The sequence below is a fragment of the Thalassophryne amazonica genome, chromosome 7 (assembly GCF_902500255.1).
Source record: "Thalassophryne amazonica chromosome 7, fThaAma1.1, whole genome shotgun sequence".
In the NCBI taxonomy this organism is placed as follows: Eukaryota; Metazoa; Chordata; class Actinopteri; order Batrachoidiformes; family Batrachoididae; genus Thalassophryne; species Thalassophryne amazonica.
Genome location: NC_047109.1, coordinates 74941848 through 75013936, shown reverse-complemented (window position 1 = coordinate 75013936; position 72089 = coordinate 74941848). Strand labels below are relative to the sequence as shown.

Below are 72089 nucleotides of genomic sequence, written 5' to 3'. Positions count from 1 at the left end.
GGGCTTGTTTGGTTCAGCTTCATTTTATTATAGCTGACTGCTGGTAAAATACTGCCATCTGGAGTCCAAACTTAAATTCTCCACATTTCAGATTTGGCCGCATTGGTCGTCTGGTGACCCGCGCAGCTTTCCACTCCAAGAAAGTGGAGATTGTGGCCATCAACGACCCTTTCATCGACCTGGAGTATATGGTGAGACCTGGAGGAGCGTTGGAAATAGTTTGCAAAACCTTTCTTGAACTGTTGTGGTGTGTGTGTGTGTGTGAGAAGCATAAATACGTAATGACTCTCTCTGAAGAAGTGAGTGAATCTTTAAAATGTTTGTGCCATCTGACTGTAATCTGCAATTTAATTACTTTATCACTTACAGAATTTTATAATTATTATAACTCTGTAGGTCTACATGTTCAAGTATGACTCAACCCATGGCCGTTACCACGGAGAGGTCAAGGCTGAGGGTGACAAGCTGGTCATCGATGGACATAAAATCTCAGTGTTCCATGAGTATGTTCACTTGCTGCCAAAACCTTTTTTTCTGGGGGGAACCAGATAAGCAGATGCACCTTGTATAAGGCTGAATATTTGATTTGACTCTCCTTTGCTCATTAATTTTCAGGAGAGACCCTGCCAACATCAAATGGGGAGATGCTGGTGCCGAGTATGTGGTGGAGTCAACTGGTGTGTTCACCACCATCGAGAAGGCCTCTGTACGTACTCTGTCCTCCCCAAACCCACAGTTGTCACTACGCTGGCTTGTGACCTGCAGTTCTTTTTAATGGCTTTTAATTTATTTCTCATTCAACATTTCAGGCTCATCTGAAGGGTGGTGCAAAGAGGGTAGTCATCTCTGCACCCAGTGCTGATGCACCCATGTTTGTGATGGGTGTTAACCACGAGAAGTACGACAACTCGCTCAAGGTTGTCAGGTAAAGATGAATATGCAGCTTGAAAATGTGTAAAAGTAGTAGAATGATCAAAATGAATAATTTGCATGCCAAAGGGAGTAGCATTTTTAGCTTTGCATTGGTTTGTTGGATTTCTCAATCCAATTCTTACCAGAATTGGTGAGAATTTGTGTAGTGTGCACTAATAACATGGGTAAAGGGGTGGAGGCAGGAAAACAGAACATTTGTACTTGACAGATGGGTGGAGTCTGATTGTTCCCCTGGTTTAAAGATGCAGCTCTTGAATTGCAGCGTTGTGTAACTGCAGAATGATAAATTGAAAATCTTTGTTCCTGTGGCACACTGTTCATCCTCATGTTGTCAACTGAGTCATCCCAACATTTCTCTGGTTCAGCTAAAAAAAGGGGGAAGTCTTTAAATTGTTCGTTGTCTAGTAAGTGACTTTAATGTGCACTTGAGATTATTTTTTTCTTTGCGTCTCAATAGCAATGCTTCCTGTACAACAAACTGCTTGGCACCTCTGGCCAAGGTCATCCACGACAACTTCGGCATCATTGAGGGTCTGATGGTGAGAACTGATGTCTTGATGGAGACACTCAAACTAGGTTGCCAGGTTGACAAACACTAATTGCAAAATTCTTTGTCTTCTCCCGCATCTGTCCATCAGAGCACAGTCCATGCCATCACAGCCACGCAGAAGACAGTAGATGGTCCTTCTGGCAAGCTGTGGAGGGATGGCCGTGGTGCCAGCCAGAACATCATCCCTGCTTCTACTGGTGCTGCTAAAGCTGTTGGAAAGGTCATCCCTGAACTGAATGGGTCAGTACCAAAAACTGATGAGTGCCATCTGTTATTTTGCCATTAATGTGCATCTTTTTACTGTGGCAGTGAAAACATGCCTTATCAAGGTTAAGTTTTACAACTGGTTTTAGACTTTGAACTAGTAAAATCACAATTATTTGAAATCTGTCCAAACTTAAAATCCTAAGTCTACCTATTTACCTAGCTGGATTTATTTAGGTGTTACCTTTGTGACCTGATCTATGTTTTGCAGCAAGCTGACTGGCATGGCCTTCCGTGTACCCACCCCCAATGTGTCAGTGGTTGACCTGACTGTCCGTCTGGAGAAACCAGTAAGTGGCCCCAAGCTGCAGCCCTTCATGACACTTGACTATTTTTTTTCCTCAAACTTCTGCACACAGTGCCCTGTAATGACAGTTTTATGATTTATTAAATAAAAAAACTAGCATCACATGTACATAAGTATTCACAGCCTTTGCCATTGAGCTCAGGTTCATCCTGTTTCCATTAATCATCCTTGAGATCTTTCTACAGCTTAATTGGAGTCCACCTGGGGTAAATTCACTTGATTAGAGATGATTTGAAACGGCACACACCTATCTACATGTCAGAGCATGAAGTCAAAAGAATTGTCTGTCGACCTCAGACAGGATTGTCTCAAGGCACAAAGCTGGGGAAGGGTACAGAAACATTTCTGCTGCTTTGAAGGTCCCAACAAACACAGTAGCCTCATCTGTAAATGGAAGACATTTGGATCCACCAGGACTCTTCCTAGAGCTGGCCACCTGTCTAAACTAAGCAATCAGGGAAGAGCCTCAGTCAAGGTGGTGACCAAGAATCCGATGGTCACTCTGTCAGAGCCCCAGCGTTCCTCTGTGGAGAGAAGATAACCATCCAGAATGACAACAGTCTCTGCAGCAATCCACCAATCAGGCATGTATGGTAGAGTAGCCAGACAGAAGCCACTCCTTAGTAAAAGGCACATGGCAGCCCACCTGGAGTTTGCCAAAAGGCACTTGAAGGACTTTCAGACCATGAGAAACAAAATTCTCTGGTCTGAGACAAAGATTGAACTCTTTGGCATGAATGCCAGTGTCCTGGTTTGGAGGAAACCAGGCACCATCCCTACAGTGAAGCATGGTGGTGACAGGAACTGGGAGACCAGTCAAGATTGAGGAAAAGCTGAATGCAGCAGTGTACAGAGACATCCTAAATGGTAAAATGGACTGCGTTTATACAACCCCTGGCAAAAATTATGGAATCACCGGCCTCGAAGGATGTTCATTCAGTTGTTTCATTTTGTAGAAGAAAAGCAGATCAAACATGACACAAAACTAAAGTCATTTCAAATGGCAACTTTCTGGCTTTAAGAAACACTATAAGAAATCAGGAAAAAAAATTGTGGCAGTCAGTAACGGTTACTTTTTTAGACCAAGCAGAGGGGAAAAAATATGGACTCACTCAATTCTGAGGAATAAATTATGGAATCACCCTGTAAATTTTCATCCCCAAAACTTACACCTGCATCAAATCAGATCTGCTCATTAGTCTGCATCTAAAAAGGAGTGATCACACCTTGGAGAGCTGTTCCACCAAGTGGACTGACATGAATCATGGCTCCAACACAAGAGATGTCAATTGAAACAAAGGAGAGGATTATCAAACTCTTAAGAGGGTAAATCATCACGCAATGTTGCAAAAGATGTTGGTTGTTCAGTCAGCTGTGTCTAAACTCTGGACCAAATACAAACATGGGAAGGCTGTTAAAGGCAAACATACTGGTAGACCAAGGAAGACATCAAAGCGTCAAGACAGAAAACTTAAAGCAACATGTCTCAAAAATCGAAAATGCAAAACAAAACAAATGAGGAACGAATGGGGGGAAACTGAAGTCAACGTCTGTGACCGAACTGTAAGAAATCGCCTAAAGGAAATGGGATTTACAATACAAAAAAGCTAAACGAAAGCCATCAACACCTAAACAGAAAAAAACAAGGTTACAATGGGCTAAGGAAAAGCAATCATGGATGACTGGATGAAAGTCATATTCAGTGATGAATCTGCATTGGGCAAGGTGATGATGCTGGAACTTTTGTTTGGTGCAGTTCCAGTGAGATTTATAAAGATGACTGCCTGAAGAGAACATGTATATTTCCACAGTCAATGATATGGGGCTGCGTGTCAGGTAAAGGCACTGGGGAGATGGCTGTCATTACATCAATAAATGCACAAGTTTACATTGATATTTTGGACACTTATCCCATCAATTGAAAGGCTGTTTGGGGATGATATCATTTCTCAAGATAATGCATCTTGCCATAGAGCAAAAATTGTGAAAACATTCCTTGCAAAAAGACACATAGGGTCAATGTCATGGCCTGCAAATAGTCCAGATCTTAATCCAATTGAAAATCTTTGGAAGTTGAAGGAAATGGTCCATGACAAGGCTCCAACCTGCAAAGCTGATCTGGCAACAGCAATCAGAGAAAGTTGGATCCAGATTGATGAGTACTGTTTGTCACTCATTAAGTCCATGCCTCAGACTGCAAGCTGTTATAAAAGCCAGAGGTGGTGCAACAAAATACTAGTGATGTGTTGGAGCGTTCTTTTGTTTTTCATGATTCCATATTTTTTTTTTCCCTCTGCTTGGTCTAAAAAAGTTACCGTTACTGACTGCCACAATTTTTTTTTCCTGATTTCTTATATTGTTTCTTAAAGCCAGAAAGTTGCCATTTGAAATGACTTTAGTTTAGTGTCATGTCTGTGATCTGCTTTTTTTCCTACAAAATTAAACTGAATGAACATCCTCCAAGGCCGGTGATTCCATAATTTTTGCCAGGGGTTGTATAGCGCTTTCCATCGACATCAGACGCTCAAAGCGCTTTACACATTAATGCCTCTCATTCACCCCAACGTGAGGCCGCTGCCATGCAAGGCGCCCACTACACACCGGGAGCAACTAGGGGATTAAGGACCTTGCCCAAGGGCCTTTAGTCATCCCCCCCAGTCAGGTTGGGATTTCAACCCTAAGCACACAGCCAAGATATCAAAGGAGTGACATCAGGACAACTTTCTGAATGTCCTTGAGTGGTTCAGCTAGAGCCCAGACCTGAATCCAATTGAGCATCTCTGGAGAGATCTGAAAAGGGCTGTGCACTGATGATCCCCATCCAACCCGATGGAGCTTGAGGTGCTGCAAAGACGAATGGGCAAAACTGCCCAAAGATGGGTGCACCAAGCTTGTGGCATCATTCAAAAAGACTTGAGGCTGTAGTTACTGCCAAAGATACATCAAAGTATTGAGCAAAGGCTGTGAATACTTATGTGCATGTGATTTCTTACATTTTTATTCTTAATGTGCGAAAACTTTCGTGTTGTATTTTGAGGTGAGAAAATGAATTTATCGTTTTAAAATAAGGCTGTGAATACTTTCCAGACGCACCATAGAACACAAACTTTCATTTTTTTTTTTTTTTTTTTTTTTTTAGGCCAAATATGATGACATCAAGAAAGCTGTTAAGGCTGCAGCTGATGGTCCCATGAAGGGCTATCTGGGATACACAGAACACCAGGTTTGTGGTCAGCTATGGACTTGACTGATCTGGAAGTAATTTTATTGAATATTTACCATCGCTTTCTCCTGTGCTCCTGCAGGTGGTGTCCACAGACTTCAATGGCGACGCTCACTCATCAATCTTTGATGCTGGTGCTGGCATTGCCCTCAATGACCACTTTGTCAAGCTGGTTTCATGGTACGTGTTCATTGATTGACACACTTGCGTTGCTTCCTTACCAGCCACACATGGCTATTGATGTCTAACGGTTTGCTCTTCTTACATTGATGTCAGGTACGACAACGAGTTTGGCTACAGCAACCGTGTCTGCGACCTGATGGCCCACATGGCTTCCAAGGAGTAAAACAATTGTGATGCTGCATCACATTACTGTTTGAATCCCAGCGTTGTACATTTATGAAGATATTGTATTATCTGTGACAGTATGGTTGCAGATAGTCCACCCCCTGCCCTGGTTTGTGCCACAGACTGCAAACAAACACTAGTTAAATTGATGACCAACTTATTTTTGTTATAAATTCCCTGTTCTATTTAAGGTGTACATCTGTGGTACTGATGTGTTGAAGTAAAGTCCTCTTTGTGAGATACATGGTCTCCATTCTTTTACTATCAGAAATGCTTTAAAAACAGCTGTGGAGCAACTGTGCAACCCGACCAACCCTCAGTCACAACCATGTGGCACAGTTGTCATGTTCACTGCCAGCGGTCTGAAGCATGGATAAATCTGGATCCTGACATGAGGTCACAGTCCTGGTTTTGACCTGTGTAGGTCAAAGGCAAGTCTGTGATGCACAAGGAATAAAGTTCATGGATTTTAGCTGGTAGACTCTGCTCCAAGGTGATTTTGAATGCTATTGACTGAGAAATCTATAAACGCTAAGTGTTTGAACAGTTACACTTTTTTTTTTTTTTGCTGTCTATGTGCAAAGTTGAATCTAAACACCCTTACGAAGTGTTTAATACCTATTTAGTTTCTTCTCTGGCTAGCTGTATGTGCTGGTACTAGACAACCACAGAATGCATCACTAAGTGTGCTGCATGCATTTACAGCTACAGTGATTAAATCAGATGGCCGTTGATGTCTTCTGAATAGGTGCTCTAAAGCCTATTTGAACATATTGAATAGCTAGATTAATCAGAAGCCAATCATATCTCCTGTACACCAACATCTGATACAGGAAATATGATGGCATTCTTAAATTTTGGAGTTGTCTAAAAATCAGAACTGCATCTGGCTGTCGTGAGCGTAATCTGTCCATGAGTGAACGAGCACACGTTCTCTGAACGTGGAAGCTTGGCCCACCTCTTCTTCTGTGGTTCTGTTGTGTAGACTGGCTTAAACTGCATACTTTCTGCAGCCACTGCTCTACGTTGAAAAAATTAAAGCTGTCTAATTTCTTGTGTTCCTTGTGTAGCCCTCGGCATACTGCTGCGCAGAGCTGCATAACTGCGTAGATGGTATGCTGCAATTCTATGTTGGCCACGGTGTGAAAGGGGCTTAATGAATGTGGATGCACTCACTCTAGGTGACTGGCATACCCAGTGCCAGATGCACAGAATATACCTTGCTCAATGGTGTTGGTTAATTTGATGTGTATGAAATTAGGTGCAATCTGATTTCAAAGATGCACCCACAACAACCTGATCAGAGTAGTTCTATTTTATTTCAGTTAATGAAATTACAGTTGAAATGTATGGAAACATTGCAGAGGATGCAATAAATATAAAACCTTTCCAATGTCTTCAAAACACTAAACCTTTGGCAAATGGAAATACAGATTTAAATGGAAAAGAATTCCAGTAGCAAGAAAAGACAACGTTGCTTCCAAACTAACAATTCAACATGCATCACGATAATTAGATATTCTAATAGCAATCTTAAAGGCATTACATAACTTGCAAAAACTGGTTTGAGACTTTGTCGGGCAGATATTCCAGTGTCTGTTAGTGTACCTGCAATCCACAACTTTTAGGCCCTTCAGGCACCATGTGAGTGCAGTGAGTCACTTCTGGCATTGAGGCTGTGATTAACAGGTAAAATGACATTTCATGTATTTAGGTGCATGATTAAATGTTAAAGGTTCAGTTGCATTCACAACTGGTAGCATAGCAGCTCTACAAAACTGTAGGCTTAACAAATGGAATATTCTGTTGAATGTTTGGTTTCCAAAGTAAAGGTCACACAATGTCAACGTCCATTGGATTCTATGACATGTGACATGTTACCCTGTAACATAACTAAGCATGACACATGGTGCAAACTATTCCTTTTTAAAATCCTACTAACTCGACCAATAATTTGCATCATGTTTTACCATAATTGGAGCAACTTTAACTTTTGACCCCTGTACAAACTGAAAGTGACCTTTGTTAGCATGCTTGCTGTTTTTACACCATAACTCCAGAACATTCAGTCACAGATGGTCCAAACTATACCTTTTTGAAATCTTTGTGATCAGACACATAACGTGGTATAACTTTCAATATGATTGGAGCATTTTTTTTTTTTTTACCTCTATGCAGTTCAATTGACCCCTACATGGCCCCCTATTGAAAATTCAAATGGCTAACGTTATTTTTCTAAAATATGTACCAGAAGGTATACAGAGTCAAACTTTTGTGCTTGTAACTGGATTTGAAGGATTCCTCTGCAAATATTCTGCTATCTGCTGCACTATAGGCGTCATGGCAGTAGATTCAATCTGACCTTATTCTGTGCTACCTGGGGACAGGGAATTGTTTTTGTCTTGACATCAAATTTTTTGGCATTTCTGTACAGGCGGTTTGCTTTATTGGAACACTTGGAGATGGTTTTATTTGCAATAGCTTCACCTGGTAATTCCTTATGAGTAGCTGTAAAAAAAGCATGTTTATTATAGATTTAACATCTGGTTATAATCGTTCAGATGCGGTGCACTGACACAATCGCACTCGCAGTGTGTTTTAGGGAAGTTCCGAGCTGATACTCGGTATTGGTATCGGACGCCGATACGGCTGTTTTGCGAGAATCGGTTGGTATCAGATTTGGGAACGGTATCAGGGAATTCATGTTACTTTTCAGCGTTGTTGCACTTTACAACTGCCTTAAACCGAGACGCAACACAAAAACATTGCGCCTACAATAGAGATTTAGACTAACCGCCTAACCGCCTAACATTGCCTAACTGTGATAACGCCCGCGTTGTTTTTTTCGATCCAGGAAAACTTCTGTGTAAAGTGTCTGTGCACCGCTGCTGCAGAGGATTGAGTGTGGGGGGAGAGGGTGTTCTGAGCTAAAGTGTGTCTCTCACTGGTCATGTGAGACATGCAATGCAGCTGGTACAGAGATGCCTACAAACAGCTCAGTACGGCCTCACTGTGCCGTCAGCTGCCTGTTCTCTAATCAGCTCAAGCACCATGAAAAGCGTCCGAAAAACTCCATTAAAGTATTTCACTAAATAATCCAGTTAGTCCAATAATTCTGCGTCAGTAGCCACTGTGTTTTCAGAAAGTTATGATTTATTACAGTTGAAAGGCTTCATGTTCTCAAAAAGCTCCCAAGTCGAAGGAGGAGAAACAAGTCTGACTGAGCAAGGGGAGGGGCAAGACAGAGAGGAGAGGAGGAGGGGGAGGGGCAAGACAGAGAGGAGAGGAGGAGGGGGAGGGGCAAGACAGAGAGGAGAGGAGGAGGGGGAGGGGCAAGACAGAGAGGAGAGGAGGGGGGAGGAGGAGGAGAGAGCTTCACTCATTTTCACATGAAAAGAGCAAATGTACAAACTGTTTACTGTTTCCAAATGATCCCACAATCATTTGTAGAAAGTTTTTTTTTTTATTTATTCAGATTTTATTTTTAAAAGAGCAAGTTTGACAGATCAGTTCAGGTTCAGGCAGCTGTTGTTCAGACATTTTTTTTTTAATATTTAGATTTAATTTATTCTGTTAAAGAAAAGTTATGCAGTCCCACTTAAAAATGTTGGAAAAGCAAATCTGTCAATATGACAGAAAAACTAAGCTACTGTGTTATAAATTTAAATTCACAGTCAGTGTCGCAGTGTTAAATTGTGAGACACAGGCCTCTTCCTCACTGGATTAAAAGGCACTGTGCCATTTTTGAAGTTGAGAGCAAATGCTGTATCCATCCTTTGTGTTTTTAACCTTTTCAGCATTATTTATCACCTTTTCAAGATCATTTATTTTATTAACTTAGGCTTTGACAGAAACATGCAGAAAAGTTTGATATTAAATATTACAATGTAAGTCATTTTTGTCAGTTGTTCTTGCTTTCAATAAATCTAAAACCACTCAAAATTGATTGGTTTGCCAATAACATTTTAGAGATATAAAACCCTATAGCTCATCAAAAAGCGCCACATTAAATAACACATCAGCCAGGGAATGACAATTTACCCAGACTGACTTCAAATATGAGTAAATTAAGTACTTTTTGTGGCGGTGGAGGGGGGGGGGGGGGGGGGGGGACTTGTTGCATTTTGGAAATGAGGACATGCCTCTGTCCTGATAACAGTTCATGTATTCAGAGTGGGTGTGCCATCTAGTGTTCAAGAGAAGAAACTTCAGTCACTAACCCAACAACAAGTGTAAAAACATCAAATCTAAGCTTGTATCTTAGATGTACCTTCTGGTAAATTGTAGCTCTAGTTTTAAGATCCACACAATAAATGTTCTCAAAATTTAAAATAATTTCTTCCATGTCTTGAACTTGTGCAAGCCCTGATGTACTTTTTTTTCCTTTATATATATATATATATATATATATATATATATATATATATATATATATATATATATATATATATATATATATATATATATATATATAACTGTGGTTTATTTATTTATTTATTTTAACTTGCCTGTTCTTGTTGCGTACAGCGCTTTGGTTGTTGGTATGCATTTTAAAGTGCTTTATAAATAAATTGAGATTGAGATTGATACAAGCAAAATAACTCAGAAGCTGTTTGTTACAAAAGCCAAGCAATATTGTTGGTCATGTTCAAGCAAAATAAAAACTGTGAAGTAATAATGATTCTGTTTTTTAATGCTTTCAAAATAGGTATCGGATCGTATTAGCAAGACTAATCATTTAAAATATTGGATCGGATCGGAAACCAAAAAATCTGTATCGGGACATCCCTAGTTTTTAAAAATTGTTTGCATAATGGTCACGTAATTATTGCGTGATGGAGATTTTGAACATTTCAAAAAAAAATTTTGCGCACTTGCATGAAGCCACACACAGATTTCAACGAGCTTACAAGTTTGAGATGAGTTTACTCTCCTGCACAACAGAGTGCGTGCAAGTGCGGGGATCAAAGTTGTGCAAGGGTCAGGGCACCTTAACAGTGGCCTGAGTATTGAGCCATGTGGTACGCCACATATTATATTTTCTATCTTTTCTTTGGGCATATGGGAGAGATGCTGTAAGCAAGTGATATTAGTTGAAGCTCTTTATTTAAGCTCTTTATTTTCACCATTTCAAACCAAAATCGCATGATTAGCTGGCTCAAGTAGTTTTGTTACAAAACAACTCCCCATTCCATTTGCTTCAGGCCATCAACATAATTTTAAAATCTCCATCAACTGCATATTCTCTGGCTCCTTTGGAAAATAAGATTTTTTTTTTCTCTCTCTTAAACACAGCATTGCTTTTAGCAGAGGAATCACTGTGGCAAAGTTCCTTATGGCTCTGTTCAAACTACAGTGTAGGATCATTTACATTATTGAGTAGCCGTTTACTGTTTAAAGTAAAATACCCCAAAAATTATTTTAAAACAATCAATTTGTCCCACACACAGACTCAGCTAATACACATAATGTTCACATCAGAGTGAATGTGAGGCATTATTTGTAAAGCGCTTTGAGCGTGTGATGCAGATGGAAAAGCGCTATATAAATGCAGTCCATTTACCCCCCCCCCCCCATACTCCTCAAAGTCAAACATGATTTAAAAAAAAAAAATCCCTTGAATTTAATTATTATTCCACAGCCCTGATGCACTGCAAGCCCAAATAAGCTGCCAGGAAACCAATTGGCCATTAAAGGTTAAGTAATATGTAATGAAAACGAATACATTCAACTGGAGTGCTTGACATGATGGTATTTTAAGGTCAATACACTAAATGCCAGGTTGATTGAACTTAAAATCTTTTCTTAAAATTTTAAAATGACTTTTTCCTGAAACTAAATGTTTTTTAACGTACTAAAGAAGAAATTTAAAATTACATAAAGCAAATAAGGGCCTTCTTTAGTCTAATTTTATTCAGTACTTTTGACATGAAAATCTCTCTCTCTCTCTCTCTCTCTCTCTCTCTCTCTCTCTCTCTCACACACACACACACACACACACACACACACACACACACACACACACACACACACACACACACACACACACACACACACACACACACACACACACACACAGTTTCTGTCACCTGACTGAATAACATTTTAAATTGTTATATTCAAAGTAATATTATGCGAGGCCAAGTCAAAATTTAGATTTTATTAACTAAAAATGTTTGCTTTAATGTAAATTTAAATTTGAACTTGGTGTCATAATTATATTACTTACAATATCACACTTTAAAATCTAATTTAAAAGTCAACTGTGAAATATCACAATTATGACTTTTAAATTACATACCGTCAGAGGTTTGACAGTTTATGTAAATGACACATTATATTAATATTATATGACATTAATTATACTGATGCTATCTGTGTTCAGCGCTTATTAACAATGAACACCAGTTTGAATCCATTTTGTTGAAGATGATCTGAGTTGGTAAAGTGAGTGTTTTCCTGCAGAAAGCGGCGGCTCCTCTATCCGTGCACTTACGGTAGCTGAGCTCGTCTGGGCTGCGTTCGCATCTTGTTGCCAGAACTTCAGTGACGCGACGGTTCTGGATTTCTGCGTCAAAGATTTATTTATTTATTTTTAAATTCATTTCATAACGCTTATTTTAATTCTGCACATTTATTTTTAAGCTTTTGGGCGTTTCATGGAGAATATTCACCGACGTTGAGACCTTCCAGGATTCTTAGAAAAATACTTATATAACCATTTCATTACCGGCGTTTTGCCCACACGTCTTTTATTGCCGACATTGACCTGTTTTGTTGCGCAGAGACTCTTCCAGTCCGTGTTCATGCCCGATCTGCAGCGCTTTAGTTTTCCATACCATAGCATGAATCCTTTGTTGGAGGCCAGCACGCACCTGCAGCAGCTTCCGCAGCACAGCCAGGCCGGATCCCCCTCAGGCCCGCTGCCCGACGCACACTTCACCGCACCCGACCCGGCCTCCTTTCTGCTGATTGATCAGCCCGCTTTGAGTCCCGATCAGGCCGGCTGGAACCCCGACTTCACCGCACCCTCGCAGGCGTCACCTTACGTCCATCACAGCCCGTTTCAGCACCGCGCCGTGCCGCCGCCTCCTGCAGCCATGGCCCTCAGGAACGATTTGGGATCCAACATCAGCGTCCTGAAAACCCTCAATCTGAGGTTCCGATGCTTCTTGGCTAAAGTGCACGAATTAGAGCGCAGGAATAAGGTTTTGGAGAAGCAGCTGCAACAGGCGCTGGATGCCAACAAGGGATGCAGTGAGAGTAAAACCATCACCCAGGAGGCAGGTGTGCAAACCGGATTCATTGGTACCATCCCGCTCAGGCCTGGTTCCCTCCCGTTCCACAACACCAACAACTCTGCCAGGAGGCCAACAACACTGTTCACACCACCGCTCACGGTATCCGTACCCCCTGCACCAGCACTCAACACTGAAGAGTTCGGTTCAGCCCGATCCAGCGCCAGCTGTTACCCAGCTATCACCATCAGACAGGCCTCCCCGTGTGTGGATCCCCAACCTGCCCCAAACATCAGCGCCGCCAACCCTCCTCCACGGTTCCTCCCAGGCACCATTTGGTCCTACAACCCCACCCGCAAGTTTGGCCCCGGTGTGGAGCGTCTGAGCAGCCCCGGGGTGTCCTGGATGCACCCAGATGGTGTTGGGGTTCAAATTGACACTATCACCCCTGAGATCAGAGCCCTGTATAATGTTCTGGCGAAAGTGAAGAGGGAGAGAGATGAATATAAACGCAGGTAAATGAAGCACAACCCCCTTTGTTATATTGTTGTTTTGTGATGAGAACAGAATCCAAACTTCTGGCTCATGCTGTTTGCAGATGACATGATGTACCACAGGCTTTTAAGGTGGCAGTAATTAAACCATTACTTAAAAAGCCATCACTTGACCCAGCTATCTTAGCTAATTATAGGCCAATCTCCAACCTTCCTTTTCTCTCAAAAATTCTTGAAAGGGTAGTTGTAAAACAGCTAACTGATCATCTGCAGAGGAATGGTCTATTTGAAGAGTTTCAGTCAGGTTTTAGAATTCATCATAGCACAGAAACAGCATTAGTGAAGGTTACAAATGATCTTCTTATGGCCTCGGACAGTGGACTCATCTCTGTGCTTGTTCTGTTAGACCTCAGTGCTGCTTTTGATACTGTTGACCATAAAATTTTATTACAGAGATTAGAGCATGCCATAGGTATTAAAGGCACTGCGTTGCAGTGGTTTGAATCATATTTGTCTAATAGATTACAATTTGTTCATGTAAATGGGGAATCTTCTTCACAGACTAAAGTTAATTATGGAGTTCCACAAGGTTCTGTGCTAGGACCAATTTTATTCACTTTATACATGCTTCCCTTACGCAGTATTATTAGACGGTATTGCTTAAATTTTCATTGTTACGCAGATGATACCCAGCTTTATCTATCCATGAAGCCAGAGGACACACACCAATTAGCTAAACTGCAGGATTGTCTTACAGACATAAAGACATGGATGACCTCTAATTTCCTGCTTTTAAACTCAGATAAAACTGAAGTTATTGTACTTGGCCCCACAAATCTTAGAAACATGGTGTCTAACCAGATCCTTACTCTGGATGGCATTACCCTGAGCTCTAGTAATACTGTGAGAAATCTTGGAGTCATTTTTGATCAGGATATGTCATTCAAAGCGCATATTAAACAAATATGTAGGACTGCTTTTTTGCATTTACGCAATATCTCTAAAATCAGAAAGGTCTTGTCTCAGAGTGATGCTGAAAAACTAATTCATGCATTTATTTCCTCTAGGCTGGACTATTGTAATTCATTATTATCAGGTTGTCCTAAAAGTTCCCTAAAAAGCCTTCAGTTAATTCAAAATGCTGCAGCTAGAGTACTGACGGGGACTAGAAGGAGAGAGCATATCTCACCCATATTGGCCTCTCTTCATTGGCTTCCTGTTAATTCTAGAATAGAATTTAAAATTCTTCTTCTTACTTATAAGGTTTTGAATAATCAGGTCCCATCTTATCTTAGGGACCTCGTAGTACCATATCACCCCAATAGAGCGCTTCGCTCTCAGACTGCAGGCTTACTTGTAGTTCCTAGGGTTTGTAAGAGTAGAATGGGAGGCAGAGCCTTCAGCTTTCAGGCTCCTCTCCTGTGGAACCAGCTCCCAATTCAGATCAGGGAGACAGACACCCTCTCTACTTTTAAGATTAGGCTTAAAACTTTCCTTTTTGCTAAAGCTTATAGTTAGGGCTGGATCAGGTGACCCTGAACCATCCCTTAGTTATGCTGCTATAGACGTAGACTGCTGGGGGGTTCCCATGATGCATTGTTTCTTTCTCTTTTTGCTCTGTATGCACCACTCTGCATTTAATCATTAGTGATCGATCTCTGCTCCCCTCCACAGCATGTCTTTTTCCTGGTTCTCTCCCTCAGCCCCAACCAGTCCCAGCAGAAGACTGCCCCTCCCTGAGCCTGGTTCTGCTGGAGGTTTCTTCCTGTTAAAAGGGAGTTTTTTCTTCCCACTGTAGCCAAGTGCTTGCTCACAGGGGGTCGTTTTGACCGTTGGGGTTTTACATAATTATTGTATGGCCTTACCTTACAATATAAAGCGCCTTGGGGCAACTGTTTGTTGTGATTTGGCGCTATATAAATAAAATTGATTGATTGATTGATTGATGTTGTGCAGCAGCTGATGTGAGAGTGTAGACAGAAAGGAGAGTGGAGAAGGGCTTTGGAAGACAGAAAACTGAAGATTGATAGGAAGAAGACAGAATGTTTGAGGTTGCAGAATATTTTTAAACACAGTAGTTGAATTGTTGTTGAGCAAGACACTAAAGCACAAAATTGCAAAATTGCTTATAAAGTGAAACAACCATATAAAGTCCAGTGTTCACAATGATTGGAACCAGGTGAAGGTTTGAGTCCCTGTAAAATAGACTGGATTAGTACATCAGTAACTGCTTTGATGGCAGATAAGTTATTGAAGTAGAACATTACTAATTTCTCACCCCAACCCGATGCATCTGCAGTCTCCCCACAAAATATCTCCATATCTAAAAGTTAAAAACTTGTGTAGACTGCACAAATCTCAATGCAAGTAACTGTTTCAGTGCTGAGTTCCCCATATGGATCCACTGAGTCATGTTGACCCACTTCACAGCATTTGAAGCTCACATACCAATAGATCGGTGGATTTGTTTCCTCTTGTGTGGTCAACCATCCAACAGGAAATCCTCCAAAGCAAAAACACTGTAACTGTGTAAAGGCTGAAATTTGCAATCTCTTGGAGGTCCCAACCCTGCTTGGATTATTTTCTGTAGTAGTTATTTCAAAGTGTTTCAAAACTGTGCGTTATTCATCTAAATTTCTTTACATTCTTATCCTAAATTTGTGTTGGATCATAAAGGGAAAGGTACCCAAGTTTCAGCCATATTAAGGTTGGTTTTTACAACATCCGTGTTGCATGTCTTCACCATCTTGGCTGACATGCACAGGCAGTGCTCCTTGTTGCCACTGGGGGCAGTGAGGGTTTTTACCAGACATGATATCGTGGAAGCTGAAACATGTGACACCCGGGGTGGTAAAAAAATGCTAAATGGACTGCATTTATATAGCGCGTTTCCATCTGCATCAGACGCTCAAAGCGCTTTACAATTATGCCTCACATTCACCCCAGTGTCAGGGTGCTGCCATACAAGGCGCTCACTACACACCAGGAGCAATAGGGGATTAAAGGCCTTACCCAAGGGTCCTTAGTGATTTTCCAGTCAGGTGGGGATTTGAACCCATGATCTTCTGGACTCAAGCCCAACACCTTAGCCACTAGACCATCACCTTCCCCCCCCAGGTGGGGGAAGACGATTAATGTGACAGCAAAACACTTGTGAAAGTATCACAAATGGCTAGACATTTTACACCTTATGGCACGAGAGTAAATCATTCATAATAAGGATCTGATGGATTGTATGAGTTCTCATAATTATGCTCTTGCTCTGCGAGAGCTTCCATTGTTGTTTGTTTCTTTTCCCTCTTCAAGCCTGCTACGTCGGAAGAACTGAGAGATGCATCCAATCAGCTCCTTTAACTCATCACCAAAAACATATTATTAAGAGTTGGGTGGGTTGTTCTTCATCTCGCCAAAAAACCGTTTGATTACCCATTATTCTTTTTACTGCATCAGCTGGAAAGTGACACTGACATGATAACACTAACGTTAATACGCACTTTTGTTTACATTTGTTGTTATATGTATTTGTTGTTAATACCATTATTGTAGAGTGAAACGACTCTATTGTACTTTATACACCAGTTACTGGCTTTGTTACTGTGCTGGAAATTATTAATCTTTCTTTAACTTCTGGATCTGTTCCTAAATGTTTCAAATCTGCAGTGATTAAACCATTACTTAAGAAACCTAATCTTGACCCTAGTGTATTGACAAACTATCAGCCGATATCAAATCTATCATTTTTCTCTAAAATTCTGGAAAAAGTGGTGTCTCGGCAGCTCGTAGACTATCTTACTGTGAATAATCTCTTTGAGCCACTGCAGTCTGCTTTTAGAAAATATCATTCCATAGAGACGGCTCTTACTAAAGTGGTGAATGATCTTCTGCTTACAATGGATTCGGACACCACTACGGTTCTGTTGCTGTTAGATCTCAGTGCTGCATTTGATACAGTGGATCATCATATTCTACTTGATAGGCTGGAAAATCTTTTTGGGATTACTGGGAGTGCCCTTGCATGGCTGACGTCATACTTGACCAGTCGTTCTCACTGTGTTTTGTACAGTAACACTACCTGTAACCTTAGTGACATGAAATTTGGGGTTCCACAGGGGTCTGTCTTAGGCCCCCTGCTTTTCTCCCTTTATATAGCATCCTTTGGGCACATACGAGGTCTGTTAGAAAAGTTTCCGACCTTTTTATTTTTTGCAAAAACTATATGGATTTGAATCATGTGCGCTTGCATCAGCCAAGCTTGAACCTTCGTGCGCATGCGTGAGTTTTTTCACGCCTGTCGGTTGCGTCATTCGCCTGTGAGCACGCCTTGTGGGAGGAGTGGTCCAGCCTCCTCGGCGGATTTTCATTGTCAGGAAATTGGCTGAGCGACTGCCGCTTTACTGCATCAAAATGTTTTCAAAAACTGAGAGACAGCCAGGTGGAAACCATTTGGAAAATTCAGATGGGTTTCGGTGAAGATCTTATGGGGATCACACAGATTAAGGAGCATTACAACTGGATTAAAGACGGCCCACAGTGGCTGAGGGCGCGCCGCGCTCCGAGCGGCGATCGACAGGCTGAAACGACCAGATCATTTCCAAACTGAACGCTGTGTTGATCCGGGACGTCGTCTGACTACTAGAGAAATGGCAGAAGAGGTGGACATACCACTTTTTCGGCACATTCCACTGTTAGAGGAGTTTTTGTCATGAAAAGACGTGCGGAGGAATTCGCGCGTTGGGATGGAGCCGCATGGCGCAGAACAAAAAGCAATGCCGTGATGAAGCCTCACAGGACATGTTGTGGCATGTCCAGCTCGTCCACAATTTCTCGGATAGTCACATGACTGAAAAGCCACCGAAAGCCGTCTGAATCTTCCGAATGGTGCAAGAGCTGGGCATGTCAGGGCATGTCCTGTGAGACCAACACGGAGGTCTTTTGTCCCGCGCCATTAGTGGCTCCGTGGCGAATTCCTCCGCACGTCTTTTCATGACAAAAATTCCTGTAACAGTGGAATGTGCCGAAAAAGTGGTATGTCCACCTCTTCTGCCATTTCTCTAGTAGTCAGACGACGTCCCGGATCAACACAGCGTTCAGTTTGGAAATGATCTAGTCGTTTTAGCTCAGAGCGCGGCGCGCCCTCAGCCGCTGTGGGCCGTCTTTAATCTGTTTGTAATGCTCCTTAATCTGTGTGATCCCCATAAGATCTTCACCGAAAGCCATCTGAATTTTCCAAATGGTTTCCACCTGGCTGTCTCTCACAGTTTCTGAAAAAATTTTGATGCAGTAAAGCGGCAGTCGATCAGCCAATTTCCTGACAATGAAAATCCGCCGGGGAGGCTGGACCACTCCTCCCACAAGGCGTGCTCACAGGCGAATGACACAAACGACAGGCGTGAAAAAACTCAGATGATACTCAGTTATACATGCCGATAACTGCTGGTAATCTCGTTCACATAAAATCCTTAGAAGATTGCCTTGCAGCAGTGAGAAGCTGGATGTCTAGAAACTTCCTACTTTTAAACTCTGATAAGACTGAAATGATGGTTCTTGGTCCAGTGAGACATCGGCATCAATTTGACCAGTTAACGCTCAGCCTTGGCTCGTGTGTCATACATCACACTGACAAAGTGAGGAACCTTGGGGTAATTTTTGATCCTTCGTTGTCCTTTGGCCTCTACATTAGAAATATTACTAGGACTGCTTTCTTCCACCTGCGAAATATAGGGAAGATTCGTCCTATCCTGTCTATGGCTGATGCTGAGACCCTGATCCATGCATTTATCTCTTCTAGATTGGACTACTGCAATGTTCTATTTTCTGGTTTACCGCAGTCTAACATTAGGCGTCTCCAATTGGTTCAAAATGCTGCAGCCAGACTTTTGACACGAATCAGAAAGTTCGACCACATTACACCCATTTTGGCATCCCTTCACTGGCTTCCTGTCCCAGTGAGATCAGATTTTAAGGTTCTGCTACTAACCTATAAAATTATTCATGGACTGGCACCTCCCTACCTAGCTGACCTAATTAAACCTTACGTACCAGCCCCGGCTTTACGTTCTCAGTGTGCAGGACTACTTTGTGTCCCTAAGGTGAATAAGAAGTCTGCGGGTCACAGAGCTTTCTCTTATCGTGCCCCTGTTCTGTGGAATCAAATCAAAAATCAAATCAATTTTATTTATATAGCGCCAGATCACAACAAACAGTTGCCCCAAGGCGCTTTATATTGTAAGGCAAGGCCATACAATAATTACGGAAAAACCCCAACGGTCAAAACGACCCCCTGTGAGCAAGCACTTGGCAACAGTGGGAAGGAAAAACTCCCTCTTAACAGGAAGAAACCTCCAGCAGAACCAGGCTCAGGGAGGGGCAGTCTTCTGCTGGGACTGGTTGGGGCTGAGGGAGAGAACCAGGAAAAAGACATGCTGTGGAGGGGAGCAGAGATCAATCACTAATGATTAAATGCAGAGTGGTGCATACAGAGCAAAAAGAGAAAGAAACACTCAGTGCATCATGGGAACCCCCCAGCAGTCTAAGTCTATAGCAGCATAACTAAGGGATGGTTCAGGGTCACCTGATCCAGCCCTAACTATAAGCTTTAGCAAAAAGGAAAGTTTTAAGCCTAATCTTAAAAGTAGAGAGGGTGTCTGTCTCCCTGATCTGAATTGGGAGCTGGTTCCACAGGAGAGGAGCCTGAAAGCTGAAGGCTCTGCCTCCCATTCTACTCTTACAAACCCTAGGAACTACAAGTAAGCCTGCAGTCTGAGAGCGAAGCGCTCTATTGGGGTGATATGGTACTATGAGGTCCCTAAGATAAGATGGGATGAGTATTCAAAACCTTATAAGTAAGAAGAATTTTAAATTCTATTCTAGAATTAACAGGAAGCCAATGAAGAGAGGCCAATATGGGTGAGATATGCTCTCTCCTTCTAGTCCCTGTTAGCACTCTAGCTGCAGCATTTTGAATTAACTGAAGGCTTTTCAGGGAACTTTTAGGACAACCTGATAATAATGAATTACAATAGTCCAGCCTAGAGGAAATAAATGCATGAATTAGTTTTTCAGCATCACTCTGAGACAAGACCTTTCTAATTTTAGAGATATTGCGCAAGTGCAAAAAAGCAGTCCTACATATTTGTTTAATATGCACATTGAATGACATATCCTGATCAAAAATGACTCCAAGATTTCTCACAGTATTACTAGAGGTCAGGGTAATGCCATCCAGAGTAAGGATCTGGTTAGACACCATGTTTCTAAGATTTGTGGGGCCAAGTACAATAACTTCAGTTTTATCTGAGTTTAAAAGCAGGAAATTAGAGGTCATCCATGTCTTTATGTCTGTAAGACAATCCTGCAGTTTAGCTAATTGGTGTGTGTCCTCTGGCTTCATGGATAGATAAAGCTGGGTATCATCTGCGTAACAATGAAAATTTAAGCAATGCCGTCTAATAATACTGCCTAAGGGAAACATGTATAAAGTGAATAAAATTGGTCCTAGCACAGAACCTTGTGGAACTCCATAATTAACCTTAGTCTGTGAAGAAGATTCCCCATTTACATGAACAAATTGTAATCTATTAGATAAATATGATTCAAACCACCGCAGCGCAGTGCCTTTAATACCTATGGCATGCTCTAATCTCTGTAATAAAATTTTATGGTCAACAGTATCAAAAGCAGCACTGAGGTCTAACAGAACAAGCACAGAGATGAGTCCATTGTCTGAGGCCATAAGAAGATCATTTGTAACCTTCACTAATGCTGTTTCGGTACTATGATGAATTCTAAAACCTGACTGAAACTCTTCAAATAGACCATTCCTCTGCAGATGATCAGTTAGCTGTTTTACAACTACCCTTTCAAGAATTTTTGAGAGAAAAGGAAGGTTGGAGATTGGCCCATAATTAGCTAAGATAGCTGGGTCAAGTGATGGCTTTTTAAGTAATGGTTTAATTACTGCCACCTTTAAAGCCTGTGGTACATAGCCAACTAATAAAGATAGATTGATCATATTTAAGATCGAAGCATTAATTAATGGTAGGGCTTCCTTGAGCAGCCTGGTAGGAATGGGGTCTAATAGACATGTTGATGGTTTGGAGGAAGTAACTAATGAAAATAACTCAGAACAATCAGAGAGAAAGAGTCTAACCAAATACCGGCATCACTGAAAGCAGCCAAAGATAACGATACGTCTTTGGGATGGTTATGAGTAATTTTTTCTCTAATAGTTAAAATTTTATTAGCAAAGAAAGTCATGAAGTCATTACTAGTTAAAGTTAAAGGAATGCTCGGCTCAATAGAGCTCTGACTCTTTGTCAGCCTGGCTACAGTGCTGAAAAGAAACCTGGGGTTGTTCTTATTTTCTTCAATTAGTGATGAGTAGTAAGATGTCCTAGCTTTATGGAGGGCTTTTTTTTATAGAGCAACAGACTCTTTTTCCAGGCTAAGTGAAGATCGTCTAAATTAGTGAGACGCCATTTCCTCTCCAACTTACGGGTTATCTGCTTTAAGCTGCGAGTTTGTGAGTTATACCATGGAGTCAGGCACTTCTGATTTAAAGCTCTCTTTTTCAGAAGAGCTACAGCATCCAAAGTTGTCTTCAATGAGGATGTAAAACTATTGACGAGATACTCTATCTCACTTACATAGTTTAGGTAGCTACTCTGCACTGTGTTGGTATATGGCATTAGAGAACATAAAGAAGGAATCATATCCTTAAACCTAGTTACAGCGCTTTCTGAAAGACTTCTAGTGTAATGAAACTTATTCCCCACTGCTGGGTAGTCCATCAGAGTAAATGTAAATGTTATTAAGAAATGATCAGACAGAAGGGAGTTTTCAGGGAATACTGTTAAGTCTTCAATTTCCATACCATAAGTCAGAACAAGATCTAAGATATGATTAAAGTAGTGGGTGGACTCATTTACATTTTGAGCAAAGCCAATTGAGTCTAATAATAGATTAAATGCAGTGTTGAGACTGTCATTCTCAGCATCTGTGTGGATGTTAAAATCGCCCACTATAATTATCTTATCTGAGCTAAGCACTAAGTCAGACAAAAGGTCTGAAAATTCACAGAGAAACTCACAGTAACGACCAGGTGGATGATAGATAATAACAAATAAAATTGGTTTTTGGGACTTCCAATTTGGATGGACAAGACTAAGAGTCAAGCTTTCAAATGAATTAAAGCTCTGTCTGGGTATTTGATTAATTAATAAGCTGGAATGGAAGATTGCTGCTAATCCTCCGCCTCGGCCCGTGCTACGAGCGTTCTGGGAGTTAGTGTGACTCGGGGGTGTTGACTCATTTAAACTAACGTATTCATCCTGCTGTAACCAGGTTTCTGTAAGGCAGAATAAATCAATATGTTGATCAATTATTATATCATTTACTAACAGGGACTGTTAGTAAATGATATTTATCAATGATCTCCCTGCGTCAATAAAACAGTCAGATTCTGTGGAGACTTTCAAGTCCAGACTTAAGACGCACCTATTTTCCCTTTCATATGGCTAGCATACTGGTACAGTTTTGGTTTATGCTTTTTACTCTTTTAATTCATTTATTAGTAATTGGAGCGGGCTTTGGCCTCAACTTTACCTAAATTCTGGTAGAGGTGCACCGATCGATCGGGCACCGATCATTATCGGCCGATCACGCCTTGATCGGTTTGATTGGTGATCGGCAAAATGCGCTGATCAAAAGGACCGATCACAACAGTGCAGACAGTAGCGCAGGGAGCGCTTGGTCCTGTCATGACACGCTTTCCTCTGTGACGTAAACTCATTTTGACTTCTGATATGAGCTGGACGGACAAGAAGAGCAGTCGCCATCATCTAATGTAGTCCATGTCCGTCCAGCTCATATCAGAAGTCAAAATGAGTCAAATGGCTCTGAGAGATCTAAATAGACTGCCATCTGCTTCGAACCACACTGCCATCTAGTGGATATCCAGTGTGCGTGAGTGTGTATTTGTGAATCAGTAGGTATTTGTTTGTGGATCTGTGGATTTCGCGAAAAGAATGTCTCAAAATTACGTCACAGAGGAAAGCGATGAATGCATGTAATTGATGATCCACAAATGCTGAAACTCAATTCATAAATACAATTTCCAGTTTTACAAATGTAATTTTTTTTTTTTTACAAATTAAGTTTTATATTTGCAAATACATTATTTGCAAAGACCAAATTTACAAGTTACAAATATGAAATTTGCATTTGTGGATATCTGAACACATTTGCAAATCAGTGATTTGTAGATCACCCTGTGTGCATTTACAAATATTAATGAGACAATTTTAACTCCATAGAATGAGGGCTGTATTTTACATTCTCAACGTATTTTCTGTAGGCTGTAACCTGAGCAACATGAAACGTGGAAAAAAAAAAGCTTGCTGGTAGAACAAAGTCAGTGTAATAAAACAAAAGTTGGCAGTTTATTTTAGTGTCTTTATTTGAATGCATGTTTTTTGTTTTCATCATTAAGTTTTAATGCAAAAATAGTCCTATACATTTGACCTATATTCTTATTTTGGGCATGATCCAAATATGTACTTGATCGGTATTGGCCTTGATCGGTATCGGCAGATCAAAATTTCAGTGATCGGTGATCGGCCTAAAAAAATCCTGGTCGGTGCACCTCTAAATTCTGGGTCTTTTACTGAAGTTTAGAGCTAGTGGCCGGCGATCACCTTAGTATTTCTCTGTTTTTCTTGTTGTTTAATGCTGGCAAATTATACAGTATTTTTTTGTCTTTCTGATGCCTGATTCTGTTTTTTTCTCTCTGTTTAAGGTGCAGCTCCATCCAGAGATGGGAGTTGTATTCGTGTTGGCGATCCTCCTGTCCTGTGCACAAATAGCATTTCTTGTATATTCGTCCGTGAATTGTTCTGTAATTTATGTTTGTAGCATGGCCCAAACAGAGGGTTACCCCTTTGAGTCTGGTCTGCTTGAGGTTTCTTCCTCAGAGGGAGTTTTTACCACTGTTGCTCTGGGGGTTGGTAAGGTTAGACCTTACCTGTGTGAAGCGCTTTGAGGCAACTCTGTTGTGATTTGGCACTATATAAATGAAAATAAATTGAAAATAAATTGAAATTGTTTATCTTTGTTGGCTAGCAAGGTGCGGTTGGCTAATTAACGGCTAAAACAGTAGCTCATCTGGCTTTAGCCTACTTTCGTGATTTACACTTTTATTTTAGATGGTGTAGATTTTTAATGGTTCTTTAGTTTATGGGTTTTTTAATAGATATCAACAGATAGTATTGAAGCTTGGGGTTTCCATTAGAAAGCATGTAGAGTATGGGTTTTGTCTTCCTATCGTAAGCTAGCAGGGTGAACTTTAGATAGATACCTAAACAGAGGTGTCAAATCCAGCTTCAGAAAGTAAAAGTCCAGCCACATATTTGTTCCATCTTCCCAATAAACCAGCTGATTGTAATTAGTTCAGCTCTTCAGGCAGGTGGATGAGCTAATTATTGAGATCACCTGTTTTAGGTGCACAGGTAGAAGCAACACATGGGAGGATTTTTACTTTCTGAAGCTGGATTTCACACCTTTGTACCTAAAACATATTACATCATAGCTTCTGTTTCTATAATAACATAACCATATTTATAGCTTAGCCTACTAGTTAAAATTTAGTTTTACAACAAGTCTACAGACTAGGTAGATGTATACTACAATCTTCTCCTGTATGAATATTTAGGTTTTAGAAGCTAACTCCTATAATATGTGGTAACTATATTTATTGTATATGTTGTGTTTACTACCCTGATTGTTTAAATATCAGTTATATACATGCTGTCCATATTCTTGAGCCACTTAGGTGGGTAGGGAGAGTTCCCATGGGATAAAAAAGCTTTTCAACCTACCATCCCTGGTTCTCAAGACCAGGCACCTTAGTGGCTCTACTCTTCTTTTTTTTTTTTCTTTTTTTTTTTTTTTTTTTTTTTAGATATTTAGATATACTTTAGTATATACTAGTAGAGTTCTACCTTTGATTTGGAATGTATAATAGAAGATATACCTTACTGAATTTTCATGCAGCGTTGCTGTCATGTCCAAGGACTCAAAGACTCTTCAACACACAGTTACACTCTAGATGCAAACATATTAAGGCTATATCCGAATATGCATAGTAGTGTACTAGATTATAGTCAAAAAGTAGTATGTACAATCTGTAGGGTATTGGAATATTGAGTAGGCATTTAGTAGGAGACAAACGGTACCCTAATGATCTACTACCTCCATAGTAGGCAAAAAGATGACACTACGCTATCCCATGATGCAGCTGGAAACTGGTAACCAAAGAAGAATTTACTGAGAAAACTTAACGAACATAGCAAACATATTCGTAAATGCAAATAGTAGTGGCATCCGAGGAGCCATGGCATTGTGCAAATACAACCCCTGGCAAAAATTATGGAATCACCAGCCTCGGAGGATGTTCATTCAGTTGTTTAATTTTGTAGAAAAAAGCAGATCACAGACATGACACAAAACTAAAGTCATTTCAAATGGCAACTTTCTGGCTTTAAGAAACACTATAAGAAATCAAGAAAAAAAGATTGTGGCAGTCAGTAACGGTTACTTTTTTAGACCAAGCAGAGGAAAAAAATATGGAATCACTCAATTCTGAGGAAAAAATTATGGAATCACCCTGTAAATTTTCATCCCCAAAACTAACACCTGCATCATATCAGATCTGCTTGTTAGTCTGCATCTAAAAAGGAGTGAGCACACCTTGGAGAGCTGTTGCACCAAGTGGACTGACATGAATCATGGCTCCAACACGAGAGATGTCAATTGAAACAAAGGAGAGGATTATCAAACTCTTAAAAGAGTAAATCATCATGCAATGTTGCAAAAGATGTTGGTTATTCACAGTCAGCAGTGTCTAAACTCTGGACCAAATACAAACAACATGGGAAGGTTGTTAAAGGCAAAAATACTGGTAGACCAAGGAAGACATCAAAGCGTCAAGACAGAAAACTTAAAGCAATATGTCTCAAAAATCGAAAAATGCACAACAAAACAAATGAGGAACGAATGGGAGGAAACTGGAGTCAACGTCTGTGACCGCACTGTGAGAAACCGCCTAAAGGAAATGGGATTTACATACAGAAAAGCTAAATGAAAGCCATCATTAACACCTAAACAGAAAAAAACAAGGTTACAATGGGCTAAGGAAAAGCAATCGTGGACTGTGGATGACTGGATGAAAGTCATATTCAGTGATGAATCTCGAATCTGCATTGGGCAAGGTGATGATGCTGGAACTTTTGTTTGGTGCCGTTCCAGTGAGATTTATAATGATGACTGCCTGAAGAGAACATGTAAATTTCCACAGTCATTGATGATATGGGGCTGCATGTCAGGTAAAGGCACTGGGGAGATGGCTGTCATTACATCATCAATAAATGCACAAGTTTACGTTGATATTTTGGACAATTGAAAGGATGTTTGGGGATGATGAAATCATTTTTCAAGATGATAATGCATCTTGCCATAGAGCAAAAACTGCGAAAACATTCCTTGCAAAAAGACACATAGGGTCAATGTCATGGCATAGGGTCAATGTCAACGAGCAGATCTGATTTGATGCAGGTGTTAGTTTGGGGGATGAAAATTTACAGGGTGATTCCATAATTTATCCCTCAGAATTGAGTGATTCCATATTTTTTTCCTCTGCTTGGTCTAAAAAAGTAACCGTTACTGACTGCCACAATCTTTTTTTCTTGATTTCTTATAGTGTTTCTTAAAGCCAGAAAATTGCCATTTGAAATGACTTTAGATTTGTGTCATGTCTGTGATCTGCTTTTTTTTCTACAAAATTAAACAACTGAATGAACATCCTCCGAGGCCGGTGATTCCATAATTTTTGCCAGGGGTTGTATACATCAGGAGCTGTTAAAAAAAAGTCTGCAACATAAACATTTTTGAAGCATATGTGTGTATGTGCTTCATCTCTTCACATCCGGATCAAAGGACAGGTCAATTTGAGGAAGTGTAGTATGTCCAAGCGGTGTCCCTACAACTCGGAAACACTGTTAGTCTTTGTCATCCCAATGAAGCAGTGAATGATCTGAAGTAGTGTTTCATAGGTTTTATTCTGTTGTGCCATTCAGTGTTTTGAGCATTTTGATACAGAATTACATTTCAAAACCATTGGTAAATTTTGTATTTCCAGCATTTTGAAGCAGAGAATCATCTTCTTATGAACTTAGTTAATTTCCTTCAAAGCTTCATAAAGCCTGATTACTGGCCAGCGCTGTGTGGAGTAAGTGTGTGTGTGTGTGTGTGTGGGGGGGCATGGTTCAAAACAAGCACTGTTGCAGGAAGGTGTATTGAAAAGTGTGAAATGAAAAGTATTGAGAATAGGACCTCCTGTTGTTTTGTACTTTTGCTACAAATCAGCTGTCGCCAACATGAGCAGAGTCAGCAATAAGACTCTCCATCCAGCACCTCCACCCTGAGCATGCAGCTGCCGTGTGGCCGACCACAGGCGCAGGTGCCGCCGCTGCTACAGTTATATCAGAATCTCCACACACCATGCGCTAAATATAAAGAAGTATGCCGGTCGTATGCCGGCCATGTGGAGCTGTGTTCTGGCCACGCTTTGTGCTTGTAGAGGCCGACTGACTGTCTGCTTAGTTTACATGAATGATGGGAGAAATCCAGCCTGAAACATTTTAAAATGACAGTGGAGACAGTAACGATGACATCATCTGACAAACCGTGGAGGTTAGCAGATGGAGGACAATGGTAGAATCTGATCATATTCATGTTGCAGTCAACCAAAATCATAAGTAAAATCGTAACTGATCTTATATCACCTGAGAGCATGGGTTATATGGGTTATAGTTGAGGTGGTTCATATTTGCAGGTATGCATTTGTCTGATAAAATATAGAGCAGCACAATATACGCTGTTCTGGGCTGGACATTCCTTTAAACCATGAGAAATCAAGCTAAACTGATGAAAATTTGATGATATATGTTAATATTTTCTGTTTAAGTGAGCTATTACGCACAGTCAGTGCACGTTGATGCTGAACTATCTTCAGATTAGGTCTGTCTGAGCAGCCATGCATTCTTCACAGATAAGATCCTGTTTACGTGACACAGTGCTCTTTGCGAAGACTGAATCAACCGCAGAGTCTGATCACCGTGTGGTTTCAAAAAATAAACTAAAGTTTGTCACTGTAGGCACGGAGAAGCGATCTGATACTGAATGTCACTTGAAATGGAAAGACGCTGCTGTTCATTATGCTCGAAAGGGAGTCAATTAAACAAACTCAAATTGCTTCTTTTGGACAAAATGTGACCAGTCACTTGTGAAAGAATGACCTTTTATCTTTTTGCAGTTAAAGTGGCTTGTGATCCCATTTTAGACACATCCTCTATGATTCCTTGTGGTTAGCTGGTTAAGCATAGGATGAATCAAAGAGCAGGTCCGCAAAATTTCCGCAGCTGTAAAACTAATGCATATTCAGTTCTGAAACCTTTTATTCTGATAAAGATGAGCACCAGGACCTACTTTTGGCCAATCTAGGCATGTTCAGGAGCAACATTCCAGTCAGTCTAATGTTTTGTCTACATCCGCAATTCCAATGAAGTTGGGACGTTTGGGAACTGAGGATACTAATTGTTGAAGCTTTGTAGGTGGAATTCTTTCCCATTCTTGCTTGATGTACGACTTCAGTTGTTAAACAGTCCGTGGTCTCCGTTGTCGTATTTTGCGCTTCATAATGCGCCACACATTTTCAATAGGCGACAGGTCTGGACTGCAGGCAGGCCAGACTAGTACCCGCACTCTTTTACTACGAAGCCACGCTGTTATAACACGTGCAGAATGTGGCTTGGCATTGTCTTGCTGAAATAAGCAGGGACGTCCCTGAAAAAGACGTTGCTTGGATTGCAGCATGTGTTGCTCCAAAACCTGGATGTACCTTTCAGCATTGATGGTGCCATCACAGATGTGTAAGTTGCCCGTGCCATGGGCACTAACACACCCCCATACAATCACAGATGCTGGCTTTTGAACTTTGCGCTGGTAACAATCTGGATGGTCTTTTTCCTCTTTTGTCCAGAGGACACGACGTCCATGATTTCCAAAAACATTTTGAAATGTAGACTCATCAGACCACAGCACACTTTTCCACTTTGTGTCTGTCCATTTCAAATGAGCTAGGATAAAATTTTAGTGTAGTGGTAATGTCGACGGAGCGAAGGGACCGGGGGTGGGGGAGCATTTGAAAATTCAAGGTAAAAATTGGCCATTTTAGGGGTACCCAAAGGGGAAAAGCCAGGTATGACAGCCCAAGTCCCTTCATCATGTTTGTTGAGTGGGCAGTCTCATTCTGGGTTAGCCAGTACATGGCCCTCAATAGTCGTCATGTGGTTTCTCCATGTTGTTTTGATTGCAGTGCCTCTTTGGCGAGCAAGGGATTAAGGGATACAGGGGGATACAGCATCTGGTTAGTACTTGGTTGGCGTACAGCGACTGTGTGTATGTTTTTCCGGGTAAAGCTGGAGATGCGTCAGGAAGGGCATCCAGTGTAAAACTTGTGCCAATTACCAATGCAGATCTGGCTGTATCTGCTGTAGTGACCCCGCTCCGAGATGGGAGCAGCCGAAATGACAACACACACGCACACTAAATAGAACCAAAATTACACCGTAAATGGAACAAAATGGTAAATGGTACGAATGATCCATATCGCCACTGTTGCTTGTTTTATATATTGACATTTGTTTATTTATTTATTTATTTTAATGTAACATTTATTTAACCAGGTTAATCCCATTGAGATCGAGATCTCTTTTGCAACGGAGACCTGGACAGTTATAAAGTTTCCAGTTCACCTAACCTGCATGTCTTTAAATGTGGGAGTAAACCCACGAAAACACGGGGAGAACATGCAAACTCCACACAGAATCAATCCCAAAACCATCTTGCTGTGAGGCAACAGTGCTAACCACTAAGCCACCGTGCTGCCCTTTTAAAAGATAAGTTCATTTTTTTAATCACCCATAAAAATTCAGTAAGGTATATCTTATATATTATATTCCAATTCTAAGGTGGAACTATGCTAGTATATAAAGGTATATCTAAATATCGAAAAAGGAAGAGTAAAATAGAAGAGTAGAAAAGAGTAGAGTAGAGCCACTTAGGTGCCTGGTCTTGAGAACCAGGGATGGTAGGTTATGTCATATTAAAACATTACTAAAATCTCTTTATGTGTGAGAAATACTGTTTTCAAATAATTTGTTTAGGAAGTAACAAAATAGAGTGAAAAGAGATAACTGTCAGAGAGTTACAAGAATACACTATACACTCAAAATGACATTAGAATTAGACTAGGAACCAGCTTTGTAATCATAGACATGTTAGTGGTAAAATGATGTCTGAAGAAATATGCCCAGCAGGATGTACCTTTTTTCTCTCTAATACTATTAGTGTCATGGTTGGGCTTGTGGGGTGGTTCTCAGGTTATTTTTGGATGTTTGTACATGGTTTATAGCATATAGCAAAGAAGGCAAGATACTTGAGAAAACAACAAACAATTCAAAACACATGGACTACAAACTGTAAAGTATTCATCAAACTGAACGGGTCCCCAGAAGAAGCCAAAGTGTTGCTGATCAGAAACATGGAGGTATTGGCAAAATATGAATAAAACATGGTAAGTGAAGACAACCAACTTTCATAATGACTGACAAACATACAGACCATTCATCGGTGCTTCTGAACAGTAATAGGATAATCGAGATGATATATGGTTATGAGAGTCTGGAATTACAACCTTTTCAGTATACTGAGCATCATATACAGGATCTGGAATATGAGCTAGATCCGGACAATCATTTCTATTCCTTCATATATACAACCCCTGGCAAAAATGATGGAATCACCGGCCTCGGAGGATGTTCATTCAGTTGTTTAATTTTGTAGAAAAAAAGCAGATCACAGACATGACACAAAACCAAAGTCATTTCAAATGGCAACTTTCTGGCTTTAAGAAACACTATAAGAAATCAGGAAAAGAAATTGTGGCAGTCAGTAACGGTTACTTTTTTAGACCAAGCAGAGGGAAAAAAATATGGACTCACTCAATTCTGAGGAATAAATTATGGAATCATGAAAAACAAAAGAACGCTCCAACACATCACTAGTATTTTGTTGCATCACCTCTGGCTTTTATAACAGCTTGCAGTCTCTGAGGCATGGACTTAATGAGTGACAAACAGTACTCTTCATCAATCTGGCTCCAACTTTCTCTGATTGCTGTTGCCAGATCAGCTTTGCAGGTTGGAGCCTTGTCATGGACCATTTTCTTCAACTTCCACCAAAGATTTTCAATTGGATTAAGATCCGGACTATTTGCAGGCCATGACATTGACCCTATGTGTCTTTTTGCAAGGAATGTTTTCACAGTTTTTGCTCTATGGCAAGATGCATTATCATCTTGGAAAATTATTTCATCATCCCCAAACATCCTTTCAATTGATGGGATAAGAAAAGTGTCCAAAATATCAACGTAAACTTGTGCATTTATTGATGATGTAATGACAGCCATCTCCCCAGTGCCTTTACCTGACATGCAGCCCTATATCGTCAATGACTGTGGAAATTTACATGTTCTCTTCAGGCAGTCATCTTTATAAATCTCATTGGAACGGCACCAAACAAAAGTTCCAGCATCATCACCTTGCCCAATGCAGATTCGAGATTCATCACTGAATATGACTTTCATCCAGTCATCCACAGTCCACAATTGCTTTTCCTTAGCCCATTGTAACCTTGTTTTTTTCTGTTTAGGTGTTAATGATGGCTTTCGTTTAGCTTTTCTGTATGTAAATCCCATTTCCTTTAGGCGGTGTCTTACAGTTCGGTCACAGATGTTGACTCCAGTTTCCTCCCATTCGTTCCTCATTTGTTTTGTTTTGCATTTTCGATTTTTGAGACATATTGCTTTAAGTTTTCTGTCTTGACGCTTTGATGTCTTCCTTGGTCTACCAGTATGTTTGCCTTTAACAACCTTCCCATGTTGTTTGTATTTGGTCCAGAGTTTAGACACAGTTGACTGTGAACAACCAACATCTTTTGCAACATTGCGTGATGATTTACCCTCTTTTGAGAGTTTGATAATCCTCTCCTTTGTTTCAGTTGACATCTCTCGTGTTGGAGCCATGATTCATGTCAGTCCACTTGGTGCAACAGCTCTCCAAGGTGTGATCACTCCTTTTTAGATGCAGACTAACGAGCAGATCTGATTTGATGCAGGTGTTAGTTTTGGGGATGAAAATTTACAGGGTGATTCCATAATTTATTCCTCAGAATTGAGTCCTTATTTTTTTTCCCTCTGCTTGGTCTAAAAAAGTAACCGTTACTGACTGCCACAATTTTTTTTCTTGATTTCTTATAGTGTTTCTTAAAGCCAGAAAGTTGCCATTTGAAATGACTTTAGTTTTGTGTCATGTCTGTGATCTGCTTTTTTTCTACAAAATGAAACAACTGAATGAACATCCTCCGAGGCCGGTGATTCCATAATTATTGCCAGGGGTTGTAGTAACTGTCAGTATTATACAGAGGAACAATACAATAACTGCATTACAAGTGATGTGAAATTGTCAATAATCCACTTTAATAGTAGGAGTCTGTACAAAAATTTTGGGAGTAGCAAAGACTATCTAAAACAATTTTGTCAACCATTCAGTATAATTGCCATAACGGAAACTTGGCTTGCAGAGGGTGATGATACAAACTATGAGTTGGAGGATTATGAATTCAATCATCTGAATAAACAAAATAGAGGAAGAGGAGTGGCTTTGTGTGTTGACAAAAGGCTTAACTACTAACTCTTAAAGATTAAATGACTATGGCTGTGGAAAATCTTTTGGAATCCATCACAATCAAAATAGGTATGTAAAAATGTAAAAATATAATTATTAGCTGCATATATAGAGCTCCGGGCTCTAAAATTGAAGAGCTTCAAAACTGGACAAAGAAGTTGTTTTCGCAGATGTATAATAAGCGAGTATTTGCCGGTGGAGATGTAAACATTAATCTCTTAAACCTATATCAGCATAAAGTAACTGAGAATTTCATTAATACTATGTACAGTCTAAATTTATATCCAAAAATGACTAGGCCTTCAAGAATAACTTCACATTCAGCTACTCTCATTGATAATATACTTACAAATTATATCAATACCAAAACATTAAGTGGCTTATTAATTAATAACATTAGTGACCATTTACCAATGTTTATAGTAACTGATATAAATTTCAATAAAAAATGTACTGCGAAAACACAATATTGTAAGCGCCTGCAATCTGAAGGAGCTATCACTGCCTTAAAAAAATTTAGCATATTATGAATTTGAAAACATATTTCTCAATATATACAACAAAAATTGTCCAATTATACATTATAATAAAATAATAAATATAAATCCATGGATAACAAAAGGTCTTCAAAAGGCTTGTAAGAAGAAAAATATGCTATACAGAGAATTCAGTAAAAGTAAATCAAGAGAGGCATAGATTAAATACAAAGACTATAAAATAAACTAACAACTATTATGTAGAACAAGTAGTGAATAGTTTCAATAAATTTTTTGCTAATGTTGGGCCACATCTCGTAGCTGAAATTCCACACAGCCGATTGACAAATTCAGCAATTAATCGCCAGAAATCCGCACTCAAATGTTTCTTGGCCCAGTAGATGAAAGGGAAATTATTAACGTAGTTAGTACATGTAAAAGTAAAAAGTCAACGGATCATAATGAGGTACATATGTCCTTAGTAAAGCAAATAATTACTGAAACCTCAAAACCATTATCATATATTTTTAATACTAAATCATTTCAAACTGGAATTGTTCCTAACGGTATGAAAGTGGCAAAAGTGATAACTTTATTCAAATCTTGTAGCAAGCATCTTTTTACTAACTACAGGCCTGTGTCTCTGTTGTCACAATTTTCAAAGATACTGGAAAAACTTTACAACAGCAGACTGGATAAATTTATAGAACGACACAACTTGCTTGATGAAAGTCAATATGGTTTTAGAGCGAAAAGGTCAACTGCACTGGCATTGCTTGATTCAGTAGAAGAGACCAATAAACATGTGGACCAAAGGGTAATAGTAGCAGGTTTAATTACTGACCTAAGAAAGGCTTTTGACACAATTGATCACAATATGTTATTTCAAAAGTTGGAACTGTATGGGATCAGAGGGGTTGCTCTGAGTTGGATTAAAAGCTACTTACAAAACCGGAAGCAGTTTGTTAAACTCGGGGACTACTGTTCTTCATGTCTGGACATCATTTGTGGGCTTCCACAGGGTTTTGTGTTGGGCCCAAAATTATTTATTTTATACATTAACGATTTATCTAAAGTTTCAGATCTGTTTAAAGCAGTTCTCTTTGCAGATGACACAAACCTGTTTTGCTCAGGAGAAAATCTGCAAGAATTGTTATCTGATTTAGGAACTGAAATGATAAATTTAAAGAGATGGTTTGATATTAACAAATTCTCATTAATTTTGTCTATAACTACTCAACAAAAATATAAACGCAACACTTTTGGTTTTGCTCCCATTTTGTATGAGATGAACTCAAAGATCTAAAACTTTTTCCACATACACAATATCACCATTTCCCTCAAATACTGTTCACAAGCCAGTCTAAATCTGTGATAGTGAGCACTTCTCCTTTGCTGAGATAATCCATCCCACCTCACAGGTGTGCCATACCAAGATGCTGATTAGACACCATGATTAGTGCACAGGTGTGCCTTAGACTGCCCACAATAAAAGGCCACTCTGAAAGGTGCAGTTTTATCACACAGCACAATGCCACAGATGTCACAAGATTTGAGAGAGCGTGCAATTGGCATGCTGACAGCAGGAATGTCAACCAGAGCTGTTGCTCGTGTATTGAATGTTCATGTCTCTACCATAAGCCGTCTCCAAAGGCGTTTCAGAGAATTTGGCAGTACATCCAACCAGCCTCACAACCGCAGACCACGTGTAACCACACCAGCCCAGGACCTCCACATCCAGCATGTTCACCTCCAAGATCGTCTGAGACCAGCCACTTGGACAGCTGCTGGAACAATCGGTTTGCATAACCAAAGAATTTCTGCACAAACTGTCAGAAACCGTCTCAGGGAAGCTCAGCTGCATGCTCGTCGTCCTCATCGGGGTCTCGACCTGACTCCAGTTCGTCGTTGTAACCGACCTGAGTGGGCAAATGCTCACATTCGCTGGCGTTTGGCACGTTGGAGAGGTGTTCTCTTCACGGATGATGCGAAGGAGATGTGTTGCACTGCATGAGGCAAATGGTGGTCACACCAGATACTGACTGGTATCCCCCCCAATAAAACAAAATTGCACCTTTCAGAGTGGCCTTTTATTGTGGGCAGTCTAAGGCACACCTGTGCACTAATCATGGTGTATAATCAGCATCTTGGTATGGCACACCTGTGAGGTGGGATGGATTATCTCAGCAAAGGAGAAGTGCTCACTATCACAGATTTCGACTGGTTTGTGAACAATATTTGAGGGAAATGGTGATATTGTGTATGTGGAAAAAGTTTTAGATCTTTGAGTTCATCTCATACAAAATGGGAGCAAAACCAAAAGTGTTGCGTTTATATTTTTGTTGAGTATAAATGTTATTTGGAAATTATAAAAAAGACATACTAATTCAGTTAAATATACAAGGGGTAAACATAGAACGTGTCAAAAAGAAGTTTTTAGGTGTCATTATTGATGAAAGAATTAATTGGAAAGCTCATATTCAACATATTCAAAAGAAGGTATCAAAGAGTATTGCAGTGTTAAATAAAGCAAAGCATGTTCTTGATTGCAGAGCACTAGATACTTTGTATTGTTCATTGGTTGCACCCTACCTGACTTACTGTGCTGAAGTTTGGGGCAACAATTATAAAACTACATTGCAACCATTATTCATTCTTCAAAAAAGAGTATTAAGAACAATTCATAATGCCGGTTATCGAGATCACACCAACCCATTGTTCATTAAATCTCAAATATTAAAACTTCACAATATGATTTTGTTCAAGACTGTTCAATTAATGTACTGTACAAAGTGAAAAATAAACAAGTGCCCTTTAGAATTCAAGAATATTTTACTGAGAGAGATGGAAAATATAATTTACGGGGCTTGTATCATTTTAAAATTGCTGGCGCTCAGACGACCAGGAAAGGTTTTTGTGTCTCCATGTGTTGCCCTAGAATATGGAATAACCTGACGGAGGAACTCAAATGATGTCCAAATATGAATCAGTTTAAAAATCAATATAAAGACATGATGTTTTCAAGATATGTATCGGCTGAAGAAGGTTGAGTTTTGTGTTTGCCAAATTGTAAATGTAAATTTGTTTGGTATCATTCAGATTGTGTCCTTTAAGTTGAAGAGATTGAAGTGGTTGAAAATGGGAGTGGGAATAATTCCCCCCACTCCTTTCGGACTAGATCATTTTATTTTTGGTTAAAGGGGTAGGTGTTAAAAAGTTTTGCTTCTGCCTATACCCTTTCAGGCACACGGATGCATTGTCAATCCATTTTCTTTTTCATTGTAAGTTTTGCTTGTTTTGGACTGTGTGCACTGTGTGCTGAATAAATTTATTCAATCATTATTCAGTAATTTTATGGGCACTTCTTGTGTGTTTTTTTCTTGGGGTTTCAGTTGGTGTTTTTCTGTTTGCATGCTCTTGTCTTTTGTTTGGGGTTGGGTCTGGGTGTGTCTGTTGCTTTTGTTTGCCATGCCCTCTTCCTGGTTGTTCCCCAGCACCCTTGTCTCATTGTCTAATCATCACTCCTGTTATTTAAGTCTCATGTTCCCCTTCAATCGATTGTTTGTGCTTTATGCCTGTTTTCAATGCTTTACTACAGTGTTCTTGTTTCCTTGTCCATGTCCTGCTTGTACTGATTGCTCGCCTGTTTTTTTGACCTTGCCTGCAACCTTATGTTTTTGACACTGCTGCTTTTCATCGTGTGCTGTTCTGTGGATCACACCCTGCCTGGAAACTGAGTAAAGCCTTTTAAACCTACCTTTTTGTGTCGGAGTCCTGCAGTTGTGTCCAGCCTTTTCGTACCAGAAATCATGGCAATTAGTTACCAACCAATATATTTAATTATAACCAACTAGATCATTGCTAATTCTTGTAATGTAAAACTTGCAGAAATACCCATTAGTTCGAATGCATAATGCAAAAGATAAAGTAAATGCAGTGACCAATTTTATTAGGATGAACCATGTGAAAAAGACTGTAAATAGTAGCCATGGGTATTGCAATTTTGGTGGGAAAACAGTGGTTATTGTCATCATCTTTGAATGTACTATTGCTCAGTTGTATGCTGAAGCAAGGTGAAGAAATGAAAACATCTTAGATCAAAATACATGTTAAGATCAAAGCCAGTGATATCATTTAAATGTGTGTTTGTTTTTCAGATGTCATCATGTTCATTATCATCTTCACTCTGCTACAAAGCACAGTTCTCTTCACACATTAGGGGTGTGGCCAATTTGAGTGACAGCTCGTATGTTGATGCTTTTTTTTGCTTGTGTTGATGCTGCAGCTAGTCAGATGGTGTTAGCATTTGTTGCACTTATTGGTAGTTTCATGGCATTAGGTCTAGTTAAAAATAGAAACCGAATGATCCGCACAACCACAGCGCTCCCACACAAAAAAGGCTTTATTTAACAAAACATAATGTTTTGGGCAAACTGCCCCTCGTCTGATGAAGGGCAGTTTGCCCAAAACATTATGTTTTGTTAAATAAAGCCTTTTTTGTATGGGGGCGCTGTGGGTGTGCAGATCATTCGGTTTCTATTTTTGGTACAATTGTTCCTGATCCAGCACGCCTATTACGTGTTTTGGATGTGCGTGTCTCCGTTGCATCATTAGGTCTAGTAATCCATGAATACTGAGGAAATACATAGGCCATAATTTTTAATGCCCACACCAAAGCAAAACCGTTAGGAAAACCATGGTTCAGCACCTCCCAAAATGTAATTTAATTAACACACCAACCAAGATTAGCCTGTTAGCTGAGCTTGTCAGTAATGCCTGGTTCACACGGCAAGATAATTATGTCGATTTCGAACTCGGTCTCCCCCTTCCGACAATCTTAAGATATGCCCCGACTGTCACGATGACTCTAAAGATAATCTTATCAGATATTCCTGCCTTGTGTGGTTTGTTAAGAGTGCTCTAGTCTGCTCGGAAGGACGTCAGGACGGCTCAGACCACAAATCGGGGTTTATTCAACATGTTGGATTGTCTTGGTCTGATATCTCAGCACATGTTGTGTCCCTCGACCACAAACAAGCACGCAGCCTGTTGAATGTGACGTGTAGCCAATCAGAAAGCGAGGTGACGGGCACATGGAGCGGAATACAAAATCAAAACGGCTGTTATGGCGCACCAGAATGTTCGGCGGTCGCACTGTCTCCACTCCTTTAAACAGTGCCATTTCTTTTTCTTTATGTATTGTTTTTTCTCTGTTAGAAATAGTCCACAAACTATCTCTGTTGTTTCTTCCTCACACTGCTCAGCGTGGTGTTCTCGTTGGAGCGACATCACTGCTATTTTGGCATTGTGGTTGGACGCGTTGGACTACTTTCGCTTGACCCACTCCAGCTATACGCTCTTAAAATTTCACAACGGCCAATGCAAGAAAACTGGTTACGTATCATTAGAGTAGTGTATGTATAACACTTATGAGTGGTGAAATCATTAAAATTTTCCTGGTGAAAATTAAATCAAAGCAAATGCCTACCTGTGGGCAACATGCAGATTGTGTCGCTTCCTAGATAGATCTCGTTCATTGCAGCTTCTTGTTCTGACTTTAACACAAAGTTAACACCCAAGTAAATAGTAATCAAATGTAAATAGTAATCAAGACATTCCAATCATATCTTTTCTGAACTCTTCTGCATAAAATGCCATCGTGTCAATGTTTACACTGTGCTTGAGCGATAAGTTTTGTAAATATTTATTACGGCCACTCTTAAAACTTCAGATGTCTTTATAATTTTATTACTGGTAAATTTTAGCATGAATTTAGATGAGATATACTCATTATCTCACAGGAATATATCCCAATTATCTGGGAACTACTTTTTGCGCAGGAATTCATCAAGCACGGTGGCCGCGGATGCGTACTAGCACAGAATATACAGAAAATGTATATCGTTGTTCAGCAAAAATGAGAGCGTCCACTGCCCGAGGTAGTTGTGCACGTGAGAGTATGCGTCTTCCTCGTCCACCATGTTTGTTTACTCTGAAGTCACGTTTAATCCTGAGAAGTTTTGTGAGATTTCCTGTCTGACCTGGGAATGTTCGTGTGTGTGAAATCTGTTCGTGTGTGGTGTTTTGTCTTTGCCGTGTAGCTGCACACCACACACTGTACGACCAAACTGTTAGATCTATGATTTTTTTTTTTATCTCCATGTGTGTGGTCTCTCAGGTATTGGAAACCTACAGGCAATTTGAAAATCTTGCCATGTGAACCAGGCATAAGATGCTATCAGCATTATCATTTGTAGCAGCTATCGATAGCTTGAGGACATTAGTTCGAGTTAATCCACAATTACCGAGGAAATATGCTGGTCATAATTTTTAATGCCCACACCAAGGCAAAACCACCACTTAGCCCCCCAATAATAAGATTTTAATAAACACCCAAACCAAGGTTTGCCTGTTAGATGAGCTTGTTGATGTTCAGGCTTCATTTGTCCTGTTCAGGTCATACACACGGTCTCAAACATGATCCACCTCTTTACCCATCAGATTGTATCCGTTCCTTATGCTGTACATTTTTCCTTGATTATGGAAAACAGGAATTCTGGTCAGTGCTGTTGTTTTATTGGCTACTTTATTCCCTTGAAGTTGACTTTAGGACACTGAAATAAAGAGTCAGTTTCAAGCAAATGTTAAATAAGTCATGCAAGTGACACCGCATGAGGTTGCAACCTCACAGTGTTGGAAAACCTTTGACTAATTTATCAGTTAAATATTTTCCACAGTTCTCAATAGAAGAATAAGATATATTTTGTTGCTCATTTTCATGTGTAGGACGGCATTGTGGCTTAGTGGTTAGCACTGTTCCTCACAGCAAGAAGGTTGTGGGATCGCTTCCCGCCCTTTCTGTGTGGCGTTTGCATGTTCTCTCCGTGTCTGCGTGGGTTCTTTCTGGGTGCTCTGGCTTCCTCCCACATCCAAAGACATGCATGTTAGGTGAACTGGAAACTTTAAATTGTCCGTAGGTGTGCTTGCAGGTGTGCATGTGTTTGTCTGTCTGTGTGTGACCCTGTGACACAATGTCATCCTGTCCAGGGTGTATCCCGCCTCACGCCCTATGACTGCTGAGATAGGCTCCAGCCCCCAAGACTCTTGATTGGAGTAAGCGGGTATAGAAAATAGATGGAATTTCATGTCTATTTCAAACTTATAGCCTTAAAAACACCTAGTGCAATTTTCCACCTTACTTTGTTTTCCCTTTTTTTGGTTAGTTCAAGCTCTTTTGCAGAAATCACCTTTGTTCAAGGTCAGCTTCTCTTTCTCCAACAGCAATCTCCCTCTATGTTCTCATCTCATTCTGCCCACCCTGCTCACCGCTCTTATGGCGCTGCCATAGTCACATTTAACATTCTCATTCTTTCTCTCTCTTTCTCTCTCTCTCTCTCTTCCTGCACACACATTTGCATGCCACACTGTATCTGCAATGCAGCATTCACTGCTTCCAGACAGACAGACAGACAGACACCGCTCAGCTTACTGATCAAACAAGCCTCCTCTACAACAACAACAACAGCAGCAGCTCCTGTTTCCTGACTCAGTTTTGTTCCAGTTGGCTTCTCCTAAACTGTCTCATTGTGCTGCACCTTCCTCCATTTCTGTCAGTTTGACACACTGCAGTCTGGAGTGGATTCATGATGACATGATTTGCCAGCCAGCCATGACTTTCTGCAGTCAACGTGCGCTCTCCACAGCACCTGTAGGTGTGAGAGTTGTCTTGACAACAGGGGCCTGTACTACGAAGCGGGGTTACTGGCTTATCAGGGTAACTTCGGGAGTAAGTTGATGACGTGTGGAGTAACTTCCCGGTTAACCCGTACTACGAAAGGTGGATAGGTTTTGATCGAGGTATGCTGCCATGGCAATTTACGCTGTGTGCCAAACCTGCTCCGAGCAGGTTATGTTCTCGGTTAGCTTGAGGTTTTTGCTTAACCACTGCCTTTATAAGTACTGCCCATCCACCTTCAATCACTCTGAAGACAATGCCGGCCTACCTGGATGATCCGTTTGATATTGGGGCACAAATTGTGAGGGGCTCTCTTCGCAGGGCGAGGGTTTTTAAAGACCGCCAGAATCCGCTGACATACCCGGACGATATTCTCTATGAAAGATATAGATTCTCAGCCGAGGGAATTCGTTATCTTTGTCAGCTGATCGGGCCAGAAGTCTGTAACATCACCCATCGTACACTGTAAAAAAAAAGACTGTTGTTTTTACAGGAAAACACTGGCAGCTGTGGTTACCAGGGAATTCCTGTAAAAAATACAGCAGTTAAATGTACAAAAAAAGAGACCTCTTGTTTGTAGATTTAACAGTTCTTTTAATGTGAGTCAGCCGTGGTTCATTCACTGTAAATCCATATACATATTATGTCTGTAATGTTATCTACTGTGCTGCTGTATGTTTTACAGGAATTCCCTGGTAACCACAGCTGCCAGCGTTTTCCTGTACAAAAAAGTAATTTTTTACAGTGTAGCAATGCCCCGACGATTGAGCAGATAATGTGCCTTGTGCCTATTTTGCCAGTGGACAATATACATATTCCATCTGTGATGCTGAACATCTGAGCAAGAATACTGTATGTCGTATGATTTGCAAGGTAGTACTTGCTCTATCTAAACGGTTGGATGTATTTGTCGTTTTCCCTGGCCATTTATCCACAATGCAAATCAAAGAAGGGTTTTATGCAATCGCGGGTAATTACTAATATCAAAATAGGTCTAATGCATGTCCATTAATTAGGCGAAGTGTGGCTTATCAAGCTATGAACCTATCGTTCTGAAGGATGTTTTTATATTTCATCTTCACCTGCTGCCAGGTGCGTTTGGCACTGCTATTGCATCTGAAATATTGACAGGATTAGAAATAACAATCATACAGTCAAGGTAGCCTATTTAGGAAACATTAAATTAACCTAACATTTATTAGTAGGCCTATGCCCACTTCTGAATCGTGTTGCATCTGGGCGTAATTAATGAAAGGTCATTTTTTTACGCATATTAGACATTCCACAGGTTAATCATCTGTAACAGATTTGAGGAACAATTGAATTGTACGTACGCATTTACCCGATCAGCAATACGTTGCTAACAAGCCTGTCTTGCTTTATTGGCAGACGATGTGTTCAATTTCCCCCTTAACATTAATTTAAATTCCTCGTAGCTCCGCATAATAATCATGCACTCTTCTTCGGTAAAGTAAGGTGACCGCGCCATCATTGAAAAATGGTGATGTGTGCTGCAACCTGCCCCTTTTATGTGAACGCGCACAAACTCCATTTACCGTATTTTCCGGACTATAAGTCGCACCGGAGTATAAGTCGCACCAGCCACTTTATCCATTATAAAGAAAAACAAACCATAAATAAGTCGCACCGGAGTATAAGTCGCACCAGCCACTTTATCCATTATAAAGAAAAACAAACCATAAATAAGTCGCACCGGAGTATAAGTCGCACCAGCCACTTTATCCATTATAAAGAAAAATAAACCATAAATAAGGTCCACTGGACTATAAGTCCCATGGACATACAGGTATGTTAACATGAAAAGTTCAGATGATAATATTGTGACGGCTACCGTTTTCGGATGCATATTTCACCAGTCGCAACTTGTAATCTGCAGAGTATGATTTTCTTTTTGGTGGCATTTTTTCGGGCCTTCTTCGTTGTCTTGTTATGTTATCAGTAACGTTAAAATTTTTATTTTTCTATGGTAGTCAGAAGTCGCAGGAACAGTTACACAAGCCTCGAGTGCCCTCTCGTGAGCTGCATTTTACCTACGGATATGTTTGTATTTTGCGGACCACATTGCAAGCCGAACCATGCAGCGCCTACCTGCGCAGCTCATGACCGCCCAGCGGTGTCGAACCAGCTCCTTCCAAGTGGAGACGCTAATCCTCCGCTGTCGCTCAGTGCTCCCATGCAGCTCTCAGCGTCAACTCTGCTCACACTGATATCCAAGGGTTGAAGCTGTCTTGTTAGCCGTCCCGGAATAAACACCATGTTCGTCTGCTTCAAACGCTTTTCACAATCATCGACGCCAGCTCCTTCCAAGTGCACACGCTAATCCTCCGCCGTCGCTCACCCAATGCTCCCACGCAGCTCTCAGCGTCAACTTAAACACTTAAACACACATTGATATCCAAGGGTTGAAGCTGTTCCGTTCGCCAAGCCGGAATAACAGCAAGCACCGAGTTCGTCAGCTTCACACGCTGTGGGTGAGGTGAGGAATACGCATCCAAAGTTCTGTTCTCTGATTGGTTATCGCGACCAGCGTGAACTATAGGATGGCCGTCATACTACAGTGCCCATGATGCATTGCATTTCCTTTTCCGGTGGCCATTTTAAAACATAGATCGACTCTGTCACGTAAAATTGTTTTGTTACAGTAAATTAATTGAGATCCTACCGGTATATTTTTCATTTATAAGTCGCACCGGAGTATAGGTCGCACCCCAGGCCAAAACATGTAAAAAAAGTGCGACTTATAGTCCGGAAAATACGGTAGGTTAACACAGGTTCAACAAATCAACATCTTATTCAGCGTCGTAGTACCGATTAACACCACTTGAGGAAACCAGGTTTTGTCAACCCCGGTTTAAGAGGTTGACCCTGGGTTACATCTGAGTAAGTTAACCCCACTTCGTAGTACAGGCCCCAGGTCTGTCTTCACAAAAACAACGTGCGTGCACACGCATGTTTGCATGCTGTCTGTAGCTCAGTCTCTCCAGCCACAGATGGCATGCAAACGTGCGTAAATAGTTACAGTAGTTGATAAAACGTTCTGGCCGCGATTGTTTCTGTATGAAAACGTTGCTTTTTGCCCCACACATGGACGAGTCACGTTCAGGTCATCAGACCTTTAGTTACTGTTCCGTTCGGATCCCGTCAATGTTCGTGCAAGACGTCGGACTTGGGAGGTTGGACAGAGTTGTATGACAATCAAACGGAATGCTGATGTACGGGAACTACGCAAACGATGAAGAACTGTCAAGACAGAAAAAACGGATTACGGATGAATTGAAGTTGTCGTGGGGATTTGTTCACATTTTTCAACAGTTTGATAATTCTGACGACGCGCCAGCTACAGCAACGAAGCTGGACTACGGCTAAATGACGTCTCCGAAAGTCAACGTAAGTCCAGATTTATTGTTTCATTTTGGCTTTGGTATCCTTCGTTAGTGCCATGTGACCGGGGCTTAACTTCACACGGGAAAATGGTGTACTGTTTTGTTTTCGGCGGCAATCACCGAAGCAGCTGCGAAAATTGCAGTTTTTCAGTTCCCAGTGGAGAAGGGAAGACGAGGCAAATATGAGAGGTCGTGTCGGTAAGTGTTAGCCTACACAGCTAACCAGGGTAGCAGCGTTTTCTCACTTGCAGAACCGCCTCGACATGTTTGAGCTCCGGGTCATAAACAAACCTCAACACATGTCCACCTTCCCACCGTATCATCATTTTTTCTTTGCATTTTCACTTTGTTTGCATGTAATTTGCCCAAAAACTCAGAGAAAGTGCCGTGTTTCTGTCCCCGAAAGTAGAAAAATTCCGTCATATTTTATCCCTTTAGCGCCCACCCTCAAACGAGACTGCACTGCCCAATTGATGCAGCAGATCAATTAAAAAACAAAACAAAGCAAAAAACAAACAAACAAAAACCAAGAACTTTATCTCTGTGTGTCTGCCACCTGCTGGATGGTTTGCGTATAGTGGGTTGATGACAGATTAGGAACATTTATGCTTGTCAGTCAGAGAAAGACAGACCATTTCTGCCTACAATTGCAACAAATCAGAGAGGTAAACCATTATTATCTGTTTGTTTCACTCCATACAATCCAGTGGAAAGTTTTTTTTTTTATTAATTTAGCTATGAAATAAAAAGAGAGTGAGATGGTTGAGTGAGGTGTGCACATCTCTCTCACTATACCTACAACCCGTTGTGTAAAATGTAAAGAAAAACAGTACAATGATTTGCAAATCCTCTTCAACCTATATTCAGTTGAATACACCACAAAGACAAGATATTTAATGTTCAAACTGATAAACTTTATTGTTTTTGTGCAAATATTTGCTCATTTTGAAATGGATGCCTGTAACACATTTCAAAAAAGCTGGGACAGTCGTATGTTTTCCACTGTGTTACATCACCTTTCCTTCTAACAACACTCAATAAGCGTTTGGGAACTGAGGACACTAATTGTTGAAGCTTTGTAGGTGGAATTCGTTCCCATTCTTGGTTGATGTACGACTTCAGTTGTTCAACAGTCCGGGGTCTCCGTTGTTGTATTTTGCGCTTCATAATGCGCCACACATTTTCAATGGGCGACAGGTCTGGACTGCAGGCAGGCCAGTCGAGTACCTGCACTCTTTACTACAAAGCCACGCTGTTGTAACACGTGCAGAATGTGGGTTGGCATTGTCTTGCTGAAATAAGCAGGGACGTTCCTGAAAAAGACGTTGCTTGGATGGCAGCATGTGTTGCTCCAAAACCTGGATGTACCTTTCAGCATTGATGGTGCCATCACAGATGTGTAAGTTGCCCATGCCATGGGCACTAACACATCCCCATACCATCACAGATGCTGGCTTTTTAACTTTGCACTGGTAACAGTCTGGATGGTCTTTTTCCTTTTTTGTCCAGAGGACATGGCGTCCATGGTTTCCAAAAACAATTTGAAATGTGGACTCATCAGAGTTTTAACTTGCACTTGTAGATGTAGCGATAAACTGTGTTAACTGACAATGGTTTTCTGAAGTGTTCCTAAGCCCATGCGGTAAGATCCTTTACACAATGATGTTGGTTTTTAATGCAATGCCGCCTGAGGGATCGAAGGTCACGGGCATTCAATATTGGTTTTCGGCCTTGCCGCTTAAGTCTATAAGGTTCTCCAGATTCTCTGAATTCTCTGATTATATTATGGACTGTAAATGATGAAATCCCTAAATTCCTTGCAATTGAATGTTGAGAAACATTGTTCTTAAACTGTTGGACTATTTTTTCACGCAGTTGTTCATAAAGTGGTGATCCTCACCCCATCTTTGCTTGTGAATGGCTGAGACTTTTGGGGATGCTTCTTTTATACCCAATCATGACTAGGCATGGGCCGGTATGAGATTTGGATGGTATGATAACCGTGGACAAAAATACAGCGGTTTCACGGTATTATATATAGCTTTAAAATGTGCTTTAACAACATTATGGCTATTTGCATATGAAGCGCGCGTGATTCAGGAACACTAATTGACGTGATGTCTACCACTACAAGCACTATACCACTGATAATTTGAGAGAAAATGCCAAAATGATTGTCTCTCTTTTAGACAAGTAGCATCTGCCCTGTAGGAAACATGACTTACTTGCTTAGGGAGAAACGTGGCTGGAATAACGTCTGGAACTCTGGATGCTCAATACTTGGCCCAGCTTCACCAACAAAGTGCTTGGAATAGATGTATTTGTCCTTCTTGACATGTTTGTAGGAGAAATTTGGTTGACCACAAGCATGACTCGAGTCCACCGCTTGTACTTCTCAGTGGTTTCAAAGATGGGGTAACGTTTACTCCTTCCATGTAATCCTTTGTGGGTATCTTGAATCACTCAGAGTCTGACACAGGCCATAGCTATGGTGCTTTGTTGCCGCCCTTTTTGGTTTGAAGAGCTATTCTGCGGATAATAAAATGAAAAAGCCAACTTGGTCCTTTTTAGATGGAGGGAAAAGTTCATTGCAGGCTTCACCTCCTTCAGCCATGATACAGAGCTAGCTAATGTTAGCTGCCTGTTTGTAAACAGAGGCAGAGGTGCACGCCGAGGGAAGGGCGGTAGCGGCTGCCTCCACTCTGCCTGTCAAGAATTCTCATAACCTGCTCATACCGTAGGGACGGTATAACAGAAAATTTTAGTGGTTTTGATACTGTGGCTTTTTCATACCGCGGTATACCGTGAAACCGGTTATCGGCCCATGTCTAATCATGACATTCACAATTAGTGTCCTCAGTTCCCAAATGCTTATTGAGTGTTGTTAGAAGGAAAGGTGATGTAACACAGTGGTAAACATACCACTGTCCCAGCTTTTTTGAAACATGTTGCAGGCATCCATTTCAAAATGAGCAAATATTTGCACAAAAACAATAATGTTTATCAGTTTGAACATTAAATATCTTTGTGGTGTATTCAGTTGAATATAGGTTGAAGAGGATTTACAAATCATTGTATTCTGTTTCTATTTACATTTTAAACAACATCCCAACTTCATTGGAATTGGGGTTGTATGTGTGGATTTGAAGGTACAGGTTGCTGGAAATGAGCTTATATTTGTCAGTTTCTTTCATTTACAAAGTCTGTGTTTGACACATGTACCTATCGGTCTGGTGCACTGTGACATGTCTAGTCATTTTTGTCCCCTCGCAGCCATGTAGTCTATCTTCTCTACACCTGTTTTAACACAGATTTTCTTGTTTGTGTCTCTTTTGTGTCATAGATGGGAGGAGGAGTACACAATGAGGGTGGATCTGCAGCAGAAGATTGCGGAACTCCAAGAGGTAATGTTGTGTGCATGATCTCAGCCCGACAACGCTGCCCGTCTGACAGTGTTTTGCACAAAACACCATGTGAGCTTCCAATGCCATCTGCAGAAATCAGTGCTTGTGAATCAGGGGATTATGTGATGTGTTTTCTTGACATCTATAAACAGAAGAAAGATGGTATGGATTAAATATGAAGTGGATTGTAGCAGTTTAATACAGTGGCCAATAGGGGCCACAACTCTTCCAAATTAAGAAAGCAGTAGCTAATACCAAAAATATATACAGAAAATACTGACAAATACAACACCTGCATCAATTCATCAACACCTAGTTGCATCAAACAATGTCTTGTAAATTTAAATAACATTTGCAAACATTTAGAATACAAACATGACTGACAGCACGTAACAGTTTAATTTTTGATTATGCATTTGCTGAAAATACAGAAACACTTTGCAAAGTTTCACAGCATAACGGAAGTACTAACAACAAAAACACAAGTTTCTTTCTGGAGGACTTTAATTGAATTCTGTTGTTCAGTGCACTGCAAATAAAACAATAAAATGTGAACACATAGCTCACATAAAAGAAAAATCATGATTAAAGTAGATGAACTCACTCAACTGTGCCAAGCAGGTAGAGATGAGGAGTAGAGCACTGCGATGCACTGGTCTGTCACTTAAAGTCCTGTAGTTGGAAACCTCCGTTTGGGTTGTGAGTGCTTACGTTGCGGTGTTACAGCTTCTGTTGTATTGTAAAGCTTTGTCTTTGGGTGTGTTGTGTGAATTTGCAGACATGATATCAAATCAAAATGTTGGATGTGCTGCAGGTTATACTTGTTTGTAAACTCTGTTTGCAAGCCATGTCAAGTCTGGGTTCATGTGCCACATCAACGACACCACGGAATCTTTTTGGGTCTTGAATAGAAACCACCCAGGCAGACAACTGGTCCATTCCCAGATCTCTAAGATAGTCATCTGCCTGCTTCAGCCAGGTGAAGTGTGGGCATCCTCTTGGCTTACTCCTCCAACTATTGGAGTCATCAACACTGAGGCACCTGCGTGCTCGCTCATACACAGAGAAATGTGCCACATGGTCAAAATGTCAAAGCTGACACTCCCTCATAATTCAAGTAATTCTCCTCATCCTCATCTCTCTTAGTAACTGCTCATTTTATACAAAGTCCTTCCAGCAGTAACCAAGGATCTTCCGAAGAGACCAACTACCAAAGACATCCAGTTGTCACCTTAGTCACTGGTTAGAGTCCAAGTCTGGCAACCATCCAGCAAGACAGACAGCACCAGGACCCTAAAGACTTCGACCTTTGTTCTCCTGCAAAGATATTGGCATCACCAAACATGTCTGTTTAGCGACCTCATAACTCCATAAGCTCTTCCCAGGTGCCTCTCGATCTCAAAGGCTGAGGACCTAGAGACATTATGTCATTGCTGAGATAAGTGAAGATCTCTAAAAGTTCAACTCCTTCACCCACACACAGGTACACTTCTGATGGCTGAGTCCAGGAAGTCATTAAATGGCTGAATTTTCATCTTGATCCAGGACAATCCCAAGCCCAGACACTCTGATTCCTCATTCAGCTTCTCAAGTGCTGCAATCAGAGTATCCAGTGATTCCACAAAGACCACAGCATCATCCTCAAAGTCACGGTCAGCAAACCTTTCCTCGCCAACAAAAACACCCAAGTTGCTCATTTCCACAGCCCTACCCAACATCCAAGTTCTACTCTGTTTTCAGATGTTTTATTTGCAGGATGTTTTATTTTAGTCCAACGACCTGTTCTTGACTTGATGCAGGTGTTATTTAATTTTTTTTTTTTTTTTTGCATACGTAAGTGTTTTCTGCATTTGCTGGTGTTGTATTAATTTGGAAGTGTTGTGGTAGCGCTTCACTCGTCCTGACTCATGCAAAGCTGCATTCTCGTAATTCACCGTCTTCAACCATCCAGCTTGTGGCTTCTTTTCATTTAAAAGATATGTAAAACATTCATTTTGAATCAGGTCAAACAGCACTGCTTTTATCTTTACTTCTCTGCTGCTGTCAGATTGGCTGCTATAGTTGTCTCTCACCCAGTGCTGCTTTTTTTTTTACAGTTTTATGGATTTCCTGAGGTTGTGTGGTTGTATGTTGCACGTGCATGCTACCGTATTTGAATGCACGTGTGTCATTGCTGGGAATCTGTACCTGGTCTCATTTAGCTGGCAGTTTCACATCAGCAGGAGACCACATGCAGCAAAACACCACATGATTCTAGAAAAGGTCTGAGCAGAACAGTGCAACATAACAGCACGAGACAATTACAGCGCAGTAAAAGAAATGTAGAGCTCTCCAAAGGAGATTCTTCAGCATCTGTCCATTTATAAGAAACAATGGTGTAGCTTCAGTTAGACGTGCTGGTCTGTCTGCACCTTTGGGAGAGGCTGACAAGCCCGATCCTGGAATGACAGTCATTTCATATTTGTTATTTTCAATGTCCACACATTCTTTTTCTTGATGACCTTTGTTGGCTCAGTGTATTCCAGGAAAGCTGAAGCTGGGACAGGACGTCACTGTGCACTCAACTGTTAATGGGATCATATTAGCTTTTCAGCAAGCTAATACCAGGTGTCATAAAAACAGATGCTTACATTTAGTGCCAAAAAGACCACATAGACACAAGTAATGCATCCTATAAAGCGCTGCATTTTCACATCTCAAAGAAGTGACCTGTTTCTTTTTATAACCCAAAATCAGAAAAAGTTGGGACAGTGTGGAAAATGCAAATAAAAACAATACAAAAGGAAAACCACAGTGATTCTTACATTTACTTGACTTCACTTTCAATGCAGACAGTTGAACCCAAAGTATTTCATGTCTTATGTGGTCAGCATAATGTCATTTGTAAATATACATCCAGGCCTGTAACACATTCCAAAAAAAGTTGGGATGGTGGAAGTTGAGGACTAGTAATGAAAAACAATTAAACAATGATGTTATTTCAAACAAGTGACATCAACAGTGATTGTAATCATGATTTGTTACATAAGCAGCTGAGTCTTTGAGGAGCAAAAATGGGCAGAGGATCTGCAGTTTGTCAAGGAAGGTGTGAGAAAATGATTGAAATGTTTAAAAACAATGTTCCTCAAAGAAAGACTGGAAGGTGTTTGCATAAATTTATCCCCTGCAGTGCATAATATCAACCATCTTCCAAATTCAAGGAACCTGGATGAATTTCAGTGTATCAAGGTGAGAGGATGCCTGAGGAGTAGAGAAGAACTGTGCTGATTCTGATTTTTAAGAGCAAGGGTGATGTGCACAGCTGAAGTAACTATAGAGCCATAAAGTTGATCAGTCACAGCATGACATTACTGGAAGAAGTAGCAGAAGCTAGGCTTAGAAAAGAAGTGAAGATCTGGAAGCAGCAATATGTTGTCATGCCAAGAAAGAGCACTATAGATGCAGTGTTTGCTCTGAGAGCGCTAATGGAGAAGTATAGAGAAGGCCAGAAAGAGTTGCACTGTGTGTTGTGTTGTTTATTTCAAGAATGCTTATGACAGGGTGCCAATAGAAGAGTTGTGTTATTGTATGAGGAAGTCTGGCGTGGCAGAGAAGTATGTGAGGATGGTGCAAGATATGTACAAGGACATTGTGACAGCAGTAAGATGTGCAGTAGGAATGGCAGATGCATGGTGGAGATGGGATTATATCAACATTCAACTCTGAGGCCTTTCTTGTTTGTAGTGGTGATGGACAGGTTGATGGATGACATCAGAGAGGAGTCTCCATGCACTGTAGTGAGAGTAGAGAGCAGGTTGAGAGAAACCTGGAGAGGTTTAGATATACTCCGGGGAATGAATGAATGAATGAGAATGGGAATGAATGTCAGTTAGGTGGCAGGAGTGATTTGTGACACAAGAATATGAGCAAGAGTGAAGGGGAAAGTTTACAGGACTGTAATGACATTAGCTGTATTAGCTTAGAGTTGGTGGTGCTAATCAAAAGACAAGAGGCACAGTTGGAGGTGGCAGAGTTATAGATGCTGCCACCTCCAACCCAGGGAGGTGAGATTAAGATGGTTTGGACATGTGCCAAGGAGGGACCCAGGCTATATAGGGAGAAAGGTGCTGAGGATGGAGCCATCAGGAGGAGAAATGGGAGGCCAAACAGGAGATTTATGGATGTGCTGAGGGAGGATATGCAGGTAGATTGTGTGACAGAGGAAGACGCAGAGGACAGGGCGAGATGGAAACGGCTGATTTGCTTTGGCGATAGCTAACAGGAGTAGCCAAAAGAAGGAGAAAGGGCAAGGGTGCAAGCCTAAGATGAACACTTGTGATCTCCAATCCGTCAGGTGACACTGCATCAAGAACTGTCATTCATTAATAGCTGATATAATAGCTGATATCATGGGTAAGGTAGTACTTTGGGAAACTTTTATCAAGCACTACAATGTAGAGTTACATTAAAAAAGGCCAGTCAAAACTTTACTGTAAAAAAGAAGCCTTGTATTAACCTTGTCCAGAAGTAGCATCACATCCTCTAGGCTCTGAGGCAACAAATCAGTATTCCAGGTCTTTTTGTGGAAGAAATGGATACCCTGAGCACTAGACCAAAGATAAAAAGGACCATCCAGAGTGTTATCTGCAACACGTCTAAAAGCCAGGGTCTGTCAAGGTATTGGGTTATGTCAGTGCCCTTGGCAATGGTAATTTACAGTACTGTGATGGCATAATTAATGCAGAAAAATACACAGAATTTAGACCAACATATGCCACCTTCAGGAAGACATCTTTTCCAGGGACATCTATTCCTGGGAGGTGATGCACCAGTGGTTAAGCGACAGACTTGAGACCAGAGGATCCTTTATTCAAACTCACACCAGAATGGAAAATCACTACAGGCCCTTGGGCAAGGTCCTTAATCCCCCAGTTGTTCCTGGTATGCAGTTGAGTGCCTTGCATTGCAGCACTCTGACGTGTGCGTGTGTGTGTGTGTGTGAATGAGTGAGTGAGACATGATTGTAAAGTGCTTTATGCTTCTGATTGAGATGGAAAAGCACTATATATATATTGTTGCATATTTCAACAAGACAATGCAAAACCACATTCTGCACACCGCAAAGTCATCACTGCAGAAGTTTAGGGTACGGATACTGAACTGGCCTGCCTGCAGTCCTGAACTGTACCTAATAGTGAATATATGGAGAATTTTGAAACAAAAAATGTAACAGTGACAACCCCATATGGTTGCACACCTTAAGATGTGTTTTTAGAATGAATTGAACAATAACACCTGAAACTGTCACAACTGGTGGCAGCTTGACACAGGAATTGGAAGGAGACCGATGCAGACTCTCAGGCATGGTTGGTTTTGATGAATAAAAGGCTTTATCGTGTAACCAGGCAGTATTTTCTGTACACAGGTAGTCAGGTATACAGGCAGAGGTATCAGACTTGGTGCAGGCTGGGTCGTAGTCTATAAATGGGCAAAGTTCATACAAGCGGCGTCGAGGACTAATACAGGTAAAACCGAGGCAGAGTGAAAAACAGGCTGAGTTCAGGGCAATGGTGAGGTGGAGGTTGGAGTACAAAAGCAAGGTCAAAAATACACAAGAGCAAACAGGACAAGAACAAGAGGCAAGAAAGTGAACAGAGTCAACAATCGGGCAGTGAGCTGTGGAACTGTGAGGGTTTTAATGAGGAACAAACTAATCAGGTTGATGTGAAGCAGGTCTGTGGAAGGTTCTGGAAAGAGGTGTGGTTAAGTGAACAAAGAAGAGGAAAGAAAGGCAAGAGAGTGTGTGCAATGTGTGAGCAGTGCAAAGCAAGAGAAGTGAGTGACAGAAAAACTGTGAGAAACATGACTTGCTCAACTAATAAATGTAAACAAAACAAAAGGGGCAAACCTAAGAGCTAACATGACAAGTCAAAAGGGGAAACCAAGAAAACTAATGATTAAAACTAAAACTAGAAGGGAACTGGTACAATAAAAATGGCAAAACAAACTGTTGATTGAACAGAAAACAAAACCGGTGACAACTGAATAATACAATAAATGACAAATGGAACATAATCTGATAAGCAACGTCAAAGAAATAATAACAAAAAACCTGAGACTAGGCATTATACAATAAATGCGATAAACAGAACAAAACTAAGACTAAAGAAACCTAAAGGACCATGACTGAACAAATACAAAAACCAGAATAAATAAATGCAAAACAAAATAAGATAAAGAATGGAACCAGAGACTACATAGTAAGTAAAGCAAAGCAATAAACAGAACCAAACTGAGTTTTATAAGAGAAGGAATAACCATATGAAAACCAAAACCAGAAAACCATAGAGAACATAAAGTCGATACCCAGATCTAAACCCCGAGCCAGGGTCAAGCATGACAGAAACACTTCGCTTGGTACCCTCAGTGCCAAAGCATCTTTTAATTGTCGTCAGAAGAAATGGCAACATTAAAAAGTGCTAAATACTCAGTGCCCTGACTTTTTTTGGAATGTGTTGCAGGCTTTTCATGTAGGAATGGATGTATATTAACAAATGAAAGGAATTTGAAAGGAATTGCCAGACACAAATTTGTGGAGGGGCCTTGCATTGCTCTGAGGAATCACTTTTTTTTTTTTTTTTGGCAATGCTTTTGTATGGTTTTCCATAAAATAAACACTGTATATACCGGATTTTGTCTAACAGATTTTTGCTCACATCGGACAAAACGTCCTGTCCGACTGCAATGTATTTCCATTAACAACCCTTTGCATGTAATGGACAAAGCAGTCTAGACGTGCTCAGGAACAGAGGTATGAAATGAAGTTCAGCACTGACACTCGCTGATTCGAGGAAAGTGGGTACCGTATTTCTGTGATTAAAAGCCTGGCTGTTTATTTTTTTTCAAACCGTGCTCAGACACTAGACCCACAGCCTGATGTGCACCTGCTAAATCAGAGACGCAAAGGCTGTGAGTTGTCACTTTTCAATATTTCATCTCCTGTCATATCTTAAAAGTTTTTGCAGTGCGCATGCTGATTTGGATCAAATACGTTTGGCACAAAAGTCTGCAAATATGACAAACTTCACATCATGAAGTCGGAAAATGACGCTCAAATGACCTGCAATTCATAGAGGAAAATGTCCACCTTACCTGTGATTTGGAGGTACAGTAGATGATTGTGGAAAGAAGAGCTCATTGAGGGACAAATATAGAAAAAGCATTTTCCAGAAAAACTGCATAAAGATGCAATGGAGAACTTTAAAACTGTCACGCACGGCCATGTCAGTGCATGGCCACAGAGTTACAGAGCTGCAGAGAATTTAAGGTACACTCTGCAGTTGACTTAGAAAAAACACATGTAATCTTTTTAATGGACATAATGCCTGTTACTTATTTAACGGGGGCTTTTATTTTTTCAGAGGAATTTTTGACCTGGTGTTGCCGACCGAATGGTCCCCCCTAAAAATTGGCACCGCAGCAGCTCGTCTGAGAGACTGAGTCTGTAACCCAAAGCAATCAAAGGGAATAATGTCATTATTAACCATCAGATGACAAGATTAAACCTCTTAAATCATTCTAAAATCAGTTTTAAGCAGAAAACGAGGTGATGATCGGTGAGTCATTACTGACACTCTGAAATAACATAGGCGCAGCAGCACGTCAGACTCAGATGCGCTGCTGCTGCACTCTGATTGCTTCCCCTGTCTTTTGTTATGAAATATTGCTGAATTTATGTAGAAATCGTTGTACAAAAGCTTCAGATATCTGTTGATGAGCTAGATGATGACTGGAGTGCAGTTTTAACCAAAAACGAGGTGATAATCAGTGAATCGCTGATGACGCTCAGAAATGATGCTGCTGAGCTTAGAAATAACACATGCGCAGTGAAGGCATGATGGACTGATTTTTGAGAGGGACCATTTGGTCGGTGACACCTGTTATTAAATTAGGCAGGTTTCGATTCAGGATTCCCCATAGATCGTTTGGCGCTTCCCGACTAACTAATCCGTTACATACATATAATGGATATAGTCCGTTTTATACATATAACGGATTTCGAGTATAACGGACAAAATTTGCTGGTCCACTTGAATCCATTAAATGCAAGTTTTACTGTACTTAAAGGTTCTGGGGATTTTATTAATTTGTCCTGCTTTCACTGTTTACTGGTGCATACATGATCCTAGTCCCTAGACTGGAAAAGCACCTTATGGCTTTCGTCTTGTCTGCAGGACCTGCAGGAGAGTGAAGGTTGTCAGGACGAGCTGGCACTCAGAGTTCAACAGCTAAAAGCCGAGTTGGTTCTCTTCAAAGGCCTCATGAGCAATGTGAGCACAGAGTCCGTCCAGCACCATCACACATGCTCAATCCTTTGAGACAAATACAAGAACTAGAGGGCGACTCCCTATGCTGCTTATGTGCCGCCATCACAAAATGAAGTTAAAAGTCCTCGTGAACAATGGAAACCAATCACTTAAATTTACATGGGCAAAGTCAGGGAAATAAATATGTTAATATCACTTGGTCCAAATGCATTTGATTAAAAAAAAAGTGTATATTTACCTTGAGTTGACAACTTAGGGGCAGCTTTGAGCTGGAGTCACTCACTGGCGTCATGGCCTGCATATATAAAAAATTGATTGATTGATTGATAAGATCAACAACGTTTCTGTGAAGGCTCTCAGTTGTCCAGGTGGCTTCCATAGTAGAGAAGCTTGAATCTTCGACTGGACTGAGCAGGACATTGTAGTTATGAGAACAGTCCAGTCGAAGATTCAAGCTTCTCTACTACGATCAACAACATTTTGTAACTTACAACAATGTGATGCTTAAATTTTCATCCATGCATGCATGCAGATTTTTGTGACTGTGCATCAGCCTTGCATTCATCTTCTTAAAAATAAATAAACAGGTGGATATGAATTTCTCAGCAAAATGTATGAAAGCATTCAAAATAATACAAACATTGTAGCTTTGCTGCTGTAAATATATATACTAGGACAGCAGTAAAAATAGGTAAACAAACTGGTTGAGTCAGTTTCAACATTGTGCTGGCTTGTTGCAAGTTGACCCATTTGGTGATGGCAGCGCTGCCTCCTTGGTGGTACACAGTTAGTCACGCAGTGAGTCTGTCCTCTAGCTCTTCTAACCATCTCTATGTGCTCATCATATGATTTCTGTTCACATTAACAGAAATCATTTGTGTGTCTGCATCTTTTCGGGTACACTCTGGCATGAAGCTTTTCAAAGACTAGCTTTTATTCACATGGTATTTATCAGAAACATTTGAAATATGTGTGCAGAATTTGTCAGAACTGGACAGCAAGATCCAGGAGAAAGCCATGAAGGTGGACATGGACATCTGTCGCAGGATTGATATCACCGCTCGCCTGTGTGACGTGGCTCAGCAGCGGAACTGTGAGGATGTGATCCAGATGTACCAGGTACTTGACCTAAAAGTGACGGGTTACTGAGCTCCTCTGCAGAGCTGCTTTGTGTTTGAGTCCTCAGTCTGTCCTTGATTGAATCCTCAGGTTCCTAACAACCAGGCTTTAAATCCCCGCCGAAAACAAACCCCTGTGTCTGTTAACGGGAGTGAATGCGACGAGCCAGCCAGCATCTCTGAAAGTGAGGGGGGCATAGCTAAAGAAGAGGAGCACTGCAGCTCTTCGGCTAATCAGATCAACGAGGAGATGCAGCGGATGCTGAATCACCTGTGAGTGGGACGGCTTTGATTTTTGAGGACAAGTATGCTTTCCTTCTGCAGTTACACTAATTATTTTCCATGTGCGTTTATTTTATAGTCGGGAGTGTGAATTTGAAGATGATTGTGACAGCCTGGCATGGGAGGAGACTGAAGAGACGTTGCTTCTTTGGGAGGACTTCCCAGGATGCACCCTGCCTCCTGATCCGACACACCCACCAGGAGAGGTAGACTGTCCCCACATCTTTCATCTATGGGTTTAACAAAGGGACCTGTCACTGGGATTACAGAACACAATATGATTCTGTCCAATCGAACAGCTGATGGGTGAAGGCCTTATAAGTCTGTGCATATAACTCAAAAACATGTGATCTGATTTAGCTGAAAATGTTACACATGTTGTGGTGTCACATTTGGCAGGCTCATTCAGACTGGTGTCTGTTTTCTAGCATGTTTTGAAGGACTGTGATATTTTTGTTTGTATGTTTTCAAATATGTATAGATCGTGAATGTTAAAAACTCCAGATGGACTAATTAACAAGCAAATTATGTTAGTGCATGTGCAGACCTGCAATGGATCTCGTTAAGGACCCCAATGCAGAGGAGGGCAATGAGGAATGGTCTCCTGTAGACCTCAGGCTTGGATCATGAATACAGTAAACAGTTCAAAACTGCCTCAGCTTGTCTTGAGGGGAAAACACAGGAGAATAATCCAAAAGGTAGGCAGAGTTCAAAAACCAGAGTTCTCAGTGGCAGCAGTCATAAAGAGATTATGCAGCAAAACCAGAGATGCTCACACCACAGAGTCTAAAACGGCAAAAGACTGGAGTCCAGAATGGCAGCAAAGGTCTATAACATCTATATAATAAAAGCCAAGTGGCCTCTGTGTACGTACATGTGTGAGTGCGTGTGTGTTCCTTCAATCACGGAGAAACTGGGGAGAGCTGACATTTGCCATTTGGTATGCTTATGTATTTTGGATCAAGAATGAACGCCACCAAAACGGTGCATTTATGGAACTAATATTTTTGGAGAAACTACTGATATGAGGTAAAAAATGGATGTTGATATCACCATTAATCAATCTCTGGTAACCAGGCAACCTCTGAACAAAGGAAATATCTCAGCCTTGCCAGTTATAAAACATGACACCAGTTAAATGTGCCAAATAATCAATACATTATTCACAAAACTTTCTCATTTTAATTTCCTGCACTTTCAGTTAAATTCATAGAAACATTGCATAACTTATTACCACCCTTGATAAATGTCAGCTGCCTATTTTATAAACACTACCCAATCTAGAGCCCATGGATTCCCACGGGTAACGCGTTAGTGGAGTCTAAAACACTGTAACCAGAGCAAGAATAGCAGGCAAATACAGGGGCTGGAACAACAGCAAAATCTGTAATGTGGAGCCAAGAACACTGTAACCAGCAAAATCAGGAGTCTGTGACGACACCTTAAGTCTGTAACGTGGAGTCTCAGACACTGTAACATGGAGGCGACTAGGAGACATTTTATAACTGCGTTTATAAAGGATGAGGAGCAGTTAAACCCAGACATGCAGGGACATGCCAATGCCGAGGTCAACACCCTGGAAGTCAAACTAACAGAGAGAAAAATCCATCACAATAAAAGTGCAACTCATAAAGATCATTAAGTTATATGGAGGGAAAATTACCATAAAAGAATGGAAAGGGAAGTTTGGCGCACCATACTGGAGCTGTTGCCCTCGCAACCCAATCCCAGATAAGTGGTTGAAGATGAGTGAGTGATGAGTGAGAACTCAGAATGACCTATGACATTAGGCAAAAACATAATGCAACTAAAACATGATCTACGACACAGACCCTGTGCTGACTGTAGCCTTGAACATTTCAAAACGTGTTTGGAAACAGTTGTTGATGTAGCGATGCTCCGTATGCAATTGTTGCATAGCAACGGTGCATTAAATGCAAAAACCTGCTACCTGCTGCAAGGCGTGCACTGGCACATGTGTCAGCCATATAAGACGATGCAAAGCCAAAATGATAATCTTATAAGTCAGCAGAAAACTTTTAAATCGGCCCTGATGTGAACAGGAAACAGATGGAGAGAAGCCGGCACTGGAGTTACATCATCATACTCTTGTATTTCAGTCACATTCTGGATTATCTACAGGAAGATGTTAATCACAGCTGAATATCTATCTTTTGGTATGTGGTGACATACTGTCGGAGGGGAATAGGGCACCACAGTCTCATTTGAACCCTGTGTGATATCGCGGGATTTGACCAGTTATGGGGACCTGCACTCCATTGTGCAATATACGAGGTCTGTTAGAAAACTATATGACCTTTTTATTTTTTTTTTAAAACTATATGGATTTGAATCATCTGCACTTGCATCAGCCAAGCTTGAACCTTCGTGCGCATGCGTGAGTTTTTTTCACGACTGTCGGTTGCGTCATTCGCCTGTGGGCAGGCTTTGAGTGAGCGATGGTCCACCCCCCTCGTCGGATTTTCATTGTCAGGGAAATGGCTGAGCGATTAGAGCAGCGCTGAATCAAATTTTTCCAGAAACTGTGAGAGACAGCCAGGTGGATACCATTCGGAAGATTCAGACCGCTTTTGGTGAGGATACTCTCTGCGTCACACAGATTAAGGAGCATTACAACCGGATTAAAGACGGCTCACAGCGGCGGTGGGCGCGCCGCACTCCGAGCGGCCATCAACAGGCTGAAACGACCAGATCATTTCCAAATTGAACGCTGTGTTGATCCGGGACGTCGTCTGACTACCGAAATTGCAGAAGAGGTGTACATCAGCACTTTTACGGCACATTCCACTGTTACAGGAGATTTTGTAATGAAAGACGTGTGGAGGAATTTGCGCGTCAGGACGGAGCCACAATGGCGCACAACAAAAAGCACGTCCGTGTTGGAAGTCTCACAGGACAAGTTGTGACATGCCCAGCTTTTACACAATTTCTCGGATACTCACTCGACTGAAAAGCCACCGAAAGCGGTCTGAATCTTCCGAATGGTTTCCACCTGGCTGTCTCTCACAGTTTCTGGAAAAATTTGATTCAGCGCTGCTCCAATCGCTCAGCCATTTCCCTGACAATGAAAATCCGACGAGGGGGGTGGACCAGTGCTCACTCAAAGCCTGCCCACAGGCGAATGACGCAACCGACAGGCGTGAAAAAAACTCACGCATGCGCACGAAGGTTCAAGCTTGGCTGATGCAAGCGCACATGATTCAAATCCATATAGTTTTTGAAAAAAATAAAAAGGTCGGATAGTTTTCTAACAGACCTCGTATACACAGCATAAGTTCACACAGAAAAATTATGTACTGTTTTGTTTTCGGCTGCAATCACCGAAGCAGTTGCGAAAAGTTTTTTTTTTTTTTTTGGTTCCCAGTGAAGAAGGGAAGATGAGGCAGATAGGAGACATTGTGTGAGTAAGTTTTAGCCTACACAGCTAACCAGAGTAGCTCTGTTCTCTCGCCTGCAAAACCGCCTCGACACATTTGAGCTCCTTGTCATAAACAAACCGCAACACATATCCACTTTCCCACCACATTGTCATCTTTTCTTTGTATTTTCACTTTGTTTTGGTGTAATTTGCCCAAAAACCCATTGAAAATGCTGTGGTTTGTCCCCCGCAAGTAGAGAAATTACATGCTATGCCTCATATTTTACCCATTTAGCGCTGCCCTTAAACTAGACTGTGGTGCCCAATTGTTTTTGTATGTTGGAAATACTTCAGTGATGTACTAAATTCCAGCACATTTGAAAATATCTTTGTTCTTACATGGAAACTTATACTGAGGGCGTTCCTTTGGTTTTTCATGTACAAATACACACTTTCACACCTGCAAATTTTTCAGTACTCCCACAGTCTGATTTATTGGCAACAATTTGGTATGTTGAATGTTGAGATTTTATGTAAAAGTACTGGTGACACCAGTTCTGATGATTGTTTAGCTGCATCTCTACTCGCTCCACCAATATCACTAACTGGGTTGCTATTACAGATTTCTGCAAAAGTTAAGTGACATTTTCAGAATGTTTACGAAACACTAGCGAAATAACAATGTTTCTACTGAGTGATGGAATGCGACTGCTGGGTTTTGTCCTCGTGCAGTAACTGTCATTCCAGCAAGGCTCTCACTAATTCCAATAATCATGTCAACAAAAGAGTAGCCCAATTTAAATTCAATATTGCCATAATGTCATGTCTTATAAGGTTAAACAAGCTCCCTGTCTTGTACTTTGTCCACATGTACTGCACCATGTATTTCAGAATGTCATGTGACTCTTTCTGTATGCTGTGTGACCTATAATAGTGGAAAAAGTGTTTCCATTGCATTTTGCAAAATATGTTTTTTATTCTCCTGAAGAACCACCTCATGTGAGTGTAAAAATGTTTTTGCAATATGAGAGAGTTTCTTCAAAATATACACCTTTCCAATCAGTCTGTTTTCAGTTCACTACTTCAGATTGAGCAATTTGGAGGGTAACGGTAACCCACTTAATGTTCCGCTGTGGCTGTTTCAGGACAGCCACACACCGAGACAAACACTTTGTCCATGCATATTGCTGTGCAGCACAATTGCTTCTTGGATATGTATGTAAACATTTGTTCTCATTTATAGGCTTTGCACAGCCTGATTTCCCTTCAAACAGAAAAGATGTCTGTGTTGGTGAAACTTAAGCTGATGAGAGCAGAACAGCAGCTGTGTTTTAACAGGACTGTAAATTCACTATCTTATTGGATGATCAGTGCACATGTTACTGCCTTACAGTGCATCCAGAAAGTATTCACAGTACTTCACATTTTCTACATTTTGTTACGTTACAGCCTTATTCAAAAATAGAGTAAATTCTTTTTTTTTTTCCCCCTCAAACATCTACTTACAACACCCCATAATGACAACATGAAAAAAGTTTTTAATTTTTGCAAATTTATTAAAAATTAAAAGCTAAGAAATCACATCTTTGCAGCACCTCTCAAGCTTCATCTGGTTGATAGAGAGCGTTGGTGCACAGCCATTTTCAGATCTCTCCAGAGATGTTCAATCAAATGCAGGTCTGGGCTCTGGCTGGACCACTCAAGGACATTCACAGAGTTGTCCTGAAGCCACTGCTTTGATATCTTGGCTGTGTGCTTAGCATCATTGTCCTGCTGTACTTTGCTGCATTAATCTCTCCTTCAATCCTGACTAGTCTCCCAGTTCCTGCTGCTGAAAAATCGCCACAGCATGATGCTGTCGCCACCATGCTTCACCATGCTTGGTTTCCTCCAACCATGACAGATGGTATTCACGCCAACAAGTTCAATCTTTCTCACATCAGACCAGAGAATTTTGTTTCTCATGGTCTGAGAGTCCTTCAGGAGCTTTTTTGGAAAACTCCAGGTGGGCTGCCTTGTGTCTTTTACTAATGAGTGGCTTCTGCAGAGATTGTTGTCCTTCTGGAAGGTTCTGTTCTTTCCACAGAGGAATGCTGGAACTCTAACAAAGTGACCATTGGGTTCTTGGTCACCTCCCTGACTAAGGCCCTTCTCCCCCGATTGCGTAGTTTAGACGGGTGCCCAACTCTAGGAAAAGTCATGATGGATTCGAACTCCTTACATTTACGGATGATGGAGGCCACTGTGCTCATTGGGACCTTCAAAGCAGCAGAAATGTTTCTGTACCATTTGTTGTGAAAGTGTAGGAACACGGACCCACAACAGGGGGCGCAAATGAACGGACAATGGAGGAAGTCAAATAGCACTTTTACTGTTGTGAAATAAGCACAACAAACACAACCGATTACAATAATAGACAATAAAGTCGAATCACAAAGGTGTCATGTGGGCAGGCTCGAAGATAAAAGACGTCTGTCCAAAGCAGAACCGGAACCACACGATTTCCTCCGCCACCGAACCCCGGGAATACTGGAGCCGCCAAGTCCCGAACTCCCAGGTGGCCACTGCCTCCGCTTGTCGGATCTGGTACTGCTGGCGAGGAACAGAAACAGTCAGATGTGGGTGCGCCTGCACCCAGCAACACGTATGGTGGAAAAACCACCTCCACCTCTCGTCAGGAAAACACTGTTAGTGCAGGAATGTGAGTACTTATCCAAGAGAGTCCAATACAGTCTCCTGCTGTTCTACTCACTATCTGCGTGAAGGCAAAAAAGTATTTATGGTCAAAAGACAACATGATTGGCTAGATACGTTACCTCCTCGGTAGAGCGATATCTCGGCAAAGAAGTGGAGATGACGTCTTGCTGATATACTGCTGCGGATCAGATGATTGGTAACAGCTGTCGTAGGTGACAGCTGTCACCCCGGCTGCTCCTGTGAGGTGGCAGCGCCCTCTGGTGCCTGGAGCCCGCACTCCAGGCAGGGTGCCCTCTGGTGGTGGTGGGCCAGCAGTACCTCCTCTTCAGCGGCCCACACAACACCATTCCCCAGATTTGTGCCTTGAGACAATCCTATCTTGGAGGTCTACAGACAATTCCTTTAGCTTCATGCTTGGTTTGTGCTCTGACATGAACTGTCAACTGTGGGACCTTATATGTAGACAGGTGTGTGCCTTTCCAAATCATGTCCAGTCAACTGAATATAGCCCAGGTGGACTCTGATTAAGCTGTAGAAACATCTCAAAGATGATCAGTGGAAACAGGGTACCCCAGAGCTCATTGAGCTTCACAGCAAAGGCTGTGAATTATGTACATGTGATTTCTTAGTTTTATTTTTTTTTTTTTAGATTGCAAAAATCTAAAAAAAAATTTAAAAAAAGAAGCTTTTTTAACACATTGTCATTATGGAGTATTGTGGATAGAATTTTTGAAGAAAAAAAAAGAATTTCATCTGTTTTGGAATAAGGCTATAACATAACCAAATGTGGAAAAAGTGAAGTACTGTGAATACTTTCTGCATGCACCGTACGTCACATTCATTCCAAAACGCATATGGACCAGAAATGACAATAAAATGAAAACCTCACTCTCTCTTGCTTTCTGTGCACAGGAGGACTGTCTGGAAAAAGTGATTAACGACACTGAGTGTCTGTTTAAATCCAGAGAGAAGGAATACCAAGAGACAATCGACCAGATTGAGGTTTAATTGCATTTTACTGTGTTAAATAATTTCCTTGTTGATGGGCTATCTGATAGTTTTCTTACTTTTATTAACGCTCTGTTACCCATTTGTGTGTCTCTATGCAAAACCCACAGTTTTTGTTGTGTGCATGCGTGTGCATGCCTTTAAGGTTTCTGACTTTTATATTTTCTCCAGTTGGAGCTGGCTACAGCGAAGAGCGACATGAACCGGCACCTGCACGAGTACATGGAAATGTGCTCCATGAAAAGAGGCCTGGACGTACAGATGGAGACGTGCAGGAGACTCATCACACAGAGCGGAGACAGGTGCATGAGCTTCTTTTTATTTTATTTTTTCATAATGAGACAAAAGAACTGTAATTTTATGGTGTTTTCACTTGTTAATCTTCTTCTGGATTTCACAGTAACACTGCCGTTCCTGCTGCTGCCGAGGACGGACACCAGAAAGAGAACGACAGAACGCCCTCTCCACCTTCTTCCTCCAGCATGGGCCGATCTTGACAGTCCCTCACTGCTGCAGTGACAGAGGCTGTAATCATGTGACCTTCACTGCATTCACCTACAGTACCACACCACCGCAATACACACCTGTAACCGTGGCACCGCCATGTTTCTGTGATCCGTGACTGATTTGTAGAGCTTTTTTGTTTTTGTGCTTTTCTCCCATCTGATTGAAGCTGATGTTTTGCTGAGGAAACTTTGAGCTGTGAAACTATGAGCCGAACGATTATCATTGTTCTTCCATGCAGACGTCACTGCCCTAATGCCAGGAAAAATCTTATTATAGTCAGGTTTAGCCATCTTTAATGTAGTTTTGAATGTTAGTTGTTGCAATAGTTAAAGCTACAGTGTGTAGAATTTAGCGTCGTCTCATGGTGAGATTGCGTAGTACATTATGCCGTCACCAGTCACGATTTTGATTCCCATCATATTTTCGTTTCTTTGATGATGGGGTTTCATGCTCCTTTGCCTTCTCTTGTGATACACAATATGTATGATCTTCCGTTTTACAACAATGGGGGTTCTCAAAATCATTAGCCTGCACTTGTAAAAAGTAGACTGTGCATAGTGGCGCAGCCACTGATTCTTCTTCTTTTTCTTCAGTCTTCCAACCATGTTGTAAAATGCAAAAGCAGGATATGTCCCTTTGGGCTACTGCTTTACAACATGGTGGCTTCCATGAGAGGCTCCGCTCCCGTGTACAGCTCAATCCAACCTCATTAAAAACATACAGGTTAGTTGCAGGTAATTACATATTGTATAAGGGCTGAGTGGATCCTTGTCATTTGATTGGTGGCTGGTATGTCATGTAACATGTATCATTGGTACCATTTACCGTTGTGTTTAATTGACCATGCACTAGTTCTTTTTAGCTTGCAGTTTTGGCGCTATATGAAATGCGCTATTGCACGCCCCGACCACCACGCATGCTCACACTACCGGGGGGTGGTGTTTAGCTAAATACGAGGGTAGGCTGAAAAGTTCTAAGGCTCACTATAATGCAGTTAATGCATTACTCCTTCATGGGGAGCCTTAGAACTTTTCAGCCTACCCTCGTATAGTAGAGTTTGTTTTGCTGGTGGACGACGACTTGAAGGAGCTTGTTGACGCTGCCAGTTCTTCTAACACACATACACACACACACACACACACACACAAAAGCCAAAAAAACAAAACAAATCCACCACGCTGTAAGCCATCTGTAGGCATGAAGCGCTGTTAAGATGAAGTTAGTTTGAAAAGCTAGACAAATTTCTGACGCAATTTTCTGGTCAAATGAGGAAAGCAGACAGCAGCCTGTACACAAAGTCAGTGCACGGCATCACGGATTATAATTTTGGATTCCTATTTAAAGTTCATAGGGTTAGGGTTAGGGTTAGACTGTTAAGCACCAGTGAGGAGCACCAACATTTAAGTCCGTTTTCTGTTGTTTATAAATGAATAAAACATCAAATGATAAGGATCTATTTTCGCCGTTATATAAAACAAATAATGAATGTTTTCCATTTTTTCAATGGAACAAATATTTAATTTGGTGAAAGCTGGAACATACCATTCAACAAGGCTCGTTGAATGATATGTTCCAGCTTTCACCTCATGAAATATTCGTACCATTGAACTCATAAACATTCATTATTTGTATACTAATGTACTTATAAATAAATCTTACACACTGTAGCTTTAAAAGTTCAAGCTTTGTGAATGAGGCTCAGGAAGCGGAGATGATTGTGGCGTTATGCGTTAAAACACTTCTAAACTTCAAACTGCTGTTGTGTGTGATTCCTTTTATCAGTGCCGTGATGCCGCTGCAGCTTCACATAGCCAAAACTGTAACCGTCTCTCTCATACAGGCAGATTGATGTCACTGTGCCTTCAGTTTTCCTCTGTGGTGTCAACCTCTAATAGGCAGGGCTTCCATCAAAATTCCTTCATGGTTCAGTTCTGGCTAAATGCAGGAACATTGCTGATAAAAGGGAGCAAAGATGAAGCTTTTCGAGGGAGCTGATATCTGTTGGAGGTGTTCACGTTGTATTTGCTGCAGAGGGCACAGTCACACGGCTGAAAGTGAAAACCCATGATCACTGTGGGATTTGCAGCAGCGATGCTCTTTCCTTAGTGATCATGTCATGTTCCTTCAAGGAGCTGTGGATCAACTCTGCTCAAAATACAGCTGGCAATAAGATGACCGCAGCAACACAGCCCCGTGCTCGTATTCACAGTCCCAGTATTTACATCCTACTAGTAAACAAACAAACACAGGAGGCAGGATGAGTTGAGCTTGAGTGTTGTTTTAACACTGTAAAATATGGAAGCAAAGCAGACTGTAGTGGAAGAGTTTTTGTTTGTGGTGATGAGAAAACAGCAACATGTAATCAGGCAAATAAAGGACAGTCTGTAAAAAGGGCAGGTAGGGAAAAAGGATTAATATGCAAAGAGGACAGGTTGGTGCCTTAGTAGAAGTGAAATATACTGATGTAAAGGTTTGTAACATTTTTCACACAAACTTTAAGTTTAACTGGGTGGAGCCTATTCTTTTAGTTAATGGTACTTATTAATTTTACTTTAATACTGTGACATAATGAATATTTATGCAGTATATTGTCAGCTTAGGTTCTCAAAATGCTGTACAGTGATTTTCTTCCAGGTGTGAAAACTCATGAAAACAAAAGAAAAAAAAAGAAAAAGAAAAAAAAAAACCTGAATTGTGAGCCGCAGTGTGCGGAAAATGTGAGACAAACAACACAAGAATTAAAGTTTAGTGATGTGCTCCTACTGTTGTCCTGTACAAAGCTTGATCACTGTTTTTAAGAAAACCTGCATTTCACAGAAAAATATTAAATATAAGCAAAATGTAATGTGCATGTTTATTGTCAGAATCCCCCACAGTAATCACTGGCAGGTTTCAGGGTGCACGTGCACCTATTATTTTCTTGAAAATTTGACTTCAGTCCACCTTGTGAAACATTTCAGAACAGATAGAAGCTGGCCCAAATATGGCGTATGGCCGCAAATTAACAGCCCTGATTCAGACATGCAGATTGATGTCGGAGATTTAATGGATCTGTCACACCATGACGATTTAGCCAGCATATGCCGACTTGTGAAAAATGTGCAAATACACTATCTACTTCATATACGTTATGCAGCTGTCACACCTTGACGATTTAGCCTGCGTATGCCGACCATATTAAAAATGGTATCATATGCTGGCATGCATTTAGCCTGCGTATGCTGACAGTCCCGTTTCCACTGAATGGTTCAGGTCAGTGGTGCACGGTCGCGTGTGGGTCAGAACGGTTAAATTTGGCTTGGTTGGCATTTCTACTGCCAGCAAAACCCTTTTGCTTGGCAGGTGGAACACTTAAATATTGATGAACACGTCATCCAGCACACGTATGCTGTCATGCGGCATCTCCACTCCACACGGAGGCAAAACGGAGTAATTTAACATCGTTTTATTTTATTTTTGTCTTAGTGGATCATGGGATTTATTTTCATTGCTTGCAGAATGCTAATGAGTCGACTGATGTCTGTGGTAAATGCTGCCGTGAATGAATGAAGCGCTGTGACTCTTAAAACTTTTAAGCGCCGGTTGTGGCCTGATCGATCAGACTGCGACACCAGCATCCTCAGGCAGAGAAACGCACCTGGAGCAGAAAACCACCGATGGACTTTCTTTAAAACACTACATTTCCAGCCACGACAAGGAACTAAACTATTTTCAGATGTCGTTTTCCAAAATCAGGACGCTTTATGTATTAAGTTAAATTTTCGTCAGACTGTGATGATGACTCCAACTGAAACAAACAGGTATGGTAAGGTACTCCGTGTGTGATTGGTTTTAATATTTGTAACAGTCTGAACTGTTCACATGAGGACTGCAGCTTTCAGGTGTTCACCCAATCAATAGATGTATTTCGACTTATGAGAAACGTTTGCCACAACGTTATCCTTGTCCTGGCTGAAGAAACGTAACATTTTAAAAGAAATCCCCCCCTGTTTTGTGTGTTTCTCAGCCCGAACCAGAGAACACTGATGCTTTATTCCACAAGAAGACAATTAACTTATTTTAAAAGATGAGTCACAGTGCCTCATTCATTCACGTTAGCGTTTACCACAGACATCAGTCGATTCTTCAGCATTCTGCACGTGATCAAAATAAATCTCATCAACCAGCAAGACAAAAATAAAACAATTTTAAAAAAATGTTAAATTACACTGATTGGCCACTGTGTGGCGGGGCGAGGCCACGTGACAGCCTACACGTGCTTGATGATGTGCTCGTTAATATTCACATGCCCTGCCAGCCAAACAAAAGGGTTCTGCCGGTGGTGGAAACACAAATCAAGCCAGCGTTAACTGTTCCGACCCGCACCATACCGTGTAGTACCGACCCGAACCACTCTGTGGAAACGGAGCTGTCAGCATACGCTGGCTAAATTGTCAAGGTGTGACAGGGCCCTGTGGAAGAACCAGTTGTGAATATTGGTGATTTAATTCCCATTTGTTTACTCAGTTGTACTTGAGCAACACAAAGCTGTAGATTAGAAGGAAGCACCTGTGGTTAGAACATGGTGAACATGAAGCTTCACTGTACAGCACTTTGACCGTCTTTTCTAAAATAATGAATAAAGATAAAGAATTGTTTATTACATTTGGCATAATAGTGAAGCAGAAAAGTATGAAAAGTAAAATTTGTTGACATGAACAAGAGCATATATGCAGATTAATTTACTGAGAATTTCTGTGTTAAAAAAGCAAAAAAAAACAAACTCTTTTTCAAAGTAAATTTCACAGCACATTATTTCATTGAGGTTTGGAGGTCATTTTACTGAGGTCAGGTGAGCTGTAGCTGAGGCTCAGACTGTTTGATGTTGGTTTGGTATTGATGGATAAGATGTCACGTTTCAGCTTTTTACTGCTTCCCAGCTGGTGATGTGCCAACCTGCTTGCATATCATAATGGGTAAAGTCTCGGGCAAAACAAACCTTTTGTCATAAATCACAGCAACTCTGAAAATGAAAGTGATGAGAAATAAAACACATCGAAACTTGACTAGCGCTGTGTAAATAGGAACACATTTCTCAGTGTAACAGCTTCCTGTGGTCCATTCATGTGTTCATGCTTTACAGTTGTGATCAAAAATTTACGTACATTTGCATACACATTCATATAGACATGAATGGCAGTATTGAGTAAATGAAAGAAACTTATTAAACCTTAATCTTGTAGTCGTCCAATGGCGCTGCATTTGATTGCAGATGAGGGGCTTGTTTAGTAAGACCACGCCCCTGATTTAAGACCAGATGAGACAAAATTGAGTTGTTTGGCCACAATGACGAGGTGTGGTTGGTGGAGGAATCAACATGAAGTCTTTGATGTCAACAACAGTGTACCAGCTGTTTTGCATGGTGGTGGTACCATCATGTTATGGTGCCATTTTGATGGAACTGGTGCATTACACAAACTGTATGGAAAAGTGAAGAATGAGGACTACTTCAGAATTCTTCAGAAAAACCTCAAAACATCAGGTAGATGTTGAAATGTTGACTCAACTTAATGTTCCAACAGGATAATGTCTTCCAAATACACATCAAAGCTAACTGTGGAATAAAGTGGGATAACATTAAGCTTTTGGAATGACCTGACCCCAACCTTATAGAAAATAAGATTGTGCTTAAAAGTCCTGGCCATGCCAGAAAACCAACACATTTCATTTCTGTTCTCACAGTTCTAGCAGAACTGGTAGAATACTATAGAATAGAAATCAGAATTCTACTGGAGGCTTGTTGATGGCCACTACAATTATCTGTTTACTTGGTAAGGAACATTCAAGCAAATATTTGGTGTGCTGGATATATTTTAGACCCTCTGCTTATTTCATAAACCCAGAATAAATTAAAACTTGTGCAACAAATTATTTTTTTAAAGCTGCATGTCATCTAATCTATCTAGTCCACGGTGAGTGAGTGTAAACTTCTGATCATGACTGTAAGTCCTGAATAAAAATAACATTTTATAGATGAAATGCACCTTAAATCTTAAGAATTCACACAAACACAAACAAGAATTATAAGTGAGGTACTTTTTCTCTCATCTAATGATGAATATATCTTCAAGTATAAATGGCAAAATACCTCCATTGTGCTGCAATAATTGAAGTAAATTTTAGCAACGCACAGAATGTTGATGGTAAGTTTCAAATAAATTTTGGAGGAATGCATAAGAAGAATATTACACCAATGTTAAACCTTCACACATGAGAAATTTATCATCACTGAGAGGCCACAATGCAAAGTGGCACAGATGAGTTTCACAAGGGTCACAGTCTTTGCTCTTATGCTGCTACAAATTTCTCCACTAGTAGAACGTCTGAATTCTGGTGAGAATTTTACACGTTAGTGGATGATGAGGTCCAGCCACGTAGAGGATCGAGTTTAAATCTGCTGGTGGTGCTTCAACGTGTTTTTGGACAGCAGATAAACGGGTGGCGTGGGTCATGAGTGATCATGGCAGTGGGCTGCGTAGATATTTATAATTTGGTGTGTCTTCATCTGGTGCAATAAG

At 40.9% G+C, this 72089-nt stretch overlaps 2 protein-coding genes across 3 annotated transcripts in view; both read left to right on the top strand.

Annotated features, from left to right (window-relative positions):
• Nucleotides 1-5867, top strand: part of gapdh (glyceraldehyde-3-phosphate dehydrogenase) — an 8349-nt gene extending 2482 nt beyond the window's left edge. The window contains exons 3-12 of the mRNA XM_034174521.1: nucleotides 92-191; nucleotides 397-503; nucleotides 616-706; nucleotides 810-925; nucleotides 1391-1472; nucleotides 1572-1723; nucleotides 1959-2037; nucleotides 5194-5277; nucleotides 5360-5457; nucleotides 5554-5867. Coding sequence (XP_034030412.1) covers nucleotides 92-191; nucleotides 397-503; nucleotides 616-706; nucleotides 810-925; nucleotides 1391-1472; nucleotides 1572-1723; nucleotides 1959-2037; nucleotides 5194-5277; nucleotides 5360-5457; nucleotides 5554-5623 — 979 coding nt within the window. The 3' untranslated portion in view covers nucleotides 5624-5867. The remainder of the gene's footprint in view (nucleotides 1-91; nucleotides 192-396; nucleotides 504-615; nucleotides 707-809; nucleotides 926-1390; nucleotides 1473-1571; nucleotides 1724-1958; nucleotides 2038-5193; nucleotides 5278-5359; nucleotides 5458-5553) is intronic.
• A 6456-nt stretch (nucleotides 5868-12323) lies between these two features.
• LOC117514191 (intermediate filament family orphan 1-like) lies at nucleotides 12324-66057 on the top strand. Of its 2 annotated transcripts, XM_034174519.1 has the most exons (9): nucleotides 12324-13378; nucleotides 48175-48235; nucleotides 56449-56544; nucleotides 57520-57660; nucleotides 57751-57932; nucleotides 58021-58147; nucleotides 64930-65019; nucleotides 65197-65327; nucleotides 65426-66056. In XM_034174519.1, the coding sequence occupies exons 1-9, from the start codon at nucleotides 12432-12434 to the stop codon at nucleotides 65520-65522; spliced, it is 1872 nt and encodes a 623-aa protein (XP_034030410.1). In that variant the 5' UTR covers nucleotides 12324-12431; the 3' UTR covers nucleotides 65523-66056. The 2 variants fall into 2 exon arrangements, with proteins under 2 accessions (XP_034030410.1, XP_034030411.1); XM_034174520.1 differs by lacking the exon at nucleotides 56449-56544 and having other exon boundaries at nucleotides 65426-66057.
• Nucleotides 66058-72089: the final 6032 nt, after the last annotated feature.

Excerpts from the sequence above, each read along its gene's own strand:
- LOC117514191 (XM_034174519.1), top strand. The coding sequence starts at position 12,432 with ATGCCCGATCTGCAGCGCTTTAGTTTTCCATACCATAGCATGAATCCT. Across the intron at positions 48,236-56,448 it reads AGATTGCGGAACTCCAAGAG|GACCTGCAGGAGAGTGAAGG; the intron begins GTAATGTTGTGT and ends TCTTGTCTGCAG. Across the intron at positions 65,328-65,425 it reads ATCACACAGAGCGGAGACAG|TAACACTGCCGTTCCTGCTG; the intron begins GTGCATGAGCTT and ends TGGATTTCACAG.